Below are 72,089 nucleotides of genomic sequence, written 5' to 3'. Positions count from 1 at the left end.
AAGAAATTATTTTCCTGTGCGAATGCCAGAAGATCCTCGAGAAACTCGTTTTGGGTTCCCATCTGAGGGAAATGTAAGTCAAGAAAAGTTCTTATTGCCTTGATGCCGCAAGAGTGGGGGATAGAGGTATAGAGGGACTCTACATCTATGGCAATAAGCCATACTCCTTCCTCCACGTTAAGTGCCTCTAATTTAGAAAGCACGTGTCTCGTGTCCTGTACAAAAGATTTTAGTTGGAACACGACTTCTTTGAGTAGGAGATCGAGGTAGGTTCCTACTTTGTCAAGTGGTCCACCTATGGCGGACACTATAGGCCTGCCCGGTGGATTTTCCACTGATTTGTGAATCTTTGGGATACAGTAAAATGTTGGGATATTGTATTCCTTGACAAAGAGATGATCATATTCTCGTTTTGATATAATCCCTACCTCTCTTGCATTATCAAGCATATCATTGAGGAGTTGAACCATATGGGGGAATGGATTCCTCTCTAATCTGCGGTATGTGTTGCTATCGCCTAATAATCGTCTCACCTCAGCTTCATACTTTGAATCATCCATAAGAACAACATTCCCCCCTTTGTCGCTTTTTTTGATAATTACATTCTTAGCTTCTCTGAGTTCTTTGAGTTCCAATTGAATTTTGATACGGTGATTGCCTGACATATGCAGATTGGCCCACCCAGAAATTAACACACAAGTTTTGTATGTGCTACTGGGAACTCCCGTGACCATCATGCCTTGCCGTGCCTTTCTTGCAATATACTAATTATGAGAGCAGGATCTCCAATGGACATTATCAGTCTGATGCAAACACTTTGTTGAAAAAATAGCAGAAGTTACTGCCTCTCTTTCCTCGAAACCCTGAACTTTTCTTTTTGGTGGACTGACATTTCCCCATACAGGATAGAATCCACCAGATTGCTGGACTTTAATTATGTCGATCAGACAAAATAGGAATTCATACACATATAAGTTGTGAACTCCAGGTTCAGGGCCTTTTCAGCACAACCTGCTTCCCCCTCCCCGCAGTGTCACTCCTGTGGTTTTTTCACTAATATCAGGTCTACTACTAACACATGTTTACAGATCGCATAGATCGGGGTTCCTGCCCCTAGTGAACTACCACAGAAGTCACACCACAGCATCCGGATTGCCTGGGTTTATGTTATATGTTTGTTAGTTGTCTTTATGTTTGTGAGTCATATTAGCTATACCGCTCACGCGGCAGCATACCATTCAAAGCACTTGTTCTGCCACGCGGTTTAGCATACACCGCAGACTAATTTTTAATTTTTATTGATGTTTTGTAGATACTAATAAATCATTTATACATTTGTATCAACTGAGTATAGTCCTTCATTTGCCTATAGTAACCTCTTTTCTGGGGTTAGCCTAGTTTTCCAGGGCTTTCACCCAGATTCTTTTTGTATTTTGACTAATGTCTGTTTGAACAGCAGTATACAGGCGGTGCAAACAAGACAGGGACTGTAGGTTTGTTGTTAAGTAGAATCTGTTTGTAATTTTGAACTGGTACTTTTTTGTAGCTCCAGCCATCAAATCTAATTTTAAGCTTTTCTGATAACATAGAGACTTTCCTGGCCTGCTTCAGAACATCCTGTAAGCCGGGTACCTGTCCAAGAACCGCTGCACCACCAAGTTAAGGACATGAGCAAAACAGGGCACATGGGTCAGTTGTCCCTGTCACAGGGCAGAGAGGAGGTTTGTGCCATTGTCGCAAACCACCATTCCTGGCTTAAGCTGGCGTCAACCACCTCTGAGCCTGCCCCTACAGAGCTGACAGAACCTCTGGCCCAGTGTGGCTCCTGTCCCCCAAGCACATCAGCTCAAGCACCGCATGGCATCTCTTTGCCTGCGTACCTCCGTAGCCCCTTGTACGCCTACGGAGCACCGCTGGTTCCGAGGACACATCAGCACAGGAAGAGGCCACAGAGGAAGAAGAAGAGGAGGGGGTGGAGGAGAGAGGTGTGTCACAACCAGTAGTAGCATTTTGGAGGCGTGGTGGCGGAACAACCTCCAAGACTACTGTACCTTGTTCTGCGTTCTTCCCAGCTGCCAGCAGAGTCACCCAATGCGCCGTGAAAGATAGGTAACGTCCCTGTCCATGCCTGCTGGACCATGAGTCCGCGGTAATATGCACCTTACCACTGACCGCTCTGTCCAGCGAGGCATGGACATTGCCTTCCATATGCCGGTAGAGAGCTGGAATCGCCTTCCGTGAGAAAAAGTGGCATTTGGGAACTTGCCACTGAGGTACCGCACATTCCACAAACTCACGGAAGGGGGCAGAATCTACCAACTGAAAAGGCAGCAGTTGAAGTGCTAGAAATTTAGCTAAGCTAGCATTCAACCCCTGGGCATGTAGATGACTGGGAGAGAACTTCTTTCAGCGCTGCAGCAGCTGGGGCAGGGAAATTTGCTTGGTACAATCTGCCATCGGTGTACCGATAGTGGATTGCCCGCAAGTACTTGGCTGTGACACACCTAATTCTACACCTTCAGTCCTATCAGTGCAGGCTTCAGAGAGGACTGAGGGTATAGTGGGGTTGGAGATCCCAGCTGATGAGGAGCAAGGAGAGGTCCACTTTGTTCTTTGGTGTGGGCCTTTGAGGTACGCTTGCCAACGAACTGCATGGCAGGTTGACATATGTCTGGTCAAGCATGTGGGTGATGTTTTGGCCACGCAAGATACGCTTGAGACATATGTTGCAAATAGCAGCGGTGCGATCTGATGCACTCGTCTCAAAAAAGGCCCACACCAAAGAACTTTTAGAATAACCCTGCACATGCGTAGCTCTGTGTTGTGATGCAGTCGGTGTGCTGCCCTTAAGCTGGCCCCTGGAGGGCATCCTGCCTCTTTGGGGATGTGCCTGTGCCTCCTCCTCCTCCTCTCTCCTATCAGGCACCCACGTACAGTCAGTGACCTCATCATCCCCTCCCTCATCATCACTGTAGAAAACCTGGCAGTATGCTGCAGCTGGGGGAACATGACTGCCAGATTGCTGTCCTTCTTGGGCACCCCCTCTCTCTGGGCTCATGTTGCTGCCTTCCTTTAGCTGTGTACCATCATCGGAGCCTTCAAAACGCTGCGCATACTCCTGCAGCATGTACCCAACACTGTGGTCAAACAGTTCGGGGGACTCCTCAGGAGGACATGGTGGGACTAGGGAAGGAGTGACTGATGCCATTGAGCAGAGGGAAGAGGCCGCGTTGGCAGCTGCTTTGCCAGACAAAGTAGCCTGAGCCTGGGTGAGAGAGGATGAGGAGGATGAGTACGGCTTGGTCATCCACTCTACCAAGTCTTCGGCATGTTGTGGCTCAACACAACCAGCTGCCGAAAAAAAGGACGAGTGTGTCCCACGGCCACGTGCTGATGAGGATGCACCATGTCCACGACCAGCACTGTTGCCTCTAGACGCAGAGCCTGCTTGCCCTCTTTTATCGGCTCGTGACTCTCTGCCTCTCCTTGTTGTCCTTCCAGACATACTAATGGCCTGAAGAAAACACAGACAGTACACCACTTGAAAGTACTTGCAGCAATATACCCGGCCTGTAGTATTAATATGAAAAGATCCCTACTTCTAAGAGTAAATATGAGAAACACCAGCTTTACGTTAGGTGCACAATGTGCAGAGGACACAGACAGTACACACACCACGTAGCTTTAGGTGCACACTGCAGAGGACACAACCAGTACACCACGTGAAAGTTCTTGCAGCAATATACCCTGCCTGTAGTATTAATATAAGCAGATCCCTGCTTCTAGGAGTAAATATGAGAAACACCAGCTTTATGTTAGGTGCACAATGTGCAGAGGACACAGACAGTACACACACCACATAGTTTTAGGTGCACACTGCAGAGGACACAGACAGTACACACACCACATAGCTTTAGGTGCACACGTGAAAGTATTTGCTGCAATATACCCTGCCTGTAGTATTAATATTAAAAGATCTCTTCTTCTAAGAGAAAATATGAGAAACACCAGCTTTATGTTAGGTGCACAATGTGCAGAGGACACAGACAATACACAAACCACGTAGCTTTAGGTGCACACTGTAGTGGACACAGACAATACACACACCACGTAGCTTTAGGTGCACACGTGAAAGTACTTGCAGCAATATACCCTGCCTGTAGTATTAATATGAAAAGATCCCTGCTTCTAGGAGTAAATATGAGAAACACCAGCTTTACATTAGGTGCACAATGTGCAGAGGACACAGACAGTACACACATCACGTAGCTTTAGGTGCACACTGCAGAGAACACAGACAGTACACCATGTGAAAGTACTTGCAGCAATATACCCTGCCTGTAGTATTAATATAAGCAGATCCCTGCTTCTAGGAGTAAATATGAGAAACACCAGCTTTACGTTAGGTGCACAACCTGCAGAGGACACAGACAGTACACACACCACGTAGCTTTAGGTGCACACTGCAGAGGACACAGACAGTACACATACCACGTAGCTTTAGGTGAAGATCCCTGCTTCTAGGAGTAAATATGAGAAACACCAGCTTTACGTTAGGTGCACAATGTGCAGAGGACACAGACAGTACACACTATGTAGCTTTAGGTGCACACTGCAGAAGACACAGACAGTACACCACGTGAAAGTACTTGCAGCAATATACCCTGCCTGTAGTATTAATATGAAAAGATCTCTGCTTCTAGGAGTAAATATGAGAAACACCAGCTTTACGTTAGGTGCACAATGTGCAGAGGACATGGACAGTACACACACCACGTAGCTTTATGTGCACACTGCAGAGGACACAGACAGTACACCACGTGAGAATACTGCAGCTAGCACAATCACCTGCCTGCCTGTCAGTAAATTAGGAAGAGCGGATCTAGCTAAACTATACAGTGTATAAATATACATACAACACCTGGGATGCATATATATCCTCTACACACTGTAACTTTAACGGACTTGCCTGCCTGCTCTATCTATCTACAAAAAATGACACTCTCTCTCTCTGTCTTCTCTTAACCACTGCAACACACTACACAAGGCCGACCTGCAGGCGGCCTTTTATAGTGTGGGGCGTGTACTAAACCCCCTAAGCCATAATTGGCCAAAGCCACTCTGGCTTTGGCCAATTATGGCTCTCCGTTTTTTTCAAGCTGTGATTGGCCAAGCATGCGGGTCATAGTGCATGCTTGGCCAATCATTAGCCAGCAATGCACTGCGATGCCACAATGAATTATGGGCCGTGACACGCCTAACGAATTTGGAGCGAACGGCCCGTAACGTTCGTATTTCGACGAACTGTCGAACATACGATGTTCGAGTCGAATGTGAAGCTCTTCCCTAGTGGGGGGCTATTTTCGCCTGAAATATTTGTGAGATTGTCAATGTATGTTGTTTTTAGGGTGTTCAATGAAACATTTTGGGAGGTGTCTTCACCCTATCAGGGGTGCAGACATCCCAAAAAAATCAGCAGACTTTCAATCCCTCTGCACTTTAGCCCCAAGCAAAAATAAGAAAGGATTTCATTTAGTTTAAATTTGCAAAGACACATTCCTCAGATTAACTGTGATGTATGTCAATGGCCCAGTTGCCTTTCACTAGAAACATTTGTTAGTCCAATCCTGGGGATCTGCATCTGCTTTACTATAACTTTCCCTAAAAATTGGGGTCCTGCACCTAGATGCGCGACCACCGTGTATTGGATATGCGCATATGTGGTTCTCGGAAAGCGGTGGCCAGCACACAGGACATCACGCCCCTACAGGAAATTGCTTGTACTGCTGCTAAGGTCTCTGAGGAAGGGATGATACTTATTTGCAAATTAAGAAAATTGTTTATTTAACATTGGGTGGTGTTTGTGGGGGTCCCTAACACACATTCATACATATTAGCAATGCTGTATCCTGGCCTATTGGCATGGTTGTATTTTCTTAGTCCTCTCAATAAAATTATCAGAAATTTGTGCTTAAAGTAGAACCATAATCAACACTTTTTTTTCTCATTTTGGATAGAGTAAGGGAGGGATATAGCCCCTGTCAGTTTAATTTGTACCATCCCTGTCCAATTGCGGATATTTCCCTTCACTTCCTGCCCCATAGCCAAACAGGAAGTGAGAGAAAAACTATGCAAATTAAGGGAATCCAACGACCCCCCCCCCCCCAGGGCCCTCAGAGATAGTGTGTCCCCCCCTATGAAAATTTCTGGACGGGTCTTAAAAAAACAGAGTGTTGACAAGAAGGGGTGGGTCATTTTATAATTAGGAGGTGCAGAAGTTTAGTCAGGCCTAGGGCAGCACAAAACCTAAATATACTACTGCATATAGGGCTTATTTAGACAGGATGCGATTTACAGCATGTTTTTAGATTGTGGGAGGAAACCCACACAGGCACAGGGAGAACATGCAAACTCCAGGCACATGGTGTCACGGGCAGGATTTGAACCAGCAACCCTTTTTGCTGCTAGGTGAAAGTGCTATCCACTACACCACTGTGCTGAACGAACATGTATCTAGAGATGTAGGTTCTTGTGTCCACTTTTGAAAATACAAGTGGGTCATGGCTAGGGATGAGCCAAACCCCCCACCACCTGGTAGGGATGAGCTTTATGTGCGACTCAAACATTGGCTGTTCGGCGAACAGCGAACAATTTGGGGTTTTTGCAGCAAATTCGAAAAGCAGTGGAAACACCCTTTACCCTAAGTCTATGGGAGAGAATGATAGAATGTTAGTTTTAACGGTTAATATGCAAGTTATTGTTTGGTGACACGGGTCCTGACCCAGGGGACATGTATCAATGCAAAAAAAAGGTTTGAAAAACTTGAATTTTTTTCCAGGAGCAGTGATTGTAATAATGCTTAACCACTTCCGTAGGATGTCATATGACGTCCTGGACTTCAGTGGGGGATATCTAAATGATGGTTGCAGCTACAGGCATCATTTAGATATCCTTTTTTACAGACGGCGATTGTTCGCACCATAAGAACGATCATAGCGGCAGTTTCGGGAATGTTCTTACAGGCGGCGGGAGGGAACATCCCCCCTCCCGCCACCATCCAGTGCTTCTCCGGGCTCTCCCGTGCTATCAGAGGCCCGGAGAACTAATCGCCGAATGAAGAGCATAGAGATTTAAAAACATAAACATAAACATAAACAAAGCCGCAATCGCGGCTGAAAGCATGAGATCAGTGATTTTTTCCCCCCATCTCATGCTTTCCAGCCTGGAGGACAGATGTGGGGTCTTCTTGACCCCGCCTCTCTCCATAAAGAGGACCTGTCACACACTATTCCTATTACAAGGGATGTTTACGTTCCTGGTAATAGGAAAAAAAAGTGATCAAAACAAAAAAAGGTAAAAAAAAGTGCAAAACTAAAAAAAAATTACGTAAAAAATAAATAAAAAACAAAAAAATAAAATTAAACGCCCCTGTCCCTAGAAGCTCGCACTCAGAAGCAAACGCGCATGTAAGTCCCGTCCACATATGTAAACGCTGTTCAAACCACACATGTGAGGTATTGACGCGTGCATTAGAGCGAGAGAAATAATTCTAGCACTAGACCTCCTCTGTAACTCTAAACTGGTAACCTGTAAACAAAATTCAAATGTCGCCTATGGAGATTTTTAAGTCCTGAAGTTTGGTGCCATTCCATGAGTGTGTGCAATATTAAAGCGTGACAAGTTAGGTATCTATTTACTCGGTGTAACATCATCTTTCACATTATCCCAAAAAATTGGGCTAACTTTACTGTTTTGTTATTTTTTAATTAATGAAAACGTTTTTTTTTTTTGGCAAAACAAAAGGCTTTTGAAAAATGATTGCGCAAATATCGTTGGAAATAAAAAGTTTTAATGACCGCCACTTTATTCCCTAGGGTGTCTGTTAAAAAAATATATATAATGCTTGGGGGTCCTGAGTAATTTTCCAGAAACAAAATATAATTTTTACATGAAGGAGAGAAGTGCCAGAATAGGCGCGGTATGGAAGTGGTTGTGAAACAATAAAAGTGAAATATTCCTTTAAATTTCATACCAGGGGGGGGGTATAGTATGCCTGTGAAGTAGTGCATGTTTTCCGTGCTTAGAACTGTCCCTGTTCAAGATGTCATTTCTGAAGGGAAAAAAAAGTAATTTAAAAGGACTCGTGGCTATAAAGAATACAGAGAACAGTCTGATATGGATTTTAAGGGGAACTCCACCCCAAATGTAAAAAAAATTGCGTGGAGTTCCCCCAAAAATCCACACCAGACCCCTTATGCGAGCACGCAACCTGGCCGGCCGCAGGAAAAGAGGGGGGACGAGAGAGCGCCCCCCCTCCTGAACCGTACCAGGCCACATGCCCTCAACATGGGGAGGATGCTTTGGGGTCCCCCCAAAGCACCTTGTCCCCATGTAATGGGGACAAGGGCCTCATCCTCACAACCCTGGCCGGTGGTTGTGGGGGTCTGCGGGCGGGAGGCTTAACGGAATCTGGAAGACCCCTTTAACAAAGGAGACCCCCAGATCCCGCCCCCCCCCCAAAAAAGTGTGAAAAATGTAAAAAAGACAATAGCCGAGTTTTTGACAATTAATTTATTAATTTTCCGTGCTTCTTCTCCCTTCTTCTTCTTCTTTTGTGCATTCATTTGGGTTTCTTCCTCCATCTTCTTCCTCTGCTTCTTTCTTCAGTCTTCTCGTCCGCATCTTGCACCGGCTTCTTCTTCCCCGGACGACCAGTTTGGTGACCCCGCCCCCCTCTGACACACATGTATTACACAGGGACTTCTCTATGGCTTTCCCGTGGCGTCAGAGGGGGCGGGGTCACCGGGTGACGCTGTATCCTCAGTTCTAAAAGAACTGTCAGAAGAACAGGAGCGTCACACAGCGGGAACTTCAATTGGAAGCGGATCGTCCGGAGAACCAACGGGGAAGAAGAAGCCGGTGCAAGATGCAGACGAGAAGACCAACGAAAGAAGCAGAGGAAGAAGAAGATGGAGGAAGAAACCCGAATGAATGCACAAAAAAAGAAGATGGGAGAAGAAGCGCGGAAAGAAGACATTAATAAAGGAATTGTCAAAAACCGGCTATTGTCTTTTTTTTACACTTTTTTTGGTGAAATGGTAGAGGTACAATGTAGCCCATTACCATTTCACACAGGGGGGGGCGGGATCTGGGGGGCCCCTTTGTTAAACATCAACATGGGGACAAGGTGCTTTGGGGGGGACAGTGTAAAGTTTTTTAAACTTAAGAGTATGAGGACAGCGCTGTCCAAGGAGACTGGGGGTCTCCCAGGAGTGCAGGGGAGGGCGGCTTTATAATGTAAGGGGGATTTGTGTTATACAGGGGTCTGTGTACTATGCAGGGGGCTGTGCATTGTGCGAGGGTCTGTGTACTCTGCAGGGGGCTGTGTGTTGTGCAAGGGTCTGTGTACTATGCAGGGGCTATGTGTTGGGCAAGGGTCTGTGTACCATGCAGGGGGCTGTGGATTTTTTTTTCTAAACTTCCCTTTTTAAAGTTAAGGTGCGTTTTATATGCCTGTGCGTGTTATAAGCCGATAAATATGATAATTATTTATCAGAATTCATTATCTTTATTTATTCATTTACAGTGCCTTGAAAAAGTATTCATACTCCTTTACATTTTCCAAATTGTGTCATGTTACAACCAAAGACATAAATGTATTTTATTGGGATTTTATGTGATAGATCAACACAAAGTGGCACATAATTGTAAAATGGAAGGTAAATAATAAATGGTTTTCAATTCTTTTTACAAATATATGTGAAAAGTGTGGCGTGTTTTCGTAAGAATAGGCCGAACACCCCCTTTTTTCGGCTTGCACCAGAACTTGCCGAACAGGCCAAAAAATTGTTCGAACACACGAACACCGTTAAAGTCTATGGGACACCGACGGGCGGGATGACGTGGTGTACGTGACACACGCACGTCTGAGGGAGGAGCCGTCCGCGCCACGGATCCGACAGCGCATCGGGAGATGGGAGGACAGAGACCCGGAGGTGGCCCAGCGACAGCGGATGCGCCGCATAGAGGGAGCCCTCCGAGCGGATAGTCCATCCACCCCGCGGAGTCCACCTGCCATCAACGCTCTCCGGTAGTAGCCCGCCTTCCGTCGCACCCCGCATTCCCCCATGAGACCGCAGGCAAGGTAAGGTACGGAGGAAGAGCAAGGAAGCCCCCCCTCATGGCGTGGTGGCAGTTCCCCTCTCCCCGCTGTACACAGCGACTACAGCTGACCAGCTCAGGAAATAGAGGAGTAAATCAGCAGCACACGGCAAACCGGTAATATTTAGCCCTCATTTTTTTTTTTATCATGCGTTTGCTGTCCTCTCTCTTGCTTATTGGGGTCCCTGATATATGAACTACATTAGGCAAGGAGAGTAACCTATGACCCGCCTTCCATCAGTGGAGACAGGGAAGGAGAATTGTCATTTAGGTCGCATACTCCGATCCTCTAAGGATGGTTAAATAAGCGCATGGAGGGAACTATTTAAAAGGAGTCCACATGCAACTTGGTAATCTCATGAATCTTAGAGGGACACCTATTGTCAATGCTGTTCGCACTCGCTTTTTGCAATTGAATGTACACGTATTTGCAGTGGAATTAAAGCTTCCATGAGTTGATTGTCCCTCACACTGTGGGCATTTACCCTGGCGGACTAGTAGAAAAGCAGTTGATTCTGCTCCTGACTCTTTAAATCAGTCGGCACATGCTTTAACTTACTACATGTGCACTTATCTGTATTGTATTAATGCACCCATGAGTTGACTGTCTTACATACAGCGGACACTTACCTTGGCGGTCTAGTAAAAAAGCAGCAGATTCTGCTCTTGTCTCTTCAATCCAACCAGCACGTGCTTTACCTAACTATTTGTGCCCATATCGGTTCGGTATTAATGCATCCATGAGTTGACTGTCTTACATACTGCAGATACCTACCTTGGCAGACTAGCAGAAAAGCATTAGATTCTGCTCCTGATCCTACAAACCAGTCCGCACACGCCTTATCTAATTTTATGCTCATCTATCTCTATGGGAATTATTGCATCCATAAGGTGACTGTCTTACATACCGCGGACACTTAACTTGGTAGCGAACCTGAAAAGCTTTAGATCTTGCACCTGACCCTACAAATCATAGCTAAAACCCAAGAAGGGATAAGCCCCGAATCCTCGGGGGTCATCAGAGGGGACGTCAGGCAATATATCCCATATCATTGAGTAAGGTGGGATACTTGTCCAAAATAGGATAAGATCTCATCTTACTAAATAACGACCCAATTTCATCAAGACCCCAAGCCCTCAGCCTACACACTTCGCAAACTTAGGAGGGGCGGTACCTGCAATTTGAAAGTATCTAGATTTGGCGTCTAAAAAAAAGTAAAAAAAAAGTAAAAAAAAAAAAAAAGTAGGGGGTTCAATTACGACCCGCTCCATAGGACTTTTGCTTTTTGAAAGACGCAAGGCTCTCGGTAACGGCAGGATTCTTAGCAAAGCCTTAATCGTATCAGGGGCAGTCGGGCTCTTTTATCAGTGGGCGAGCAACCCATCGGGCCGAAATCAATCATTGTACAAACGGACGAACTCCCTGACCCTTCCTTAACTTCGGATTACATCAGGTGTCAAGTTTTTTTTTGTAAGAATCAATTAATACCCCCGAAACTTCTTCAAAGTGTCCCCCAGGGAGGTTTAAAAACCTCCCTTAAAAAAAAAATAAAAAAAAAGGAGGGGGGGAGTGCAGCTCTCCATCCCCCCTTCAAACTGGGAAAACGCATTAGAGCGATAAAGAAACACAACATGAACAGATCAACAAGGGGCGCCGCCCCTAAAATCCCTAAAGACACTGCCACCACTAGCACGATCAGACACTACATGACGCCGGAAGGCAGCGCTAAGAGCCCAGGCTTGGTAAAAAAAGCAGAAAAAACGGGGACAAATAAAAAGGGAATAGGGGGGGCGGAAACCCCAAGTGCGGATACGTCAGTAGAACTCGAACATGCAACAGGCCAAATGGAAGACCTCAGTTCGGATTCTCATATTCCCACTAAGGGGGAAATGGACACTATGCTTAGGAGATTGGAGAATGCAATAAGACAGGAAATTAGCACTCTAAGAATGGACCTATTTCACACGTTAGAACGGGTGGAGGAAGCCGAGAAAAAGATAGGAAAGCAGGATCTTGCAATCAAGGAACTAAATAACCAACATCTAATTATGAAACAAAACCAGAGGCTGTTGCAATACCGACTGGAAGATTACGAGAACCGTAACAGAAGGCAAAATCTAAGGCTTAGATCGGTTAAGGAAGAGAAGGGTGAAGACCTGAGGAAAATTCTTAACGACTTGTTCCTCCCCCTCCTAAACAACGGGAGGGAAGGCCCCTTAAAAATAGAACGAGTACACCGAGTGGGAAAGTCCAGGGAGGGAGGAAGCAAGTGGTATAGGGATATAATTGTCAGGTTCAGGCACTTCGAAGACAAAGAAGAAATATGGCAGAAACTAAGAAGAAAGCCCCCCTTACTATTTGAGGGGAAGGAGATTCAGATCTACACAGACTTGGCCTGGGAAACCCTGTCTAGAAGAAGGCATTTAAAACCTTTACTGGAACAGATGCGGAAATCTAACATTACCTATCAATGGGGGTTCCCAGCCTGCCTGATAGGCTATAAAGAGGGAGTGTCAGCTAAACTAACATTTCCGGAAGATCTGGGGGGGTTCTGTCACAAACTGGACATTCCGGTGATTGAATTACCTGGATGGGTGGAATAGCGATTTGAAAATAGCTTCCCCCAGAGGGGGCCTTCAGAAATGGGCATAGAGGGATGGGAGAGGCGGGGGGACGGAGGGCGGGTGACTAGAGAGGGGAATAAGGCGGTGCGGATCTGTATACCCACACACATAAGATCGAGTCACCGGGGAATTCCGGGGGACAACGTGTGGGAGGGGCGCAGGGGGCCACACCTCATCCAAAAGAACCAACGGGTAGGGGTTACCGAGGATCCCTACGGTTCAGAGGCGATGTACTGGCCTAGGCAAGGGGAGGGAAGGGGGAGATGGGGGGGTGGACTTAGGGAGGGAAAAGGGAATATGGCTACCAAGGGATCTCTTAGAAAGTTCAGCATGTATAAGGAAACGATCAAGCAATAGGAAATTACAGAAGTTAAATTTCTATCCTATAACGTAAAGGGTTTAAATTCAGCGGTCAAAAGACTAAAAGTTCTGGTCGAGATTGAACAACTTAGAGCGGATGTGGTATTTATTCAAGAATCCCATTTGACCATAGACGCAAATATCAAGCTATATTCCCCGGCGTACCCCACTTGGTTTTACGGCGACTCTATCTCAAAACGAGCAAGAGGTGTGGCTATCGGGTTTATAAGAGGTTTAGGATTTACGCTTGAGGCGAGGTTAACGGACCCAGAGGGGAGATTCCTATTTCTCAAAATAAAGCTAGATAACATTACTTACACGCTAGCAAATATATACGCTCCAAACATACACCCAACCCAATACTTAGGCAAAATTCTGGGAAAACTGAATAATTTCGCTGAAGGACATATAATCCTGATGGGGGATTTAAACTTTGTTCTCAATCCTACAGAAGACAGTACGTTCCGTGGGAAGGTGACAAAAATAGAGCAATTACAGAGAATTAAACATAAGCTACATGATCGTCAACTAGTAGACGTTTGGCGGATTTTCCATCCAAACGAACACGATTATACATTTCCCCCCCCCCCCACGGAACGTACTCTAGAATAGACTACATCTTGGTGGATCACGGGTTGCTCGACTCTATCATAGACACAGAAATTGGAATCATGACGGTGTCAGACCATGCTCCAATAACAATGAAAATCATATTATCCACACAAAAGAAACAGCGGCCGATGTGGCGACTAGACGATAGCCTGATTCGAGACGAAGAAGGGGCAAGAAGGGTGGAGGCCGAACTGGAAAAATTCTTTCTCATTAATGATACAGTAGGGATTTCCAGTGCAATCTTGTGGGAGACGCACAAAGCATACATAAGGGGAATACTAATCGCTGAGGGGGCTAAAAAAAAACAGAAAGGAAAAGTAAAACCATTGCCCTTGTGAAAGAGATAGAGACCCTCGAACGCAAACATAAAGAGCAAAGACTAAAAGAGACCTACCAGAATTTAACCCTGAAAAGAGAGGCACTTAAGGAAATTATGGAACAGGAAGTGAGGTACAAACTAAACTGCATTTCTAAGGAGAGGTACATATGGGGAAATAAACCAAGTAAGCTTCTAGCCAAAATGGCCCAAAAAAAGAAAACTAGGAACTACACTGAAAAAATTAAAGGGAAAAACGGGAATTTGGTGTACGCAACCGGTGAAATTGCGGACAGCTTTAAAAAATATTATGAGGACCTATACACAATAAAACATTCAGACTGGCAGAAAGGGGAAAGGGAGGAAGAGACCAGAGACTTTCTTGTTAAGGCGGGTCTCCCTAGATTGGATGAGACGGAAAGTCTGAACATGGATCGCCCCATAACGGAGGCAGAAATTAAAACAGCCCTAAACTCCATCTCGGGCGGTAAGAGCCCGGGCCCGGACGGGTTCTCTACCATGTATTATAAGAAATTTAGTAATATACTGATTCCAAGGTTGTGCAAATACTTTAACGGGTTAGGCTCGGAATTCGAAACCAGCAGGGAAGCTACAGCGGCCGTGATTACGATAATTTTAAAAGAGGGGAAAGACAGCTCTCTCTGTTCAGGGTACAGACCCATTTCTCTGTTAAATACAGACATCAAGTTTGCCAAAATTTTGGCGGGACGCTTGAAGGGGGTTATGCACTCTTTGGTGCACCCTGACCAAGTGGGATTTGTCCCCAACAGAGAGGGCAAAGACAATAGCCTAAGGGCAATCCTTCTGCTACAGACCATTAGGCAAAATGAGACCCCCGGTCTGCTCTTGTCAGTTGACGCTGAAAAAGCCTTTGACAGGGTAGATTGGGGGCTCATGACGGAGACCCTCACTGCCATGGGGATAGGATGCAGGATGTCCCGTTGGATTAAAACACTTTACATCCATCCCACCGCAAAAATTAAAATAAACAGTACACTCTCGGAACCATTCGAGATGAAAAATGGGACTAGGCAGGGGTGTCCCCTGTCCCCTCTTCTTTTCATTTTATCATTGGAGCCATTACTGGCTACTATCCGTAAGGATTCTGATATCAACGGAGTAAGAGTAGACGGGGAGGAACATAAATTATCGGCCTTTGCCGATGATATATTATTTTATGTAACCAATCCAGTCAAATCCATCCCAAAGCTCTCAAAAGTATTGAAACAATACGGTGCCATCTCTAATTTTATAATCAATGTTACCAAATCAGAAATTTTGAACATCAATCTAAATAAAAGAGAGATAGGATCAGTAAAGGAAGTCTGCGCATATCCTTGGACTAAAGAACTAAAGTACTTAGGTATTAAACTTGCAAATACAGCACAGAAGATGTATAAAATAAACTACGTCCCCTTATTAAACGAGATCAAGAACGAATTAAAAAAAACAGTAAATAAACCAATTTCATGGATAGGTCGCATTAATATGTTAAAGATGGTGGTAGTCCCTAAAATTCTTTATAAATTTCTATTGGTTCCAATCGCCCTCCCACAGCAGTTTCTGAGCATTCTTAACACCCTGCTACTAAACTATGTATGGAAAAACAGGAAGCATAGAATATCCCTTTCCATATTAAAACAGGGAAAGATGCAGGGCGGGCTGGCGGCTCCTGATATCAAAAGCTATTACAAAGCGGCGGTTCTATCCCGGGCGGTCGAATGGGCCCGGAACAGATCAGATAAAAGATGGGTACAAATTGAGAAAGCGTCAACTAGCAAATATTTGAATAATATCATATGGATCCCTGCACAATATAGAGCATTAGAGCACAAAACACAGGACATTACACGACTCACTTTAAGAATGTGGGATAGAACCCAGGCACAATTAGAGGGGAAATTCAATTCCCCCCTAATGAATTTAAAAGAAAATCCGTTTTTTGCACCGGGGGAAAATAAAATTGGAGGGAATTGGATTAGGGAAGACACTGTGCACTTAGGAGATATTATTAAAAATGGTGACACAATGACCTACGGAGATTTGAAAGCCAAAACGGACTATTGGAATCTTGATAGGTGGCATTATTCCCAGTTACACCACTTTGTGCAGCACCTCCCCCGCCCATTACGGACGGAGGCGGAGCTGACCCCACTTGAGAGGATTTGTAAATCGAAGAACTCAAAGGGCACTATCACTAAACTTTACGGGATATTGGTTAAGATAGGGTCTCGGGGAGAAGCACCTTTTATAGATAAATGGGAAAGACAGTTAGGAAGCACTAGAGGGACAAATACTTTTCAGAGGATCATTCAACTAACCCACTTTTCCGCAATAGATGTTCGCACTGCCGAAGCAAATTATAAGTGCCTATCAGGGTGGTACATAACCCCAGACAAAGCCAATAAATTTAAAGGAAACCAGTCCGCTGAGTGCTGGAGGGGCTGTTCAGAAATAGGCACGATGGCCCATTTATGGTGGCTATGCCCAAAAATTCAAAACTATTGGGACACAATACTGAGCCAAATCAAGGTTATAACGGGGGAGGAGATAAAGAAAGACCCCTGGGCCGTGCTCTTCCACGGCAGTCCGGAAGGGGTAAAAAAATATAAGCAGTCGTTACTTCCCCATCTCTTAAACGCAGCCAAGAAACTTATTCCTAAAAAGTGGCAGGAGAAGGAAAGCCCACACGTCTGGAACTGGATAGACGAAGTGGAGGAAACGTACAGGTTAGAAGAACTAAAGGACAGCTACCTGGAAAGGAACAGTGAATACAGGGAGAAATGGGCAAAATGGAAGGAATACAAAAAAACATGGAGTTACGCGGAGAGAGTCAGGGTTCGTTAGGAACTAGAAACGTAAAAGTGGGCCTCAATCCACTAGCACCTCCTTGTTTGCATCTTTCCGATGCATTATTCGGATCTCTTATAGAGCGTTGCGAAAATATAGCTTCCTTTGCTGAACCGGCTAGGAGACATTTCAGAGGGGAACAGGATGAGATCCCTGGGAGGGGGGGGGGGGGGGTATAAACAATTTCAAGAAGCTTGGTTAATTTGTATTGGGTTCGACCAGCCTTAACAGGGGTTGTTGGGGAGGTAACTACGGTCAAGGCATTTTTGCCCCAATGGTTGGTTGACATAGAAACCGAAATACTAATGATTAAGTAAAAAAAAAAAAAAAGAGAAATGCAGAATAAATACCACATATGATGCAAACCACAAATTGAGACGTAAGAAGCATCAAATCATGAGCTGGTCTCTAGAATTTGGTTAAAAAGCTGAGGTGGTTTAAAAAAAAAAAAAAAAAAGTCTATGGGACACATGAAAAATCAAAAGTGCTAGATTTAAAGGCTTATATGCATGGCATTGTCATAAAAAGTGTTTGGAGACCCGGGTCCTGCCCATGGAACATGTATCAATGCAAAAAAAGTTTTAAAAACAGAAGTTTTTTGGGGAGCAGTGATTTTAATAATGCTTAAAGTGAAACAATAAAAGTGAAACCCCTGGGGGGTGACTATAGTATGCCTGTAAAGTGGCGCATTTTTTTCCCCGTGTTTAGAATAGTCCCTGCACAAAATGACATTTCTAAAGGAAAAAAGTAATTTAAAACTGCTTGCGGCTATAATGAATTGTCGGGTCCCAACAATACAGATAAAAGTAATTGAAAACGGCATGGGTTCCCCCCAGTCCATTACCAAGCCCTTTGGGTCTGGTATGAATATTAAGGGGAACCCTGAAGCAAATTTTTTTTAAAAAAAACTCCATACCAGGCCCTTCAGGTCTGGTATGGATATTAAGGGGAAGCCAGCACCAATTATTTTTTTAAATGTCATAGGGGTCCCCCTCAAAATCTATACCAGACCCTTCATATCTGGTATGGATTTTAAGGGCAACCCCGCGCCAAAATAAAAAAAATGGCGTGGGGTTCCCCCCAAAAATTCATACCAGACCCTTATCCCTCTCCTAAACCATACCAGGCCACATGCCCTCAACATGGGGAGAATGCTTTAAGTTCTGGACCTCAAAGCACCATGTCCCAATGTTGATGGGGACAAGGGACTCATCCCCACAACCCTTGCCCGGTGGTTGTGGGGGTCTGCGGGCGGGGGGCTTATCGGAATCTGGAAGCCTTCTTTAACAAAGGAGACCCCCAGATCCCGGCCTTCCCTATGTGAATTGGTAACAGGTACATTGTACCCCTACCATTTCACATTTTTTTTTTAAAACCACAGGATACAGCTTGGGACAAGTCCTTTATTAAAAAAAAAAAAAAAAAAAAAATTCCAGCGATGTAATCCATTCTTGAGCAGAGGATACAGAGAAAAAAATAAACAAATGCAGAGACAATCCTGCCTCTCTCATGCCCTCTCGCCCCCCCCCTCTTTTCCTGCGGCCTGCCAGGTTGCGTGCTCGGATAAGGGTCTGGTATGGATTTTTGGGGGGAACCCCAAGTCATTTTTTACATTTTGGCACGGAGTTCCCCTTAAAATCCATACCAGACCCAAAGGGCCTGGTATGGAATTTGGGTGGACCCCCATGCATTTTTTTTATCTGTATTGCTGGGACCCGACAATTCATTATAGCCGTGAGCAGTTTTAAATTACTTTTTTTCCTTTAGAAATTTGATTTTGTGCAGGGACTGTTCTAAACACAGGGAAAATGCACCACTTTATAGGCATACTGTAGACACCCCCCAGGTACGAAATGTAAAGGAATATTTCACTTTTATTTTTTCACTTATAGCATGATTAAAATCACTTCTCCCGAAAAAAACATCCTGGGGCAGGACCCGGGTCCCCAAACACTTTTTATGACAATACCATGCATATAAGTCTTTAAAATGAACACTTAAACAACCAAAGTTCGGCCCGATCTTATGCTTGGGCCGAACCGTTTGCCCATCCCTATGTATTTGTATTCAGCCCCCCTGAGTCAATACTTTGCAGAACCACCTTTTACTGTAATTCCAGCTGCAAGTTTATTTGCGTATGTCTCTACCAGCTTTGCACATCTAGAGGGTGACATTTTTGCCCATTCTTCTTTGCAACATAGCTCAAGCTTTGTCAGATTGGATAGAGAGTGTCTGTGAACAGTAATTTTCAAGTGTTGCCACAGATTCTCAATTGGATTTAGGTCTGAATGTTGACTGGGCCATTCTAACACATGAATATGCTTTGACCTAAACTATTCCATTGTAGCTCTGGCTGTATGCTTGGGGTCGCTGTCCTGCTGGAAGGTGAACCTCTGTCCCAGTCTGAAGTCTTTTGCAGGCTCTAACAGGTTTTCTTCTAAGATTGCCCTGTATTTGGCTCCACCATCTTTCCATCAACTCTGACCAGTTCCCCTGTCCCTGCTGAAAAAAAGCATCCCCACAACATGATGCTGTTTCACTGTGATGATGGTGTGTTCAGGTTGATGTGCAGTGTTAGTTTTCTGCCACATATAGCGTTTTGCTTTTATGCCAAAAAGTAACATTTTGGTCTCATCTGACCAGAGCACCTTCTTCCACATGTTTGCTGTGATCCCCACATGGCTCCACCAACCACCTCTGAGTGAATTGGCTGCTCCCCCTATGGGAAGACCCTTATGGGTTTAATAACGCCTTTGTATATATAAAGAGATCTTCAAATATCAATGGACAAACCCCTGATGTAATCTAGAATGCCCACAGTCCCCGTTAGGCAAAATAGGAATCGTTCCTTACTCAGAATATATAGGAGATTTTCATTGCGCAATATTGTTTAACCACTTGCTTACTGTGCACATATACCCCCCTTCCTGCCCAGACGAAATTTCAGCTTCCGGCACTGCGTCGCTTTAACTGACAATTGCACGGTCGTGCGACGTGGCTCCCAAACAAAATTTACATCCTTTTTTTTCCCCACAAATAGAGCTTTCTTTTGGTGGTATTTGATCGCCTGTGCAGTTTTAATTTTTTGTGCTATAAACAAAAAAAGAGGGTAAATTTTGAAAAAAAACACAATGGCCCGGATTCACAGACATTGGCGCACATTTATGCCGCTGTAGCGTATCTCCTGTACGCTACGCCGACGCAGCGCAGAGAGGCAAGCATTGAATTCACAAAGCAAATGCTCCCAAAACTGCGCTGGGTTTCCAAGGTGTAAGTCGGCGTAAGTGGAAGTGGGCGTGAGCCATGCAAATGAGGCGTGACCCCATGCAAATGATGGGCCGAGCGCCAGACAGATACGTATAACGAACGGCGCATGCACCGTCCCGTGGATGCATCCCAGTGCGCATGCTCACAATCACGTCGGAACAACTGCCTAAGATACGCCGGATCACTGCCTTTGGCGTGAACGTAACCTACGCCTAGTCATATTCACGTCTTACGTAAAATACGTCGGCTTGAGTTCCCTGGTGCAGACCTTTGCATGTCTGCTGCTTTATGGGGCTTAACTTTACGCCTGACATACAACTTACGCGCACCAGTCGTAGCCTGCGTCGGGCGCACTTATGTTTGTGAATCGCCGTATTTTCCTCATTTGCATATTTGAATAGCTGATCAATGGGAGTGACCAGCCTAAATGTGCGCCCACGCTACGCCGGCATAGGCAAGTTACGCCGGCTGGATAAAGCCTATTTTTAGGCTATCTTACTTTGTGGGCCCATGGCATAGATACGACGGCGCATATTTGCACTTACGCGGCGTATCTGGAGATACGACGGCGCAAGTGCTTTGTAAATCCAGGCCAATATTTTTTACTTTTTTCTATAATAAATATCCAATTAAAGAAAAAAAAAATCCCAATAAGCGTATAGTGACTGGTTTGCGCAAAAGTTATAGGGCCAGATTCACAGATACTCCGTCGTATCTCTCAGGCCTCGTACACACGACAGAGTTTCTCGGCAGAATTCACCGAGAAACTCGGTCAAAACCCGGATTCTGCCGAGAAACTCTGTCGTCTGTACAGTTTTGGCTCGAACTCGGCGGCTTCATCTCAAAACTCGACGAGGAACTCGACGTGCCAAGCACGTCGAGTTCCTCTGTCGTGTGTACGGGGCCTCAGAGTATCTATGCGACTGATTCATAGAGCCAGTTACACATAGATATCCCTAAGATCCGACAGGTGTAATTGTTTTACACTGTCGGATCTTAGGATGCAGTACCGCGGCCGCCGCTGGGGGGAGTTTGCGTCGCAAACCAGCGTCGGGTATGCAAATTAGGAGTTATGGCGATCCACAACGGTTTTTCGCGTTCGCTACGTCGCCGCTAGTTAGTCGTCGTTTTTGGTGCCTTAACTTTACACAGCACACGTATGTGCTGTATAAAGTATGGCCGTCGTTCCCGCGTCGAATTTTAAAAATTCACGTAGTTTGCGTAAGACGTCCGGGAATACGGAAGTACGCTACGCACGTCGCCGATCGAAAAAATGACGTCAGTTCGCGCAAAGCACGGCGGGAATTTCGAAACGGAGCATGCGCAGTAGGTACGGCGCAGGAGCGCGCCTAATTTAAATGGCACACACCCCTTTAAATTACGCGGGCTTACGCCGGAGGCTGCCAGCGTAGGTTTTCATTGCAAGTGCTTTGTGAATCAGGCACTTGCGATGAAAACTTGCGGCGGTGTAACGTATCTACGATACGTTACGCCGCCGCAGATCTACGTCAATCTGGCCCTTAGCACCTACAAAATAGGGGACATAATTTATTTATTTTTTTACTAGGAATGGCGGGGATCTGCGATTTTTATTGGGACTGCGACATTATAGCGGACACATCGGACACTTTTGACACATTTTTGGGACCATTCACATTTATACAGTGAACAGTGCTATAAATATGCACTGATAACTGTATAAATGTGACTGGCAGGGAAGGGGTTAACACTAGGGGGTGAGGATGTGGTTAAATGTGTAGCCTAGTGAGTGATTCTAACTGTAGGGGGAGGGGACTGACTGGGGAGGTGACCGATCTGTGTCCCTATGTACAAGAGACACAGCATTGGTCTTCTCTCCCTGACAGGACGTGGATCTCTGTGTTTACACACAGAGATCCACGGTCCTGCTCAGTTACTGGGCAATCGCGGCTGCCCGTTGGCCATCGCGGCCGCCGGGCACGCGCATCGTGTTCCCAGTAAATCGGCGGGAGCGCCCCCTAGTGGCTTTAAAAGACAAGGACGTCATATGACGTCCTGTCAGAACAATTAAGCTACTGTGCCGCCGTCAATTGACTGCGGCTGGTAACTGAGTGGTTAAAATGTTTCCGTTTTATTAAACATATAAGAAATGCTCACTTACATTTTCCACATCTTGTTAAATTGCAAATAGAAATCCACAATAAGAGCTCCTCGCCTCCTCACCGCTAATTCCAAGTGTAAGAAATACCAGAAATTACATCACCGGCTTCACCCAACACAAGACTTCTTTAAGGCATAGGAGCCTAGTGACGAGCGCTGGAATTTAAGAGCCCAGATTTGTGTACCAGTAGCTATGGTGATGGGTGAATCATCAGGTCATAACACCCGTAATGTTATCTCGGTATATTTAAACCATTTACATATATATTAACAGGTTGATCTTTTTTGATTTCTTCATATATTTTTTCACTATTTTTTCATTCCTTTTTACCCACTAGATGGCGTTAAAGACTAATTTTCTTTAAAAATTTACGGTATTTTTATCATTTTTTAAACAAAAAGAAACAACCCAGCAGTGATTAAATGCCACCAAAAAAAAGCTCAATTTTTGTGAATTAAAAATGATAAAAATTTTATTTGGGTACAGCATTGCATGATCGTGCAATTGTCATTCAAATGTGACAGCGATGAAAACTGAAAATTGTCCTGGGCAGGATTGGGGGTAAAAGTGCCTTGTATTGAAGCAGTTGAATATACCATTTCTATAAGTGGGAAAAAAAACTGTTGATCCTACCACAAATCCTGTGAGCCCATTACTTCTATGTTCTTTGCCTGTGCTGCACTCAGTTAGCATTGTTGCAAACACTCTCTGTGGACCACAAACCACCTCCCCTATAAGTTATAGAGGAGAGGGGGAGGTGTTCTGCATCCTTGTTTTGTGTTGATAAAACGGTACCACTTTAAGAAGACAATGGGTAGGAAGTGTGTTAATGGCAGGATAACCAGGTGAATATAAAGACAAAAAAGCTAAAAAGGTGCTATGCTGCAAGGACCAAACTGTGATATTATCAGTAGCTACCTGTGCACTGGGAGCAAACAAACAAACTGAACTTCAATGCACTACAGACTCCCATCAGCAGGGAGAGTGCGAGTGCTAGCAGCACCCAATGGACTGTGAAGCTGGCCACAGTGGGCCGGATTCAGAAAGAAGATACGACGGCGTATCTCCTGATACGCCGTCGTATCTCTGAGTCCGGCCGTCATATCTATGCGCCTGATTCATAGAATCAGTTACGCATAGATATGCCTAAGATCCGACAGGTGTAAGTGACTTACACCGTCGGATCTTAGGCTGCAATCTAACGCTGGCCGCTAGGTGGTGCTTCCATTTGTTTACGCGTTGAATATGCAAATGAGGAGTTACGCCGATTCAGAAACGAATGTCCGCCCGACGCTTTTTTTTACGTCGTTTGCGTTCGGCTTTTTCCGGCGTATAGTTACCCCTGCTATATGCGGCGTATCCTATGTTAAGTATGGCCGTCGTTCCCGGGTCGAATTTTGAATTTTTTACGTTGTTTGCGTAAGTCGGTCGCGAATACGGATGGACGTAATTTACGCTCACGTCGAAACCAATGACGTCTTAGCGACGTCATTTGGAGCAATGCACGCTGGGAAATTTCGCGGACGGCGCATGCGCAGTTCGTTCGGCGCGGGGACGCGCCTGTTTTAAATTCTACACGCCCTACACGGATTTAAGATATGCTGCCGCAACTTTAGAGGCAAGTTCTTTCTGAATACAGCACTTGCCTCTAAAACTTGCGCCGGCGGATCGTAAATCAGATAGGTTACACGGATCTAAAGATCCGCTAACCTATCTGAATCTAGTCCAGTGTATGTAGGAAATGGACTTAGTCATTCTCTTGGGTGCACCCTAAGTCATTAAATATCCTTATTCACAAACAAATGCGTGAATGACTTAAGTTGCTGTTCTGTTATTCTCTGAGAAAAAGGGCTTGACCCCCAAAATGCGCCAGCTGTTCGTCATTGTCATTGATCTTTCTAATATAATTGAATTATGGTAATGCACTAGGTCGGTTCGCAATCTCTATTTTTGTTTTCTAGTTTGACTAAGGATACCCACAGTCCTGAGAGGGCAGCAAGACAATTGTGTGCTAAACCTACTGGATTAGCCAAGAGGAGGGTCCTTTTAATTTCTAAACACCACAACTGAATGCAGGAGGTTCAATTTAAAAAAAACACAGTTTTTGACAAGTCCTTAAATAAAATAAAATAAATGAACTGTCAATCACGTCGATCATCCAGCAATGTAGATACACTGCAATTACGCTGTCTGGTGCCTGTCAACCTGTCAAAAGAAAAAAAATGCCACCAGCCAACATGATCTTACCCTGATGACTGCTCACTCACATCGGACTGCTTTGGCCAGATGACAGCTTAAATAAATACAAGTTTGGGGTCACCTGGGTGACATTATTGTTCATATTTGAATATGGCCATATTTGGTCAATGATAACCCTGGTTGCCAGAGGCCAGAATCTGGCAGCTAAAAACACCAAAGTGTTTGGCAACCCTCCCTGTACTGTGCCATCCTGATATATCCTTCTAAGGCCTTGTACACACGGTCAGTCAAAACCGATGGAAACGGACTGAAGGTCCGTTTCATCGGTCCAAACCGATGGTGTGTGGGCCCCATCGGTCCGTTATCCTTCGGTCTAAAAATTTAGAACTTGCTTTAAAATTCAACCGATGGACGCCTAACCGATCGGTCAAAACCAACGGTTAGTATGCAAAAGCATCAGTTAAAAGCCTGCGCATGCTCAGAATCAAGTCGACGCATGCTTGAAAAGCATTGAACTTCATTTTTCTCAGAACGTCGTTGTGTTTTACGTCACCGCGCTGGACTCGATTTTTTAACTGATGGTGTGTACGCACATCAGACCATTAGTCAGCTTCATCGGTTAACCGATGAAACGGTCCTTCAGTCTGTTCTCATCGGATGGACTGATCGTGTGGCTTTAGTGTTTACCCCAAGCCTTACCCAAGCACAGGGTACTATGTAAGAATGGTAGTGCTTGAGATTAACTTTCTACATGGAATTTGCAGCCAAATTAACCTTTGGGGTATACACTGTGTCATGTTTGGGGATAAAGTCTAAAGTGATGAACTGTAAAGGTTTTTTTAATAGGTAACTTTGGATATCACTTTTTTTACAATTTCTCCATTGCATATGATTTTGAGGCTAGATGAATTTGGTATTTATTACACTCAGCAGTCCCATCAATAAACTTTTTGGCCCAGATTCACAGAGTGTGGGCGCACATTACGCCGCCGTAGAATAAGCACCGTACGCTACGCCAACGCAGCGCAGAGAGGCAAGCATGAAATTCAGCAAGCCAGTGCTCCCAACGCTGCGCCAGCGTGGCGTGGGTTTCTAAGGCGTAAGCCAGCGTAGGTGGAAGTGGGTGTGAGCCATGCAAATGAGGCGTGACCCCATGCAAATGATGGGCCGAGCGCCAGACATATACGTATCACGAACTGCGCATGCGCCTTGACGTAGACGCATCCCCCTACGCCTGCTCACAACCACGTCGGAACAACTGCCTAAACTACGCCGGATCACTGCGTATGGCGTGAACGTAACCTACGCCCAGCCAGACACACGTCCAACGTGAAATACGCCAGCTTGTGTTCCCTGGTGCAGACTTTTGCATGTCTGCTGCTGGGTTGCACCTCCTTTATGGGGCATAACTTTACGCCGGACGTACAACTTACGCGCACCTCGCGTAGCCTGCGCCAGGCGCACGTACGTTCGTGAATCGCCGTATTTCCCTCATTTGCATATTTGAATAGCTAATCAATGGGAGCGCCACCATGCGTCCAGCCTAAATGTGCGCCCATCCTACGCCAGCGTAGGCAAGTTACGTCGGCGGGTTGAAGCCTGTTTTTAGGCGAGTCTTAGTTTGTGGGTCTGGCGCACAGATACGACGGCGCACATTTGCACTTACGTCGGCGTAACTTGTTATACGTCAGCATAAGTGCTTTGTGAATCTGAACCTTTGTGTTTACATGCACAAAAAGTTTGTGTGTATTTTTTTACTAAAAATATAGGGCCAGATTCACAGAAAAAGTACGCCGGAGTATCTGCTGATACTCCGGCGTACTTTCAAATTTGCCGCGTCGTATCTTTATTTGTAATTCACAAACAAAGATACGATGGCTTTTGGCTAAGATCCGACAGGCGTACGGCTTCGTACGCCTTCGGATCTTAGGTGTAATTTTCCGGCGGCCACTAGGTGGAGTTCGCGTTGTTTTCCAGCGTCGGGTATGCAAATTAGCTGTTTACGGCGATCCGCGAAGGAACGCAGGTTCATCGCATTCTCTTACGTCTAGTCGGTTTTTCCCGTCGCAAACATAAGCCTGCTTTTTTTTTTTTGCGTAAGACGTCCTGGAATACAAAACGACGTAACGCACGTCGCCGTTCAAAAAATACGTCGGGGCGCCGTAATTTCGCGCAAAGCACGGCGAGAAATTTTCACACGGAGCATGCGCAGAACGTTCGGCGCGGGAGCGCGCCTAATTTAAATGCTACACGCCCCATTTGAATTAGGCGGGCTTGCGCCAGACGGCTTTACGTTACACCGCCGTAAGTTTACACACAAGTGCTTGGTGAATCAGGCACTTGCGCTGAAAACTTGCGGCGGTGTAACGTAAAGACGATACGTTACGCCGCCGCAGATCTCTGTGAATCTGGCCCATAGACTACATAAACATTTGCACAACTATTATGTGTCCTATAAAATCATGTCTACAATAATTTTATTGTATAGGTCCTCTGCTTTTAGAAAATATAATGTGTGTGGGGTCTGATATAAATTCAAAACCATGGGGCAGATCCACAAAGCACTTACGCCGGCGTATCTCGAGATGCGCGGCGTAAGTGTAAATATGAGCCGTCGTATCTATGCGCCGTATCCACAAAACGAGATACGCCTAAAAAATAGGTTTTTCCGACCGACGTAAATTTTCTGCGCCGGCGCATCGTGGGCGCAAATATTTGCTGGACTCACCATTGTTTTGCTATTCAAATATGCAAATGAGGGAGATACGGCGATCCACAAACGTACGTGCGCCCGAATAAGATCCACAAACGTACGTGCGCCCGAATAAGACATACGTCCGGTCTAAAGTTACCCCTCATAAAAGCAGCTTTAACTTTGCACCAGACGTGTGCAGGTCAGCTTCAGCAGCACCGTTAGGGACGAGCTGAGCATCCACACTTGCAGGACAAGAATCTGCATGCCAAGGAGGAGGGCACGGAGGAGGGCACGGGAGAGGATATACCGACCGCACATAAACGTCTTTGGCATGTGTGAATCGTAGGTGTATCGCATCTTAAGATTCAGCCCTGTTGCCATCCTGGAATTAACCACAACCCTGAAAGATGACATCACCAGCCAGACACACTGCTCACAAGCAGTGGAGCCACTGGTCAAGGTACTGGCAACACTCCATTTCCTTGCCACTGGCTCGTTCCAGCGTACAAGTGGAGTCGTGGCTGGGCTGGCACAATCCTCCATTAGCAGATGCGTGCACCAGGTTGTCCCCGCAATCCTCAGACGCAAGGCCAACCAAATCATCAGACCCACCCAGGAGCATCTGCGGGTGAAGGCAATGCGGGATTTCGTCAGAATTGCAGGATTCCCACGCACGCGCCATTGATTGCACACATGTGGCACTACGGCCCCCCCATGACATAGAGCACATATACCGCAATCGGAAGCACTGGCATTCCATCAAAGTACAGGTGATAGCCGATGCCCAATGCCTCATATGGCACGTCCGTGACAAACACCCAGGATCCAGCCACGACAGCTACATATACCGTCAAAGCCCCATCCCCATTTGAACAGAACGTGTATGGGGACAGCTGGCTGGTTGGTGAGTGACATGGGTGTCAGGCTACCGAGGCTACCCCGTCTTCTGAGGGAAGAGCAGTCAAGAGATGCCTCACAGTAGGCATCTTTGCACATTAAACACGCACATTCTTCATGGCACAAGCAGAATGCACGCATGCACACCACTGTGGTCCCTAGCACACACACCCCACATCCTCATCAAATTGGATTAGCCCAAGTCCACCAATCAGGACTTGGGAGCAGCAACGCCACGCCAAGGCTCCAATTATGTTGCTGTACATTCATACACCATTCACACGGACCTGGGGATCACTTCTCCCTGGTCCTGGGGATCACTTCTCCCCAACAACCGAGGGTGACACACTTTTCCGGCAGGAATGTCACCCCCACATTCAAACATCAGTCACACTGTAGCCTGCACTACTAACTGTGTGCTTGGGCTACAAAATAATATAAAATCTCATAACCTGAGTATAATACAAAAATAAACATAAAACACTCATAACCTGAGTAGAACTTAAAAAAATAAAAAAAGAATAACGGCGCTGCCGTGCCCCACGCCTGCCGCGGCCACGACCCGGGCTCCTCATGGGGGACTCATTGGGGGGGGGGGAATCAGGAGGAGGAACATCCCCTGATCTCTGCACGCCTGGCGGCCTGTCAGGGCCAACGCCTGCTGTGGTGGCCTGCAGATCAGACAGGCAGGTGACCACAGCTGAGGAGTTGCAGCCCAAATCCTCCACAGCTTCCTTCACGGAGGCCATGCTTTGGGCCATGTGGTCCATACTCCTCACAACCTCACCCAGATGGCGGGTCTGGCGGGCCTGGTCCCTCCTCAGGTGTTCAGGCAGAACGTCTGCCACCCCCTTTGTCTTACTGGTCACCTTCCTGGGTCCTGATGTGGCTTGGGGCCTAGAAGAAGGGGAGACCCTTGGGGGAGAAGCCCTGTTGGAGGAAGAGTGGGAGGGGCTACCCCTGATGGAGGGCTGACTGGTGCCAGCGACAGGGGAAGACAACTCCAAATGGAGCCTCACCTCATTCCCACTTGTCACCTCCTCCTCCTCAACCACCTCATGAGGAGAGGTGTGGCCACTCCGTTCCACTGAGGACTCCGGGCTTGCCAGGTGGTCTGACTCAGCCTGATGTCCGGGGGATGGTGTGGACTGGCCAGATGGCCCAGCACCCTCCTGCACATCTGTGGATGACACAAAACATTCACATGTTGGAGGATCCACACACTTGTCACATGTTCCCTTCCACCCCCACACATGCTACACACCAGATAGGAGATAAAACACACTTACCTGTCCTCAAGGCCTCCTCAATGGAGTCAAAGCCAGGAACTCCCTCCACTTGATGCCTGTGGAGGCACTAGGCAACCACCCGCTCCTCAGCAGTGAGCATCTCCGTAGTTGCTGGTCCCCCTCCAGTGCCCCTGGCATGAGTGGTCATCCTGGCCAGCTTACCTTTGACCAGGCGCCGCAGATTGTTGATCTTTTTTAAAATGTCATTGAGGCTCCTGGTCTCACTCCCCAAAGCATTCACATCATCAGCAATCTGTGCCAGGATCTCCCTCCTCCTGGCCTGGGTGGTATTGGCACTCTCTGGCCCATGGAGATACCTATCATTCTGGGCCATGGCCCTGATAATGATGGCCTTCTCCTGTCGGGTATAATTGAGCTTTCTCTTCTTCCATGCTGCTGGAGCAGACATGGCTCTAACACAATCACCTGCACAGAAAAGAACAAAAGTACCTTGCTTCAGGGGGGGAAACAAGCGGATGTACTTTTGCACTGGACAGGCGCATGTCTGGGCGTATTTATGCCCTGGGCGTATCTCACTAATTACGCCGGGCCTAGTTCGTATCTCACTGATTACGCCGGGCCAAGTTCTGAGCATGCGCAGAGAGGTGCTGAACATAGTCAGCATCACGGCGCATGCGCCATCCGTTCGGCCCTTTATTTGCATGGGGTCACGGCTCATTTTGGAACACGACCCACTTCCTTCCTACTTTCAATTATGCCGGCTTACGTCTAGGAATTTACGTTGCACCTGCGCATCGTCGGGCGCAAATACTCTGAGGATACGGTACTTGCCTCTCTAAGTTGAGCCGGCGTAACGTAAATGAGATGCGCTATGCTGGCCTATATATGCGCCGATGTACGTGGATCTGCCCCCATATGTGCATTTTCCTAGGTGCATTTTCCTAGGTGTATGCGGAACAAAAAACTGGTCCGGTAGCATACATATCACTGGTATGTAAATCTTACGTATTACTTCCTTGTATTTCCCAATAATTACAGGCTAAGGTGTTATAGAGAAACTGACATAACTCAATTTCTAAATTTGGTGCCTATTTATGACCAGATGTAGCTCCACCTCTGTACTTTTTATCACTCCATCTCTTACACACAGCTGCCTATTTAAGTCAATTCTCTCATATCGATGCATCTAAAAGAAAGACAGCAGTTTATGGCTGAGTGTCCTGGAATGGTGTAACTAGATTCAGTATTTGTAGTTACTGGGAAACATAAAAACAACATATTACAGGTGAGATCTACTATTTAAGGCTTGTATCATTTATAAATGTTTTTTTTTTTTTAAATCGCTGTTATCTTACATTTCTAAACTAAATAATTGCTAATCAGAACGGTATAAGATGTACAGAATATGAACTTTGTAGACCTATAATAACATGAGACATTTCTATAGATGTAGACTATTTGTGAGTTTTTTAACGCTTTTATTGGATAAGACTGTCAGTTTTAGAAAATAGATGCATTTGGTCTGTTTTGTATTTATGTTAATGATTAAGACCCCAGTGCTGGATTTTAAAAATTCAGTTATGCAGAAGATATACAGAAGCTGCAGTAACACATTATAACATTTACAGTAAACCTGCCAATATTATAACTCCACTTTTGCTAAAAAAAAACTCCCCTGGTAACAAATACATTTAAAGGATTTTAGCAAACTTCTTTACAATTTTGTACATATTGTTGTTTGTATTGGAGATCACATATAACTTTAAGGCCCCTTTCGGATGAAGCGAAATCCATCAAGCGGATCCACCTGCTCAGTGGGGGATCTCTCTGTAAATCTCTGCTGAGCAGATGTACGAAAGGTCCGTGTCCACTCCGCTATGCAGAGAAGACACAGACAAAACCCACTGTTCTATGGGGCAGTCAGATGGACACAGACTGCCTGTCCGTTTCCATCTGACTGAAATCCAATCCCCTGGAGGGATGACAAATTTATCTCCATCTGTCTGTTTTAAGCAGACTGGATCGGACACAGGCGGGTGTCAGCAGACACATGTTCCCTGACATAGAGAACAATGGGTGGTCTGATTGTGTCTGCCTGAAAAACGGACAGGCCGACACGATCGGTCCGCTGGTGTGACAGGGGCCTTACTCAGTTTTTACTTTTCACAACCACTTTCATGATCAGTACCAATGTTATAAAAAGGAAACAAACATTGGGGTTGTTTTACTAAAACTGGAGAGTGCAGAATTTGGAGCGACTGTGCATGGTATCAGCTTCTAACTTCAGCTTCTTCAATTAAGCTTTTGACAAAAAAAAACTGGAAGCTGATTGATTTTTATGCACAGGTGCACCAGATTTTGCACTCCCCAGTTTTAGGAAATCAACCCCTTTAGGAGCATCAGAAAGCGACTCACACAAGTGGGGCATGGCACTTTGAGTGCTGGTTCACACGTAACAAATTCTATGCAGATTAAATGCTATCCAAAAAGCATACACTGTATGTAGCAAAGTCTTTTACCTCTTCCAGTCTAATGAGAACCTTTGAGGCCACAGGCTGCTGACATCTTTCAATATGCAGTGGGTTGTGAGGTATAGTGGGTGCAAAGATGGTGAAAGTCAATAGGGGCCAGACTTTTTTTGGATGCAAAAGAGGTTTTATTTATTTTAACAGTCCTCTTTATATTTTTGCAAGGGAAAATAGGATTTTTTGTACTCACCGTAAAATCCTTTTCTCTGAAGTCCATGGACGGACACAGCTCCTTAAATCTTGACAAGTGGGTTATGTTCCCTGTTTACAGGAGAGGACTAGGCAGAAACATGTTAAATAGTTAAATACATGTTACATTAACAGAGTTGAACAGCCCCGCCCAGGGGGCGGTCCCTCCAGACATAACCCTCCTCACTGCAGCTTGCAGCCTCAGTGCGTAACAAGCAGTACAAACCTAAAAAGGAGGGGTGGGAGCTGTGTCCGTCCATGGACTTCAGAGAAAAGGATTTTACGGTGAGTACAAAAAATCCTATTTTCTCTTATCGTCCATGGACGGACACAGCTCCTTAAATCTTGACAAGTGGGACGTCCCCAAGCAGTGTCAAAAAACGAGGGGTGGGAAATATATCAGTAAAAACAATTTTAACTTCACCCCAAAACAAGCAGAGCTCCTCAACGGAGGAGGTGCAACTTTAAACAGCCGCCGGCAAAAACGAGCGGCTGAAAAAAACATCATAAGATGCACTCACAGCAACCATGTAAATTCTGGAAAAAGCGTGAACGGACGAGCAAATCCCCGCCTCGCACACCTGTGAGACCGACGCATGATGTCGAAAAAAAAACCCAGGAAGCACCAATTGCCCTGGTCGAAAGTGCCGTGACCGGAAAGGGGGGCCCGCCCCTTAGAAGCATAGGCCTGTATGACGGCCTGCCTGATCCACCGAGAAATGGTGGTCGACGAGACCGCCAGGCCCTTTTGTGGACCAGACACCGACACAAAAGAGAGTCAGAAGCTCCGAAATGGAGCCGTAGTAGGCTGGTATACCCGCAAAGCGCGTACCACGCCTAAAGTATGAAAGGCCGAAACCTCCTTCGGAAGAAGGGAAGGTCGCGGGCGCACCATCACCTAATCCTTATGGGGGATCAAGCATGGCGGCTTGCAAGACAAGACCGCCAACTCAGAAACCCCTCTAACAGAGGTAAAGGCCACTAAAGGGGCCACCTTCTGAGATAGTGTCAAGAGAAAATCTCTCTGATGTTTCCAAAAGGAAGGTTCCTGAAGAACCGAGAGCACCAGAGTCAAAACTCATGGGGGAAGAGATGGGCCAAGAGGGGAAAGTATATGACAAACCCCTTGTACACAAAAAAAGGGGACCCACCAGGGAATGGGCCGCAAAAAGGCCACTAAACGAACACAGCCAAGGCTGAAATCTGCCCCCAAACGGTGCTTTAAGCAATTTTTAGATCCAATCCAAGCTTTAAAAACAGCAGGACCCTTGACACCGAGAGTACGCCCGTGGACGTCACTCCATCCCTTCGCACCAAGAGAGGTGCGACGGTAGATCCTCCGGAAGAAGACTACGGTGCCCTGTTGAGATGACCGAGTCAGACAGACCCTGGTCACCTAAAGTCTGGCTTCCAATAACCATGTTGAGCAAGTCAGTGACTGTACAACAGGAGGAAGTATGGGACCTTGAGACAGGAACCTCCTGCCCTGGCAATCGCCAGGGTGCCTCCGCTACCAGGCGCCTGATATCAGCGTACCAAGGACACCGAGGTCAATCTGGAGCGATTAGAATCATCGGGATCTCCTCAGCATCCACTCTGTGGAGCGGCCGAGGAAGCAACTACCATGGAGGAATGGCAAAAAATCACTGATACAGACAACACAGGGCCACCAGCGCGACTGACGCGTCTGTACAAGATCACTAGACCTGGCCACTAACTTTGACACCCTTGCGGCGAAGACAAGCTGCCAGGAGATCCATGCCATGTGAGGCTCACCTCCTGCAAGGGAGCCGAAACAACCCAAGCACAAAGACCAATCGCCCTGGTCCAGCATCTGGCGACTCCAGTAGTCCGCCTGCCGGCATACCTGATGGTAGACTGAAGCCAAGGCCGTGGCGTTGTCTGGCTGAAACCAGATCGGTCGACCACAAGGAGAAGCATAGCCTGATCGCCTAAAATAGTAGGACAATGAACAGTAGACAGCGCCTGGTATTCCCAGGCGGTCTCTCACCAGGCACTAGCCAGGCCCGACCCTGGGTAGCTACCGAGACCAGACACATTCAAGGAGGAGTGGTCATAGGTCCACGCAAGTCCAGCGACTCAGGGCCGACTGGACCCCCCAGTTTTGTGAACCTCCAGGTTCACAAACCGTGAGCTGGCATCCGTCGTAAACACCGACCACTGGAAGGAAGGAACAACTTCCCGGACCGAAGAGTCGGGAATCTCTGTCACCAACTCAGAGAGACTCTGACTAGGTGGCGCACAGGAATCTAATGATTTCAGAGACAAGAGATATTTTACCACCTGGACAGTAGTTCCCCTGGAAAACCAGGGTGTGGAACTGGGCATACAGTACCACCTTGAAGGAGGCTACCCACAGACCCCGAACCAGCAGGCGCCCGGAGAGAAGACCGATTGCGTGATGCCAATACCTTCACCGCAGACTGAAGAGTCTGCAATTTCTCCAGGGGGAAGAAGGACCTTTGCCACTGAGGAGTCTGGATCAACACTAGATACTCCAACGCTGAGTCGGAACCTAGCATGCCCATGATTTGAACCCTGGATCGCACACATGGAGGGCAGGCTTGCTGCCACCGAGCTACACTTTCTGGCCTAAACGTTTAACATCCACCCGAATCTTCGGAGGGTCTGAATGGGAATAACCCATCCACTAGGTCGGAGACAGAAGCTGCTCTCAGAAGAAAGTCGTCCAAGTAGCCAATGAGGCAAAGCCTCGCTGTCCCAACAAAATTCAAATAAGTGCGAGCTCCTAGCTGAAAACCCATGGTGCCGACGCCAGATCAAAAGGGAGGGCCACAGGCTGACAGAGACCCTTCTCTCATCACGAAGCACAGAAAAAAACACTGTGACATGTGCAAAACGGGACATGAATGTATGCATCCCTGATGTCCGAGGACGTCAGGACATCCCCCGGATGAAGCGCAGCTACCACCGAACAAATGGATTCCATGCAGAACTACCCGACGTTCAAAGGTATTTAGGGCCTGAGGCCCATAGAAAACCCCAAAACTCTCGTCCTGCAGGAAAGGTAAAATTACCTCGCAGCTTAGCAAATCCCACACTGCCCAAGGCAGACCGACGGGCCGAGAGAGGAAGACACAAGGACAGAACTTTGTTCTGTGGATAGGAGGAAACCCTATCTAGTACTCCGAAGAGACCACCTCGCAGACCCACTAGTCGGAGAGCAGGGAGGTTTCACTGAATTGTGAACCTGCAAGCCGCCCCTCCCACCCAGAGCCCAGGCCCACACTGCTACGAATTCAAAATCGCGGCAAAATGCGCGATTTTACCGCGATTTCGCGGCTGCGATTTTGACGCGATTTCGGCCGCAATTTAATGTAAATCGCGGCCCGAAATTGCAAAAAGTAGTACAGGAACCACTTTTTGAAATCGCACTGATTAGGACAGTGCCATTGCCGACAATTGCCGCCGATTTGAGATGCGACCTGACATGTCAAATCGCATCTCAAATCGTTCCAAATCGCACCCAGTGTGAACCAGGGCAGAGACAGGGAGGGAAGGCTATATACATTGGCAGGATTTGGGTAAGGCGTGATCGGCTTATGCACCCAGGGACAGAATAGTCCCCCAGCTGGGCCTTTGACGGCCTGGGAGGGTTGCCCCTAAACAATACACACACATGGTGTGTATGTATATTATGTAGGTGTATGCACACATGTCTTTGGAGGAAACCGGAGTACCCGGAGGAAACCCACGCAGACACAGGGAGCGACAATGCAAGCTCCAGGCAGATTGGCGTCAGTGTGCGGATTCTAACCAATGACTCTTTTGCTGCCAAGTAATGGAGTTAATGGGCAGTGGTGTGGGGGTGGTGGCGCTGTCTAAGTGGAGGCTGATATTACCCAGAGGTAGTATGAACAAACTATATGGACTTCAGAATCAATGTGTGTCCTGAATGTAGTGCCTCTTACAGTATGTGATGTGCCAGTGGTAAAATAACTTAGGTGTGGCTAAGACCACATGCTCTAGTGTACAAATAAGTATATAACGTTGAACAAAAGTATTAATACTGAAAAGTGATAGCATACAGCACGAATGCCAAAAAATGTGTCCAAAAAAGTAAAAAAATCCACAAAATCCAAAAAAGTGTCTATAAGTTCAAAGAAGAATATATATAAAATTATATATATATAAAAAACACACCAATCCGGGTGTGAACCGGTATAAATAATATAAATAAGTAAACAGCAGTCCAGAGTGATAATGGTGACAATGTGACTTTCCAAGTAGGTAGGTGATCACAATATGCAGTAGTGCAGTGATGCGAAGTGGGTCCGGTGCTCCCCCTCCTGGGTCCCTACTCACCAGAGGCCCTCACCCCTGCAGGGGTAAAGTGCATAAAGGATATCCAACCGACTCGGGTCCTCGCTCTCCTATTAGGTCCTACGGTCCAGCTGGTACCAAACAGATCCTGGGTGACCGGATTCCTCCAAGGGATGAAAAAAAGGTCTCATAGAGTAGTGGGTTCAGGTTCCAGTGGGTAAGTTTTATTGGTACAGCCAAAGGCTTATACTAAAACAATGTATACAAATATATATATACACAAAAATAAAAATATATATATGTATAAAAATGGATTAAAAAAAATAAAATAAAAACTGGGGCCAAATAGAATGCTTGTGGATACAAGCAGACAGTTGGCTATATAATGACAAGCTTCCCAGCACAGCACAAACTCCACAAAAGAGAACCAGCGTGGGAACGGCGTGCGTTCCACCAGGTGAACAGCTGGTTAGTCCAGGAAGTGCGTGCGGGCGTGCGTGTATCCGCTTTACGCACGTTTCGTTCTCTTACGTCTTCTGAAGCGGTTATATATATATATTATATAGCCAACTGTCTGCTTGTATCCACAAGCATTCTATTTGGCCCCAGTTTTTATTTTATTTTTTTTAATCCATTTTTATACATATATATATTTTTATTTTTGTGTATATATATATTTGTATACATTGTTTTAGTATAAGCCTTTGGCTGTACCAATAAAACTTACCCACTGGAACCTGAACCCACTACTCTATGAGACCTTTTTTTCATCCCTTGGAGGAATCCGGTCACCCAGGATCTGTTTGGTACCAGCTGGACCGTAGGACCTAATAGGAGAGCGAGGACCCGAGTCGGTTGGATATCCTTTATGCACTTTACCCCTGCAGGGGTGAGGGCCTCTGGTGAGTAGGGACCCAGGAGGGGGAGCACCGGACCCACTTCGCATCACTGCACTACTGCATATTGTGATCACCTACCTACTTGGAAAGTCACATTGTCACCATTATCACTCTGGACTGCTGTTTACTTATTTATATTATTTATACCGGTTCACACCCGGATTGGTGTGTTTTTTATATATATATAATTTTATATATATTCTTCTTTGAACTTATAGACACTTTTTTGGATTTTGTGGATTTTTTTACTTTTTTGGACACATTTTTTGGCATTCGTGCTGTATGCTATCACTTTTCAGTATTAATACTTTTGTTCAACGTTATATACTTATTTGTACACTAGAGCATGTGGTCTTAGCCACACCTAAGTTATTTTACCACTGGCACATCACATACTGTAAGAGGCACTATATTCAGGACACACATTGATTCTGAAGTCCATATAGTTTGTTCATACTACCTCTGGGTAATATCAGCCTCCACTTAGACAGCGCCACCACCCCCACACCACTGCCCATTATCTCTGTATCCTCTAGGGGATCACATTTTTTGGGGGGGCTGCAGTCTAACTACAATTTTATTTTTATTCTGGAATGTTTGAATCATAGTATTGTTACATATTTCCAACTAGTGTTTCCTAAGCGCGGATATTTGCCTTTTATTTAAGTAATGGAGTTAAGCACTACACCACCGTGTGCATAAAACCATTCTGAAACAGACGCCCTGGATAACAAGGGCGCAGCATTCAATGAAGCATCACAGACCTATATGAGGCCCTGGACCAGCTGGTCCGCTAGGCTAATAACCTCAGGAGAGAGTCGGTGCTCCTCCACTGTCTGGTGCAAAATGCTCACTCTGTGAGTTGTATACAGCACTAGGTGCAATTGAAAAACCTCCCAAAAAATGGTGCCAGCGTCGACTGAGACCCCAGTGTAGTGGGCACAAGCCAGACCCCAGCATGGTAAACATGGAATGGGTCAGTACTTCGGATCTTCTATCAGTCAGATCCATAGAAGTGGGGGTTCCCGCCCGGCGGTGAGGGACTACAAAAGCCCTCAGCGGCTTTTCTCATTCCGCATCTCAGAAATTATCAAAGAAGGGCACAGAAGGAAAAAACCTACACAGCGGTCTGATTTGTGTGATCCAAAAAAGACCGAGCCCTCGGCGGAAACCCAGCTGCACTATGCAGCTTAGGAGAGTCCCTTGCAGCAGTAAAAAGCGCACCCATAAATGCCTTATTCTGCCTTTTTTTTTTTTTTTTTAACTAGGTACCTGGTCCATGGCTCCATAACAGAGCCTTCCCCAGGGGATAACGGGGGAAGGGGGCACTCTTTTACCGCCCGCCCGCAGTCCACCCCCACCCTGGCACAAACTGTGTCCAGGACTAACAATAAAAACTCTGTGGGAATCCCAGGTGCTAACACCTGCTGCCACCACCAGCATGTGGGGAAGGACCCAGATACTGACTCCAATATTTACATAGTGTGTATTATAATATGCACACCTGTCCATAGAAATAGACAAAAGCTCCTAGAGCCCTATTCAGGGCCTCTCACCCACTTGCTGCGCTGACCAGGGGTAACCAGGGGACTCCCTCAGGAGGAGACTGCCCAGCGCTGCCTGTGAGGAAAAGAACCGTGAGGTAACTTTTGCAGGGACCTGTGTTTAAACAGGAAAAGCCTCCTAGGGCTGTTTTATTTAAGGACAAGTCACAGATACAGCATAAAAAGCAAAACCATTACAGGTGTCACCAATCAGTCAGCGTCTGCTGAAGTATAATCATAAACATCTGTGCTCATCACAGGGCTTTTTACCTCACAGGAAAGCCCAATACAAAAAAGAAAAAACACAGGCCAGATAACAGTCCCCTCAGGAAGGCCCCCTCCCCCTGACAGCGGCAATGTTAGCAATGCAGCAAGGGAAAGGAGCAGGGAAGGGAGAAGGGACCCCCAAACCCCAGGAATGCCCAGCTGTACCAACCCACCGAAGCAGGAGGGACTGTACTTACCCGTCCAAGCGAGGACTCGCTGACGCATTCCTGACAGAACTACAACCGAAATGGAGGTAGCTGTCGGCCCGGTCCACTGTGAGTGAGACAACACCACAGCCCAGTCATATGTGGACCTCGGAGCAAAGCTCACCGGCCACCCCAGGAGTCTTGGGGTATGGCGTGGCAGACCAAGCCTCTTTGCAAAGGTGTGCCCACGCTTGCTGGTCGGACTGAGTAGACTACAAGGATCTATATTATCCAGCCTGTCTCTCAGCCGACAGTTGAAAGAAGATTCTTCAAGAAAAAGTGAAAATAAAATAAAAGAAGATAGAATAAAATAAAATTTCTCCTCAGGGCGCTGGGCCCAAAGGGAGCCATACGTCCTTCTCCTTTGCTAGGCAGAACGAAACTGAGGCTGCAAGCTGCAGTGAGGAGGGTTATGTCTGGAGGGACCGCCCCCTGGGCGGGGCTGTTCAACTCTGTTAATGTAACATGTATTTAACTATTTAACATGTTTCTGCCTAGTCCTCTCCTGTAAACAGGGAACATAACCCACTTGTCAAGATTTAAGGAGCTGTGTCCGTCCATGGACGATAAGAGAAAGAGGGTTAAGGTCGGGACAACCTTAAGTAGTTATAGATTCAATCGGCAGACTCTGAGACTTCAATAGAAGGACAGCCGTACAGGGAAAGGCCCCAGCAAGAAGCCACATCTGCACTTGCAGGAATGCTTTCTCATATGGTAACAGTCCTTTTATGCCCTGTACACACGATCGGTTCATCCGATGAAAACGATCGGATGGATTTTTTCATCAGATATCCGATGAAGCTGACTTTCATCAGTCGTGCCTACACACCATCGGTTAAAAAAAACGATCGTTTCAGAACGTGGTGACGTAAAACACAACGAAGTGCTGAGCAAAAATTAACAGAAAAAACAAACTCCTGCGCACGGGTGGATTGTCCAACAATTAATCAGTATTCTGCATGGAAAATTCCACAGATGTCAAAAGTGGTAACAGTGGCCTTGCTGCCCTTCACGGATGGGGAATATCCTGGCAGAGAACAAAAAAGAAGAAAAAGAAAGGCACGCCAGCCTAGTGTGTTACCGTTGACAATTTATTAAAATAAAAATAATAATAAAAACTACTCACAAGAAAATTGGTATAAAAGGCTTGTCAACAACGATGAGATAGATACCCCTCGAACCACACTCCAGAATAGGGGGGATAGAGGTGTGTCACTGCTGGCAAGAACTACTAGTTCTGAAATACTGAGCTCCCACTCTCTCTCTAGACCCACTGATTCACTGAATCCTTGAGATCCTCCAAGGTTTGTAGTGGTAACCCCTCAAGCGTCACCCCTGCTTCTCTGCTCGGTCCCTAGCTTGGCACTCCAGATACTTCTCAAACTTCACCCCTGCTAACCGACTCATTCCCTGGCTTGAGACACAAGGCTGCTCTGCAAGCATCTCCTCTGCTGTTTGGGTCCCTGACTTGATCGCTACCTGAAGTTTCCTGATTCTCCACCATACCCCTTCAGTGAGAATATGGTTCCGGTACTTGCTTCAGTTACTCACTGTGGTCCCTGGTAAAGGTGGTTGGTCCCTTCGTGGCGACAGCTTCCCTTTTATCTCCCACCACTGACAGGATCTCCGGCCAGCAGAACCGTCACTTCTGGTTGGACTGCAAGTCGCAAGCCCCAACCCTGTGCTGCCCTCTTACTTCTGTATAGGCCCTCACATAGCCTGGCAGCCAAATGCCCCGGGATAGGCCCAATCTCCGGCCTAGCAGCCCGGAGCGTACGACAGCCGTCCAGATGGCACTGAACATAGATCACCTGATCTCACCCCATAATAAAGGATCTCCCAGCAGGCCAAGGGATTCAAGAAAACCCCTGCCAATTGGCTGAGATACCCCATATACTCATAACCTGACCTTGGGTTGTCATTCTCATATCCTGTACTACCAAGTACCTGGCCATCTAGTGGTAAAAGAGAAAAGTGCAGCAAGGCCAAACTTAGGGAGAATTCCATAGATCTATATCAATCGACCAAGATAGCTATTCTTGGCAAGTAAATTTGTAAGGAGCTCCCTGACTAAACCCCAGGGTGCTACACTAGATTCTTATGTCATCTAAAAAAGCATTATTTCCAAAGAAGGTCATTCCCATCCATGCAATGCGATTTTTATCCAGTTAAAAAAGGGTCCTGTGCAAGTTTAGTAGGGGTACAGTGTGAATTCAATCTCCTGCTATGCCCAGTCCCCTCAGAAATCGCATTAAATTCGCACCTGTCACAACAGAAATTGTACTGTGAAATTGCACCAGATTCGCACCCCATAAGGCCCCTTTCCCACTTGTGGACCGTATGTCTGCTTTTTCATCCATCCGTGTCAGGGACGTACTGTTCGCTCCCCTCGGCACGCGCCTACGCAAATGCGCCAACCACGGACCTTGCACACAGCTATGCAGCCGTTGCGCGCTCCTTTGCGCATGCGCCAAAACGTACCTAACAAGCCTATAAAAGACACTGTGGTGATGCTGCACCTCGCGGCTTGATCTGCATCTGTTCGCTGAGCTCCTGTTGCTGTTTGAAAGCATTCTGTTCCAAGTGTATGACCCGGCTTCCTGACTCTGCTTCCTGCTCCAATCCTGACTCCGGCTCGTTGACCTTGCTCTGTTCCCTGCTTGAATACCCGTTGCCAAGACCCGGCCTAGACTGACTACTCTTCTGCCTATTGCTTCTGCTATGACTCCAAGTGTATGACCCGGCCTGCCTGACTCCGCTCACCTGCACCTGTTGCGCTGCTAACCTGCATCCACGGCTCTGCTGACCTGCATCCACGCTCTGCTGACCTGCATCTACTAAGTCTGCAAACCTGCATCATCTGCTTCCTGTCTCTCGGTTCCCATCTCACCAGCAGCAACAACCAGAACAGGCACCTGTACCCCACCGCGCTCCTACCACCACTGTCCCCATTCCAGTGGTCTCCGAGCCGGGGTTGTACGGGAGGTCTCCCTCCACGCGTCAGGCTCACACCCAGGTACGTAACAATCCGTGTGCGGATGAAAAAGGGACATACATTGGTCCCTATGAGATCGCGGGTGTCAGCGGATGAACATCCGATGACACCCGATCTCGCCCGCCTCTGCATTCCTCCGATATTGCAGACGGAGGAAAATCCTATTTTTCCTCCCGTCTGCGGATCGGATGAACACGGACAGACGGTCCATGTTCATCCGATCCCCCCATAGGGGGGAGCGGAGAAAAAACAGGGCGGTCCCTGCAAAGTGTGAGGGGACCGCCCTGTCATCCGCCGGCTCAGCGGGGATCAACGGAGCGATCCCCGCTGAGCAAACGGAGGTTCACAGGGCGGATCATTACTGATCTGCCCCATGTGAAAGGGCCCTTAGTGTGAGAGGGGGCGGGGCCAAACTGCAGCTCTGTGTCTGAATGGATAGATGGATCTGCAGCTCGGCTTGGGTCCCCTCATAGCAAGCTGCTTGCTGTGGGGGCACCCGACAGGAGGGAGGGGCCTGGAGCTCCAGCCAGGGATCCGAGAAGAGGAGGATCTGGGCTACTTTGTGCAAAAACCCTGCACAGAGCAGGTAAGTATAACATGTTTTTTTATTTTATTTTTTATTCTTTTTATTTAAACGTTCAACATAGTATAAGCATAGTCATACCTCCCAACATTTTGAGATGGGAATGAGGGACACCTACTAGAAAATGTATGCCACACCCTCTTAACCACTTGACCACCAGGCACGTAAACCCACTTAATAACCAGACCAATTTTCAGCTTTCGGTGCTCTCACAATTTGAATGACAATTACTTAGTCATACAACATTGTACCCAAATGAAATTTTCGTCCTTTTTTTCACACATATAGAGCTTTCTTTTGGTGGTATTTAATCACCGTTGTTTTTTTTTTTTTTTGCGCTATAAGAGAAAAAAGACTGAAAATTCTGTAAAAAAAATGAATTTTTCTTTGTTTCACATGACGCCGGTTTGTTTACAAGTGATCGCTCCGTCATTGGACGGAGCTATCACGTGGTAAACCGCGGTTATCAGCGGCGATTTACCGTGATCCGTGATGCGCCAGGTCCGGACGACCCGGCAGGCACGGACATTCCTGTGTGCGCGCCCCAGGGGGCGCGCGGGAGCGCGATTCTGGGAGGACGTCCAATAACTTTAACCAAAACCACAGAACTCCATAGAATAGTCAAATAGATTGTTAAAAATATAATTTATTTATTGTTGTTTTGCCCCTTCTGCCTCATGTGCATATGTTTATATGTTTTTCCTTTTTGGTGGTTTAGTGGGACCCAAGGAAGAAAATAGATAAAGGGCTTATAAAAAGCACAGGAGAGTTTGGGAGAAGGGGGGCTACATGTGCCAACCAGTCAGAGATGACACTTGATAAGCCTAGCAGGCCATGACTGTCTGCCCCTTCCATCTTTGGGGAGGGACAGGGGTAGGTAGGGGAGGAAGGGAAAGTGTGGGGTTTTGTTATTTTTTTTGTGTGTTTTTTTTGTTTTTTGGGGTCTTGCACTATTTCACTAGATTCAAGGTAAAATATGGGAACAAGATCAGATATATTAAAATATATAGAAGGGGGGTAGGACGGAAGTAGGGTGGGGATAAAGGTAAAAATGGTCAATGACAAAGCCTAATTTAGGGCTTGCACAAGTATGTATTTAAATTTCCATTTGTTTGGGGAACCACCTAATAATACTACCAAGGACACATATAATATGATAATATGGTATACACTAAATGTTTGGCACACTTAGGTACTCTAATGGTCACGATACACAACATAACCCCGGATGCGGGAGGTGGGAACACGGGGGGGGGGAATGGGAGAATGATGGGGGGGGCGGGGGGAGGCGTGGGATGCTGGGGGATAAGAGGAAGGGGAGAGGGAAGGCGATACAGGAGGAAAAGGGGAGGAAAGGGGTAGGAGCGGGGTCTTGGGGGGGGCCTAATAAGAAGACCTAATAGGAAAACTGAAAGGATAAGGAATAAGGAAGGCTCGGGATATGAGAGTACTGAGGGAGGGGAATGTAATAAGCCAATAGATTAAAGAAAGCTAGAAGATGGATAGGCGGGAGGGGGGCTGATAGAATGGTGTTTGTTGTATTTAGGTAGCAGGGGATAAAAGCCCGGGTATCAATCTGTTATGCAGAGGTTTATATGTCCATGTGGGGGGGTCATCCCATCCTTTATACACTTCCTTCATCTTTCATAAACTGGGGGGGAAAGGAATAAGATTAAAAAGGATAATCAAGGGGGTGCACCCGGACTAACATGAAGGCGTGACTCTCCTCGATGCTCATACACTTAACCCCATTAAAGCGCCTCTACTCCGTGTGAAGGGAAGTCTGAGACGCTTAATTTTTTTTTTTTGGTCTTCTCTGGGATTCTAGGGGATTAACCGGATCTGAGGATAAATAATTTTTTTTTTTTTTTCTTTTCGGAATTCTCCCCTCCTCCCTCACTCTGCACCTCCCCTATTTTTCCTCGGAGCCATTTGAGATAATCCAATTGAAACACCAAAATGGCAAGGATTACTCTGACCTCTTATAATGTGAAAAGGGTTAAATAACCCTGAGAAAAGATCTAAATTGCTTGCAGAACTATGGAGATTAAAGGCGCACGTAGTATTCCTCCAGGAGACACATTTCAGAAAAAATAAAATCCCAAAATTAGGAAACTATAGATTTCCAACTGTGTACCATAGTTCCTCACCGACAAAGACAAAGGGGGTATCAATTATTTTTTCAAAGACGATTTCATGGAAAGAATCAAATGTAATTCAGTATGAGGAAGGTCGCCTACTTATTGTGAAAGGCTACCTAAATGATCAGAAAGTGACTCTGGTAAATGTATATCTGCCCAACGAAGGACAGATTGCAGCTTTGGAGAAATATATAAACCTGGTACAGCTGAATATGGAAGGTATTGTAATAATGGCAGGGGATTTGAAGATGGCTTTAGTTGGAGGACCACACATACCCATGAGAGAGATTACACTTTTTTTTCCGCAAAACATAAGACATATTCTAGAATAGACTATATATTTTTATCTCAAATTTTTTTACAGGGCATAGTGGAGGCCTCCATTGGCTCATTTTCGATCTCAGATTATTCACCGACAAATTGCACACTGGAATGGGGAGACCCCGTAGCACGCGAGTGACATTGGAAAATGAACGAGTCCCTCTTAAAAGACCCAGAATACGAGGGAAAGATAGCACAATAATTGGAGGTGTTCTTTTCTAATAATGAGGTGGGAGAGGTTACCCCAAGCTGCATTTGGGAAACACACAAGTGTTTTATGAGAGGGATTCTAATATCATTGGGAACACGTAGGAAACGCCAGATAGGTGCACAGATCGAAGCATTACTGGGAGAAATCCGAAGATTGGAAAAAATACATAAAAAATCATTGGCAATACAGATTGAGGAGAAGTTGAGGAAGGCGCGGGACGAACTGAACTTGTTATTAACGGACAAAGCAAAAGCCTCATTAAGAAGATGTAAACAAGCCTTTTATGAATATGGCAATAAGCCAAGTAGGATGTTAGCGAGAGCATTAAGAGAAACGAGGGCCCAAAACCATATAGAAAGTATCAAAACAACAGGCGACAAGATAGTTAAGTCCTCACAAGAAATTGCAAAAGTATTTAAAAACTATTATATGAGCTTATACCAATTAAAAGAGGAGCATAATACAGTAAATACTTTGAGGCATGAGGAAAAGGCAAAGGAATACATAGAGAGGTCAGGAATGCCGAAACTAGCTGAGGAAATTGGAAGAAGTATAGAAGAGCCGATTACAGCAGAAGAATTTATAAACACCCTTAAATTGCTAAAACCAGGTAAAGCCCCCGGTCCCGATGGATTTACCCTGTTATACTATAAGACCTATGCAGAAAAATTGATGCCAAGATTTTTAAAGGCATACAACTCGATACGAGAAGGACAGGGGATGCTGGAAGAAGCCCTTATGACACATATAGCGGTTATACCTAAGGAGGGAAAAGATCCAGCACAGTGCTCGAATTATCGCCCTATATCATTATTAAATGTGGACCTGAAGATCTTTACAAACATTTTAGCAAATAGACTATTACCACATATCCCTGGCCTGATACATCAGGATCAGGTTGGATTTACCCCAGGAAGGGAAGGTAGAGAAAATACGCAGCGAGTGATAAATGCGATCCACCTCTCGCAGTCATATAAAAAACCCTAGTACTGGTATCTACCGATGCTGAAAAAGCGTTCGATAGGGTGGATTGGAAGTTTTTAAAAACATCTATACAACATATAGGACTGCGAGAGGGGATGCAAAGATGGATTATGAGCTTATACTCCCAACCGAAAGCAAGAATAAAGATAAATGAAATTATGTCTGAGCCCTTCGATATACGGAATGGGACACGGCACGGTTGCCCTTTATCACCAATTATTTTTATTTTGACGCTGGAATCCTTTTTAAGGACAATAAGGTTAAATACCGATATCAGAGGCATCTGTGTAAAGGGGAGGGAGCATAAACTTGCAGCATTTGCGGATGATCTGATGTTCTTTCTAACTGATTTGGCTCTATCTCTTCCCCCACTGTTGACCGAGATTGGTAAATATGGCGCACTTTCAAACTTTTAAGTGAATTATGACAAGTCAGAGGCAATGGGGGTGGAGATGAGCATGGTACAACAACAACAATTAACATCCTTTTTCTCATTTAAATGGACAAATTTACATATTGGATATCTGGGGACTAAAATTCAGAAGAAATTAAACAGAATTCTAGAGTTAAATTTAGCACCGCTGGCAAGGCAAATCAAACGGGACCTGCAGAAATGGGATAAAGAGGTTTTTACCTGGTTTGGCAGGGTCAATATCATAAAGATGAATGCTATGCCGAGGTTACTATATCTATTACAGACACTTCCAACTAGAATTCCTCAGGGATTTCTGAAAGAAATCAGAGCAAAGTTTGCGGGATTCATATGGGCAGGGAAACCAGCCAGAGATAGGAGAGATATTTTTACACTACCAAAGGAAAAGGGGGGGGGTGGGATTTCCAGACCCACTCGCGTACTATGAGGCTGTGCATCTGTCAAGAGCATTGGATTGGTGCGTTACACCGAAGGTTAAACCATGGATTCTCTTAGAACAGGCAATGTCAGAATTACCACTGGAAGGCCTAATTTGGCTCCCTAAATCCGTTTTATCACAGACAGTTAAAAGACACCCAACGATAGGGACGACAATTAGCGTGGTTAAAAAAACATTCAGAAACCCAAACAGTGAAACAGAAGCGAACCCGTTGACACCAATCTTAGGGAACCCGGCGTTTATTCCAGGCCTGAGTGATCCGGGTTTCTGGAATCTAAAAAGACAAGGCAAAACTAGATTGATGCACTTTCAGAAGGAGAACCGGGTAATGTCAAACGAGGAAATAGAAAGGGAACTTTCGGAAGATTTAGACCCATATAGGAGAAGACAGCTAAGGGGTTTCCTCCGATCAATACAGGGACAGACAACGGTGAGGGTAACTTTGTCGGAATATGAGAAACTTTGTCTTAAGGGAGAATCGGTGAGACATTCGCTATCACTGTTCTATTCCTTAGTAAATGAACTAAAAGCTCCACAAGAAATAGGTTTTATACAGACCTGGGAGAGAGACCTAGGGGTAACTTTCACAGAGAATCAGAAGAATTTTTTTTTTGAATTTAATCATAAGGCATCTTTAGCATCCAAATACCAGGAGGGAGGGTATAAGATTCTGAGCAGGTGGTATAGGACTCCGGAAGTCTTAAATCAGATTTTCCCCCAAGTGTCAAACCTTTGTTGGCATTGTCAAAAAGAGGAGGGAACTCTGATACACATTTTTTTGAATTGTGAAGGAGTGAAAGATTTCTGGAAGATGGTATCAGAAGATGTAGAAGAAATAACTGAAATGTCTCTTGGAGAGAACCCGGCGATCTACTTGTTGTTGGATATTCCGATATCAGTAGAAAAATATAAAAAATCCCTGGTAAGGCACTTGCTAATAACAGCCAGAGCGTGTATTCCAGCTCTCTGGAAGAGTACTTGCTCTCCAAGTAGACCACAATGGTATGCAAAAATCATGGAAATTCAATACATGGAGAATCTTACAATGGCTCTGAGGCAACAGGAAGAGAAGTCTAGGGAGATTTGGGCTCCCTATATTAGATATAGGGAACGAAGTTAACAGGAAGGAGGGGGGGATAGGAGGGAGGGGAGAGAACGGATTCTGCTAATTTTTTTATTTTTTTTTTGTTTTGTTTTGTGGTTGTTGTGGACAAAGGGTCCTGACGCAGGGGTGGGGGGGGGGAGGTAGTACTTGGGGAGAACCCAGGCTATCAATACCTCAAACAGGGAGAGATCACGCCAATTGTTTTTGTGAAGGGGATTAAGAAGAGAGTGTAGATTAATCATTATTTGTTTTTTATGTCTGTGTATATAGGAAGAGGCAAATATGGCTAAGATAATGGTCATGTAAGTGTCAGAAAACAGGCATTATGTAGAGATGTATGAAGTTTGTCTTGGATGATGTAATAATATCCTTGTTTGAGGAAATGTGAAATGAGGAAAAATGGAAAAATAAAGAATTAAAAAAAAATATATATATATATATATAATTTATTCATACAAATTTTTTCGAAAATACACGTCTAAAAATAACAAGAATGCAACTTTTACAACCAAGTGCAAAAAAGATTCCTTATGAAACCCGTGCTAGCAGTCCTACATGTTTCGCCCGAATACAGGGCTTCTTCAGGAACACACGGGAGTAAATGATCTACAGTAAATACATAAAAGAAAACAATAAATATTTAGAAAAACAATGAATGAAGCGTTGCTTCTCATAGCTAACAAGTAAACGACTAAGCATATCTTCATACTACATATTACTAGGTAAAAAGAAAATTAATAAATAATGAATAGAATACACCCTCATAGGTTACATTCATATAATTTGTGTTGTTCCACTGAGAGGGACCAAAGCCATACCTCCAAAAATTTCAGAAATCCTCCTACGCAGCGAGACCATGCCAATCCCCTTGACGCAGATGCCTCTGCCTTATTGAGCAGAGCAACAATGCATCACATGTAGACCTAATGTGGCGATATCCAACAATCGATCCTAATAAGAGAAACAGACAGGCTAGACCCCAAACTCATAATGTGGAAACTCAAAAGTATATAGGCTGTATCAAGAGCCAAAGGATTGTTATAAGTCAGGGAAAATATACAATAGGATAAGAGTGCAGATCCACATAATAATAAAGGGAGAATTCCCATAATGTTCGAATAAGCCCAGGTTGGTCAAAAGTCCACCTAGAGCTCAAGAGAGTATTTATATATATATGACTAAAAAGCGAAGAGATGTATATATAGGGGAGACCACTTACATGTGTGTGGAGTAGGTCTTATAAACCTGTATGGCTGTTGAAGCCAATAAGCACACGGTCAAAAAACCGCAGTGCCTGCTGATATGTGGCTCACTTAGCCAGGGCGGGAATGTGTAGTTGATCTTCAACTTGGAAACTAAGGTAAACAAGAGGAATGGGCAAAAATGTATGTAATAAAGTAAAAGATCATAATAATAACAATGGCTCAACCTATATACTGAATAGGTATAAGAGTCAAAGGAAGAGGGGGGATCAAGCGATCTCATCAATATCAAATGGATATAAGCCCTAGAGTTATTAAAGCGTTCACCAAACTTCTTGAGCAAACCGCTGATCTTCCACAGCCTCTATTTGTGGACAGCAATCTGCAAATAATCAGGGTGCGCCAAATGAGAAACAGATGACCCAACCAAACGAGGGAGTGAGGGAATAGCTGAGGTAGCGTTTGTTTGTTGTAATAAGGTTTACCTAAGAGACAGCTGTGTAGCAGACTTGGCTTCCCCTGCAGAGCTTGCGCAGATAACATGAGCTGGCAGGGCCCTTTTAATATCTCTCAGTGCGGTGATTGGGCACAGCGTGTGACGTACACGCCGTCAATCACGTCGGTGGGCGCGAAAAGATGACATGGGAGGTATAAAACTTCCGTCTGAGAATCCGCCACTCGCGCATGCGCAGTGCATGCTGGTGATGCAATGATGCGTCACTGGGGCGGTGAATGAACCAAGCCGCCCACCCCAAGGGGATTGGCGTGCTTCGAAAACTCCGGATAGTCAGAAAGCGGACAATCACAAACAGCCGTGTCTCCGCTCGGCTTCAGCATTGTGAATCCAGTGCTGGGGATTGCCCTTACTTGCCCACCGGAGATCCTATTGATAGTTGGATATCGCCACAATGTTGGCAAACATATGGGGGTAATCCTACTGCTACTGCATAACAGAGCAGTATTTGGACTCACCGAATCATAGATTGTTACAGATTAGAAAAAGGGAGCCAACCATTTTTTGTATGACCTTTGTTGGTTTATTTTTCATATGCTTACGCTCACACTGCGGAGCTGGTTGGCTCCCTTTTTCTAATCTGTATGTGTTTGCTCAAGAAGTTTAGTGAATGCTTTAAGGTACACTACAATAAATCTAGGGCTTATATCCATTTGATATTGATGAGATCGCTTGATCCCCCTCTTCCTTTGACTCTTGTACCTATTCAGTATATAGGTTGAGCCATTGTTATTATTATCATCTTTTACTTTATTACATACAATTTTGCCCATTCCTCTGATTTACCTTAGTTTCCAAGTTGAAGATCAACTACACATTCCCGCCCTGGCTACGTGAGCCACATACCAGCAGGCACTGCGTTTTTTTGACAGTGTGCTTATTGGCTTCCCCAGCCATACAGGTTTATAAGACCTACTCCACACACATGTAAGTGGTCTCCCCTATATATACATCTCTTCGCTTTTTGGGAATTCGCCCTTTGTTATTATGTGGATCTGCACTCTTATCCTATTGTATATATACCCGACTTATAACAATCCTTTGGCTCTTGATACAGCCTATATACAGCATGTTGTTATGTTTATCTTATTTTTCAACCTGCCCTGCATAGATGAAAAGATAAATCTGATCTGGTGGTTATGGACAACAGATTGCAATTATCGTTGTTCCTGTCCTAAAACAATTCATTTTTATGCTGCTGTATTATTTGGTAGGATATGAATTTCTAAATTAAAAGGGAAATTAAAATCACTGTCTTTGTACTTTTTTTCTATGAGATTCAAACTAATTTACCATAGTTATCGTCTGTCTGTCTGTCTGTCTGTCTGTCTGTCCTGAGGTACTGACTTCTGATTAACTAATAATCATTTATGGTAATGTATTTAACACAGATGGAAAAAGAAGATATGTTCTAATAACACAGTTGGAATATTTCTACCAATACTAAAGAAAACATGAATGTAACCAGCATGAATGACACCCAGGATGAACCCTCTAGCAGCTATTCGGAATATTCGTACATACATTTCACCATAGTGGCTGTTGTAGCACTATGTCTTTGTATCGTTGGCCTAGTTGTGTTTTGGTACCTGTGCTTCAAGATCCAGAGAAACAAATACGCAGTTTATATTATGAATCTGTCAGTAGCTGACGCCCTGTTTGTTATATTTCCTACTTTGCTTTTGATGATCCATATAAATACAATCACTGGGATAGATCTTGATTTCATAGGGAAGGAGAGTTTATATATATTCATAGAAATATTTTATGATATTATGCAGTATTCCGGAACGTATATCCTTGGATTTATCAACATAGAACGATGTTACTCTGTTCTGTTCCCCATTTGGTACCGAAGCCATCGCCGTATAAACTTGCCCATTATTACGTGTCTTGGGATCTTTGGCTGTTTGGAATATCTCCTTAAGAAATTTGCGTGTTCAGCAGATGCTAACTTGGAACAAACCTCACAATGTTCAGCAGTTCAAATCATAGTTTTTTTTTTAGCCATTAGCATCTGCCTACCAATTATGATCATTTACAGCTTGATTTTCACCTTGCTCATCAAAATAAAGAGGCCAATAAACCAGCGATACATACCGTACATCATCATCCTTACTACAGTTCTTGTATCCATCCTATTAGTTCTGCCATTTACTCGTTTGTCGTTTTTTATATACTTCAAATCAACACCAACAGATTTGATAACTGTTAGTTTTGTCTATGTAACCACTTACTGCACAGTGCTTAACCGCATCAATACTGGGCGCTTCAACACTGACATTTTTTGAATGACAATTGCGCGGTCATACAACACTGTACCCAAATTATATTTTTATAATTTTTTCCCCACAAATAGAGATTTATTTTGGTGGTATTTGATCACCTCTGCGGTTTTTATTTTTTGCTCTATAAACAAAAAAGACAGAAAAAAAACCCAAAAAACACAATATTTTCTACTCTTTGTTTTAATACTGTAATATCCCAATTTTTTCCCTCAGTTTAGGCCGAAACGTAGTCTTTTACATATTTTTGGTAAAAAAAAAAAACGCAATAAGCGTTTATTGATTTAGCGCAAAAGTTATAGCGCCTACAAAATAGGGCATACATTTATGAATTTATTTTTATTTTTTACTAGTAATGGCGGCGATCTGTGATTTTTGTCAGGCCTGCGATATTGCGGCGGACACATTGGACACTTTTGACACTATTTTGGAACTATTCACATTTACACAGCGATCAGTGCTATATTAATGCACTGATTACTGTATAAATGTGACTGGCAGGGAAGGGGTTAACACTATGGGCGAGGAAGGGGTTAAATGTATTCCCTGGGAGTGATTCTTACTGTGTGTGGAGGGGGACTGACTGGGGGAGGTGACCGATCTGTGTCCCTATGTACAAGGGACACAGCATCGGTCTCCTCTCTCCCTGACAGGACGTGGAGCTCTGTGTTTACACACAGTGCTCCACGTCCCTGCTCTGTCACTGCCGATCGCGGGGACCTGGCGGACATCGCGGCCGCCAGGCACGTGCATCGGCATCTCAGCGATGCGCCGGGCACAGTTTTTCCCCGCTGCGCGCCCCCAGCAGCGCGCGCGCGGGGAATGCATATAAAAGGACGTCCAGGGACGTTCACCCGGCAGTTGAGAGCCGCGCTGTGGACGTCTTTCGGCTACAGCACGGGTCTCAAGTGGTTAAAGCAGTTGTAAAGGAAATTTTTTTTTCACCTTAATGCAATCTATGCATTAAGGTGAAAAGACATCTGATGTTGCTGCCCCCCCCCCCCAAGCCCCCGTTTTACTTACCTGACCCCTTGAAAGTCCTGCGCTCGGTCCCGAGATCCTCTTCGCCACTCAGCCTGGCCGCTGATTGGCTAGAGCGGATGGATTGAGAGCAGCGCAGCCATTGACTGGCGCTGCTGTCAATCACATCCAGTGACCCGCAAATACTCACCACCATGCGAGCGCTCTCGCATAACTGTGATGAGTACTTGCGGGGAGGACCAGAGACAGCCGCCAAGGGACCCCAGAAGACGTGGATCGGGGCCACTCTGTGCAAAACGAACTGCACAGTGAAGGCAAGTATGACATGTTTGTTATTTTAAAGGGAAAAAAAGTTTCCTTTTATTAACCCTTTAACTGCACCATCAACCCCTACATTTACTTTATTGTTGGAAGAAATGGAAACAAAAGACCCCTCACTCGATCCATGAAGCCCTCCAAAGAGCCTTTAGGAAGGAAGAAGGTGAGAATGATGACTCAAACAGCAACAAAACAATTGACACATCAAGCTAAACTAACCTTACAGTTGCTGTCTAGATTTTCTTTCAAGACCAAAGCACACCAACAATTATCTAGTTTAAAGGCTCATACACACAGTCAGACATCCAACAAAATTTCCCTTGGATTTTTTTCCTAATTGATTTGTCCTAGCACACCCATAGCATACACACAGTCAGACTTTTCTGCAAACTTTTCTAAAACTTTCCTAATATCACATGTTTTTTTTGCTATTTTCTGCTCTTTACCGCCACCCTTTGGTTAATTTCTGCTATTGTTTGTTGCTTTTAACATTGGTTCTGAGCATGCGTATTTGCACTTTGTCCAAAAGTTGGTTGGATTGCTGTACACACAGTCAGATAAGGCACCATCAGACTTTTGTTGCCGAAAAGTTGGTCCGTTTGCAGACCCAACTTTTTGTTGAATAAAACCCGAAAAAGTTGGTCCGATGGTGCGTACACACGGTCAGACAAATTAGAAAACTTGCAGATTTTGAAGTTGGTTGGCAAAAAGTGTGACCGTGTGTATGGGGCTTTACAAGGAAATATGATTCATTCAGGAAATACAGAATATGAATCTTAAAGTAGGATCTTACTTTATCAAGTCAAACTTCTGTGAAGGGCAAAGACTGGAAAAGCTAATGATATGGATTTTCATTTGATATGCCTCCAACTGGCTGGCTTTCTTAAAGCAAACCTGCTTTGCTTGAGAAAGTGCTGCTTAAAGTGGTTGTAAAAATTTTTTTTTTAAATAAAAAACATGTTATTCTTATTCTTACCTACTCTGTGCAACAGATTTGCTCAGAGCAGCACTGATCCCCCTTTTCTATGGTCCCCCAACAGTGTTCCTGGCTCCTCTCCCCCACCAAGTGGCCCCATAGCAAGCTGCTTGCTATTGGGGCACTCATACTTGCTCACTCCTGAGCCCCACCCTGTGTGTCCATAAGACACACAGAGTGCAGCTTGGCCCAATCCCCTGCTCCCTCCTTACTGGCTGTGATTGACAGCAGTGGGGGCCAATGAGGAGGGAGAGACCGAGAGAGCCTGTGCCCTAGTGCATGGTGCTGGATCAAGATAGGGCTTACTTAAGTATATATTGGGGCGCTACATACTGAAGTTTTTATTAATTTAATGCATTAGGCTAAAAAGCCTGAAGGCTTTAGAACCACTTTAAACCAATCTCATTTACATTACCTAAACCTGTCCTTAATTTGCACATTGCTGCTATAAATATATAAGGTTGTTTAAGAGTTTGAGGTGCCATTAATGTACTTTTATACTTAATTTAGTTTACATATGGCTAACTGGTTTCATCACATGCCTTCTTACCTTTTTTTTAATTTGAAAATAAAGCATTCGTGCAGTTTTGGATTGGAAACTTTTAATGACGTTGAGTTGGGTTATCTGCTGACTTTGTGATATGTGTATTCTCAAATATATTGGCTCCTGTTCTATATAATCTGTAATAAGTAAAGCAACATCTGAAGTGTAATTGTGCGTAAATATTTGCAGCTCACATTGAGTTCAAATAATTTTTTTTGTAATAAAACTGATTATAACTTATGTTATCTCTGGTGTTTTTCTTCCTAGGACCCATTCACGCAAAACGTTATATGTGTTGATGCATGTGTGTTGGTACACTGCAGTGCCATTCATTAGTGGGAATGCTCAATAGCATTCCCGGTATTGTTATTAGTTTTTTATTATTCTTATTAGTGGGAATGCTAAATAGTATTCCCAGTATTGTTATTCGTTTTTTATTAGTGGGAATGCTCTATAGCATTGCCAGTATTGTTATTCGTTTTTTTATTATTAGTGGGAATGCTCTATAGCATTCCCAGTATTGTTATTTGTTTTTTATTATTCTTATTAGTGGGAATGCGCAATAGCATTCCCAGTATTGTTAATGTTTTTTTATTATTAGTGGGAATGCTAAATAGCATTCCAAGTATTGTTATTTGTTTTTATTAGTGGGAATGCTATATAGCATTCCCAGTATTGTTATTTGTTTTTTATTATTAGTGGGAATGCTAAATAGCATTCCCAGTATTGTTATTATTTTTTTTATTCTTCTTATTAGTGGGAATGCTCTATAGCATTCCCAGTATTGTTATTTGTTTTTTTATTAGTGGGAATAATCTACAGCATTCCCAGTATTGTTATTCGTTTTTTATTATTTAGTGGGAATGCTAAATAGCATTCCCAGTATTGATATTCGTTTTTTATTTTTCTTATTATTAGTGGGAATGCTCTATAGCATTCCCAGTATTGTTTTTCATTTTTTATTAGTGGAAATGCTAAATAGCATTCCCAGTGTTGATATTCGTTTTTTATTAGTGGGAATGCTAAATAGCATTCCCAGTATTAATATTCATTTTTTATTATTAGTGGGAATGCTATATAGCATTCCCAGTATTGTTATTCGTTTTTTATTGTTCTTATTAGTGGGAATGCTAAATAGCATTCCCAGTATTGATATTCATTTTTTTTATTAGTGGGAATGATAAATAGCATTCCCAGTATTGATATTTGTTTTTTAGTGGGAATGCTATATAGCATTCCCAGTATTGTTATTAGTTTTTTATTATTCTTAATTTTAATTTTATTCGTACGTTTTTTGGCTCTGCGTATTTTCTGCATACTTTCAGCTATTAAGACCATTCAACTTTTAAAATGTTTAGCTCTTTCAGCTAATGATGGGACGTCTTTAACTTTTTTTTCTACTATTGTTATTTATTATTAGTGGGAATGCTAAATAGCATTCCCAGTATTGTTATTATTTTTTTATTATTCTTATTAGTGGGAATGCTCTATAGCATTCCCAGTATTGTTATTTGTTTTTTTTATTAGTGGGAATAATCTATAGCATTCCCAGTATTGTTATTAGTTTTTTATTATTCTTAATTAGTGGAAATGCTCTATAGCATTCCCAGTATTGTTATTCTTTTTTTTTTTTTGTGGGAATGCTCTATAGCATTCCCAGTATTGTTATTCATTTTTTATCACTTAGTGGTATTGATATTCGTTTTTTATTATACTTATTATTAGTGGGAATGCTCTATAGCATTCTCAGTATTGTTTTTCATTTTTTATTAGTGGAAATGCTAAATAGCATTTCCAGTATTGTTATTCGTTTTTTATTAGTGGGAATGCTAAATAGCATTCCCAGTGTTGATATTCGTTTTTTATTATTGGGAATGCTAAATAGCATTCCCAGTATTAATATTCGTTTTTTATTATTAGTGGGAATGCTATATAGCATTCCCAGTATTGTTATTCGTTTTTTATTGTTCTTATTAGTGGGAATGCTAAATAGCATTCCCAGTATTGATATTCATTTTTTATTATTAGTGGGAATGCTAAATAGCATTCCCAGTATTGATATTCGTTTTTTTAGTGGGAATGCTATATAGCATTCCCAGTATTGTTATTCGTTTTTTATTATTCTTAATTTTCATTTTATTCGTACGTTTTTTTGCCTCTGCGTATTTTCTGCATACTTTCAGCTATTAAGACCATTCAACTTTTAAAATGTTTAGCTCTTTCAGCTAATGATGGGACGTCTTTAACTTTTTTTCTACTATTTATACTTTTTAAAATATTAAGCTTTTAGACACTTTTTTAACATTGAAGTCAATGAGAGCATGCTTCAAATCCTTAAAACATTCTCCCACTACAAAAAGTTTCAGCTCCTTCATACGTTCACCTACAGACACCAAACACACTTTAACATTCACAATATATTCAGCTATCTGGCCATGACTTTTCAGTTTGATATCTTTTACAGTTTTTGTGAAAAAGCAGTTTAAGTTTAGTGAGTTTTTCAGAAAATGTTATTGATTATACAGTGTTTCTATGGGGCTGTGATAGAGTGGATGATGTCATTGCTAGAGCAGAGAGCTTTAAAAAAATTATCTTTATAGAGAGGGAACAAATTGCTCTCACACCCACAAGATCTACTTGTCAAACACAATTTATACATCAAAATGCAGGTATTTTTGTCTGGTTTCATGCAATGTGCTCAGTTCTGTGATACGCCTTTTATTTTTCTTATTATTAGTGGGAATGCTCTATAGCTGTTACCTTTGGCTGTCTGAGCTTCCAAATGACAAGAGTTCCACACTTTCTTCCACTGACTGTCATGTAAAAAATTGTTCAGATTTCCCAGTGAAACGCACAGAAAACCTCTTTTTTAAATCGCTGACATGCCCACATTTTTTAATTTATCAACATAAATACCAATCATACCAATACGTTCACAAAGGCCGTGTGTTTCTAGCGGTGAAGTCGCTGTTTCGATAGCATGTACTGTTGTGGATTTATTAAGGTTTATTTAAAGGGTTCTCTCACTCATTAGGTGTGGGGATTAAAGGGGTTGTAAAGGTAAATTTTTTCCCCCTAAATAGCTTCCTTTACCTCAGTGCAGTCCTCCTTCACTTACCTGGTGTGGAGAAAACCTTTTGTGGGGGGAGGGGGCGACCAGGCAAGTCAGGACACTCTGCATTACACCCTGCATTACTGTGTGTAGTTACAGACAGAAGAAAAGGAAGTGAGGGTTTCTCAGAAGAAATAAGGTCATTTAAACTCAAAATCAAATGATGAGGTTAGTAAAGGAGGACTGCACTAAGGTAAAGGAAGCTATTTAGGGAAAAATAGTTTTACCTTTACAACCCCTTTAATGATCAAAGAGAGGCTTTATAAGTAATGAAGAAACACTGCTTGTATGTCCTAAAGATAGTGTAGTGGTTATGGTGAATGGCTTTGGTGTGGGCTTAGCAATACAGCTATTCAGCATTCCCACGCATTTTCTGCAGGAAATGCATTTTCTAGTTAATTTTAATTTTATTCCGTACGTTTTTTGCCTCTGCGTAACTTCTGCATACTTTCAGCTATTAAGACCATTCAACTTTTAAAATGTTTAGCTCCTTCAGCCAATGATGGGACTTCTTCAACTTTTTTTCTACTATTTATACTTTTTTAAATATTGTGGCCCAGATTCTCAAAGGGCTTACGACCGAGCAGCGCCATGTACGCCGTCGTAAGTCCTAATCTGGGCCGTCGTATCTATGCGACTGATTCTTAAGCCTCTTACGCCGTCGGATCTTAACTGCAATTTTTTTTGCCCGCTAGGTGGAGCTTCCGTCGATTTCCCCGTCGAGTATGCAAATTAGCTAGATACGCGAATTCCCGAACGTACGCACGGCCGACGCATTAAAGTTACGACATTTACGTTAGGCTTTTCCCAGCGTAAAGTTGCCCCTGGGTCTATGAGGCACAACCAATGGTAAGTATGGCCGTCGTTCCCGCGTCGAAATTTGAAAAGTTACGTTGTTTGCGTAAGTCGTCCGTGAATGGGGCTGGACGCCATTTACGTTCACGTCGAAACCAATGACATCCTTGCGACGTCATTTGGAGCAATGCACCCTGGGATATTTTACGGACGGCGCATGCGCAGTACGTTCGGCGCGGGAACGCGCTTCATTTAAATGCTACACGCCCCCTACCCGCCAAATTTGAATTAGGCGGGCTTACGCTGGGTGATTTACGCTACGCCGCCGCAACTTTACAGGCAAGTTCTTTGTGAATAAAGTACTTGCCTGAAAAACTTGCGGCGGCGTAACGTAAATGAGATACGTTACGCCCGCCCAAATTTACTCCATTCTACGAGAATCTGCTCCTAAGCTTTTAGACACTTTTTTTAACATTGAAGTCAATGAGAGCATGCTTCAAATCCTTAAAACATTCTACCACTACAAAAAGTTTCAGCTCCTTCATACTTTCACCTACAGACACCAAACAAACTTTAAAACGTTCACAAAATATTCAGCTATCCGACTATATCTTTTCAGTTTGATATCTTTTAGACCCCTTTTATACTGAAGCGTTTCTTACAGCGTTTTAGCGTTAAAAATAGCGCTATTAAAACGCTCTCCATGCATCTCAATGGACCCTTTCACACTGAATTCTGCAAACAGCATCTTTGGAGCAGCTTTTGGGCGCTGAAAAAAATGCTCCAAAAACGCCCCTCTCCATTGAAATTAATTGAAAGCGCTGTAAAAACGCCTTACCCTTTCACACTGAGGCACTGCAAAAACGCCCTAAAACATTAGGGTCTTAGCGGTGCTTTACCAGCATATTGGGATTGCAGATGAGGCTTCGCTCGAATAACGCTCAAATAACGCTCAAAAAACGCTTGAATAACACGCGAATAACACTCGAAAAATGCCCCAGTGTGAAAGGGGCCTTACAGTTTTTGTGAAAAAGCAGTTTAAGTTTAGTGATTTTTTCAGAAAATGTATATCGATTATACAGTGTTTCTATGGGGCTGGGTTAGAGCGGATGATGTCATCCTTAGAGCAGAGAGCTTTAAAAAAAAGTATCTTTATAGAGAGGGAACAAATTGCTCTCACGCCCACAAGATCTACTTGTCATATACAATTTATACATCAACGTAGGTATTTTTGTCTGGTTTCAGGCAATGTTCTCAGTTTTGTGATACACATTTTACTTTTGGCTGTCTGAGCTTCCAAATGACAAGTGTTCCACATTTTCTTCCATTGACTGACATGTAAAAAATTCTATAAATTTCCCAGCGAAACGCACAAAGAACCTCTTTTTTTAAATCGCTGACATGCCCACATTTTTAAGTTTATCAACATAAATTTTATACCGATACGTTCACAGAGGCTGTGAAGTTGCTGTTTCAATAGCATGTACTGTTATGGATTTATTAAGGTTTGTTTGAAGGGTTCTCTCACTCATTAGGTGTGGGGATTAAAGGGGTTGTAAAGGTATTTTTTCCCCCTAAATAGCTTCCTTTACCTCAGTGCAGTCCTCCTTCACTTACCTGGAGTGGAGAAAACCTCTTGAGGGGGAGGGGGCGACCAGGCAAGTCAGGACACTCTCTACTTTGCTGACAGAGAAAGGAGCTGTGTGTTATTAGGCATCCTGCTCGCCCCCTCCCCCCTCAAGAGGCTTTCTCCGCACCAGGGAAAAAGCCTTGCAGTACTGTGTGTAGTTACAGACAGAAGAACAGGAAGTGAGGATTTCTCAGAAGAAATAAGGACATTTAAAAGCAAAATCAAAGGATGAGGTGAGTGAAAGAGGACTGCACTAAGGTAAAGGAAGCTATTTAGGGAAAGTTGTTTTACCTTTACAACCCCTTTAATGATCAAAGAGAGGCTTTATAAGTACTGAAGCAACACTGCTTGTATGTCCTAAATATAGTGTAGTGGTTATGGTGAATGGCTTTGGTGTGGGCTTAGCAATTCAGCTATTCAGTATTCCCACGTAGGGTTGAGCGAACCCTAACTGTAAAGTTCGGGTTCGTACTGGACTTTTGGATTTTTGGTACCCGAACCCGAACAATTTTCTGTAAGTTTGGGTTCGGGTTCGGTGTTCGGCAATGTAATGGTGCGCTGCAGGGCAGCCAATCAACATTCGTTTAACTCGTCGTGTGACCTAGAAGCCATCACAGCCATGCCTACTAATGACATGGCTGTGATTGGCCAATGCAGCATGTGACCCGCCTCTATATAAGCTAGAGGCACACAGCACAGCACGTCACTCTGCTTTAGATAGTGTAGGGAAAGGCTGGCGCTGCTGCTGCTCTGAGGGAGAGAATTAGATAGGAGTCAGACTGTCCTGCTTCAGAAATCAAATTACTCAGCGATCTACATATGTGCAAGTCACTCTGCCTTTCTGCTTTAGATAATTTAGGGAAAGGTTCCTTCAAATTAGACCAGCACAGCATATGTTACTGTGAGATATCTGCTTTAGATACTTTAGGGAAAGGTTCCTGCCTGGTTTTGCTTTTAGGGAGAGAAATAGATAGGAGTCAGTTCTGCTTCAGAAATCAAATTAGACCAGCACTGCATATGTTACTGTGAGATATCTGCTTTTCATACTTTAGGGATAGTTCCTACCTGGTTTTGCTTTTAGGGAGAGAAATAGATAGGAGTCAGTCCTGCTTCAGAAATCAAATTAGACCAGCACTGCATATGTTACTGTGACATACACCCTTTAGATACTTTTCTTCTATTGTGCTATTCAAGAAACATCCATTTAGGAAAAAAAAAATTGCAGTGTTTCCACCATATCTGTACGTGTGAGATACACCCTTTAGATACTTTTCTTCTATTGTGCTATTCAAAAAACATCCATTTAGGGGAAAAAAATTGCCGTGTTTCCACCATATCTGTACGTGTGAGATACACCCTTTAGATACTTTTCTTCTATTGTGCTATTCAAAAAACATCCATTTAGGGAAAAAAAAATGTTACAGTGTTTCCTCCAGTGTTTGCAGTGTTTCCTCCATAGCTGTACGTGTGAGATAAACACTTTAGCTACTGTTCTTCTTCCACCTACACCGCCACCTCAACCTCCTACTCCACATGGACCTTGTCCTCCTAGGTCAAGATTATTATTATAATTGTTGTTATGTATTTTATGTTATTTTAAGTTATTTCCCTATCCACATTTGTTTGCAGAGTACTTACCATGCTCTTACCAACATTTTGCAGCCCTCTAGCCCATTCCATTACTTTTTTAGAGACATTTTAGTACTCAAAAGTTCAGGTCCCCATTGAATTCAATGGGGTTCGGGTTTGGGGTCAAGTTCAGGTCCCGAACCCAGACTTTTTTCCAAAGTTCGGCCGAACCCGAACATCCAGGTATGCGCTCAACTCTACTCCCACGGATTTTCTTCAGGAAATGCATTTTCTAGTTTTAATTTTAATTTTAATTGTATTATTCCGTACGTTTTTTGGCTCTGCGTAACTTCTGCAAACTTCCAGCTATTAAGACCATTCAACTTTTAAAATGTTCAGCTCTTTCAACTAATGATGGGACTTCAACTTTTTTTCTACTATTCATACTTTTTAAAATATTAAGCTTTTAGACACTTTTTTTAAACATTGAAGTCAATGAGAGCATGCTTCAAAGGCCGGGTACACACGGGTAAACATGTACGATGAAACCGGTCCGTCGGACCGTTTTCACCGTACATGTCTGCCCGGGGACTTCTGTACGATGGCTGTACTAACCATCGTACAGAAGTCCGCGCGTAAACAATACGCGGGGCGTGTCCGCGCCGTCACCGCGACGATGATGCGGCGACGTGGGCGGGCCTGCCTTTTAAATGCTTCCACGCATGCGTCGAAGTCATTCGACGCATGCGAGGGACGGCGGGCGCTCAGACATGTACGGTAGGTCTGTACTGACGACCATACATGTCCGAGCGGGCAGGATTCCAACGTACGGTTTTAAAACAAGTCCAGGAATATTTGCCCGCTGGGAAAAGGCCCGGCGGGCAAATGTTTGCTGGAATTCTGCTCGCTCGCGCCTACACATGACCGAACATGTATGCTGAAACTGGTCCGCGGACCAGTTTCAGCATACATGTTTGGTCGTGTGTACGAGGCCTTAAACATTCTTCCCCTACCAAAAGTTTCAGCTCCTTCATACTTTCACCTACAGACACCAAACAAACGTTAAAATGTTCACAAAATATTCAGCTATCCGGCTATATCTTTTCAATTTGATATCTTTTACAGTTTTTGTGAAAAACCTGTTTAAGTTTAGTGATTTTTTTAGAAAATTGTATCAATTAAACAGAATGTCTATGGAGCTGGGTTAGAGTGGATGATGTCATCACTACAGCAGAGAGCTTTAAAGAAATTATCTTTATAGAGAAGTAGGGATGAGCTTCGTGTTCGAGTCGAACATATGTTCGACTCGAACATCGTATGTTCGATCGTTCGTCGAAATACGAACAAAACGTGTAGTTTGCGCCAAATTCGAGTGACGCGCCACGGCCCATAATTCACTGCGGCATTGCGCGCTGATGATGGGCCAAGCATGCTCTATGACCCGCATGCTTGGCCAATCACAGCGCCATCAGTAAAGAGAGCCGTAATTGGCCAAAGCCAGGGTGGCTTTGGCCAATTATGGCTCAGGGCTTAGCACACGCCCCACACTATAAAAGGCCGCCTGCAGGGCGGCCTCGTGTAGTGTGTTCTGGAGCTTGATCCAGATCAGACAGAGAGAGAGAGAGATTGTCTTTTTTTCTAGCTAGATGGAGCAGGCAGGCTAGTCAGTTAAATTTACAGTGTGTAGAGCATATATATACATCCGGTGTTGTACATATATTTATACACTGTATAGTTTAGTTAGATTAGTTCTTCCTAATCTGTCAGGCAGTTGATTGTGCTAGCTGCAGTGTTCTCACATGTTGTATTGCCCGTGTGCTCAGTGCACCTAAACCCACTTGTTGTATACTGCAAGTTTGCTCATTACTTTGCACCTAAACCCACTTGGTGTATAGTGCAAGTGTGCTGATTACTTTTCACCTAAACCCACTTGGTGTATAGTGCAAGTGTGCTGATTACTTTGCACCTAAACCCACTTGGTGTTTAGTGCAAGTGTGCTGATTACTTTGCACCTAAACCCACTTGGTGTTTAGTGCAAGTGTGCTGATTACTTTGCACCTAAACCCACTTGGTGTATACTACAAGTGTGCTGATTACTTTGCACCTAAACCCACTTGGTGTATAGTGCAAGTGTGCTAATTTCTTTGCACCTAAACCCACTTGGTGTATAGTGCAAGTGTGCTGATTACTTTGCACCTAAACCCACTTGGTGTATACTACAAGTGTACTGATTACTTTGCACCTAAACCCACTTGGTGTATACTACAAGTGTGCTGATTACTTTGCACCTAAACCCACTTGGTGTATAGTGCAAGTGTGCTGATTACTTTGCACCTAAACCCACGTGGTGTATAGTGCAAGTGTGCTGATTACTGTGCACCTAAACCCACTTGGTGTATACTACAAGTGTGCTGATTACTTTGCACCTAAACCCACTTGGTGTATACTACAAGTGTGCTGATTACTTTTCACCTAAACCCACTTGGTGTATAGTGCAAGTGTGCTGATTACTTTGCACCTAAACCCACTTGGTGTATAGTGCAAGTGTGCTGATTACTGTGCACCTAAACCCACTTGGTGTATAGTGCAAGTGTGCTGATTACTTTGCACCTAAACCCACTTGGTGTATACTACAAGTGTGCTGATTACTTTCCACCTAAACCCACTTGGTGTATACTACAAGTGTGCTCATTACTTTGCACCTAAACCCACTTGGTGTATAGTGCAACTGTGATCATTACTTTGCACCTAAACCCACTTGGTGTATACTACAAGTGTGCTGATTACTTTGCACCTAAACCAACTTGGTGTATAGTGCAAGTGTGCTGACTACTTTGCACCTAAACCCACTTGGTGTATAGTGCAAGTGTGCTGACTACTTTTCACCTAAACCCACTTGGTGTATACTACAAGCGTGCTCATTACTTTTCACCTAAACCCACTTGGTGTATAGTGCAAGTGTTCTGATTACTTTGCACCTAAACCCACTTGGTGTATAGTGCAAGTGTGCTGACTACTTTGCACCTAAACCCACTTGGTGTATAGTGCAAGTGTGCTGATTACTTTTCACCTAAACCCACTTGGTGTATAGTGCAAGTGTGCTGATTACTTTGCACCTAAACCCACTTGGTGTTTAGTGCAAGTGTGCTGATTACTTTGCACCTAAACCCACTTGGTGTTTAGTGCAAGTGTGCTGATTACTTTGCACCTAAACCCACTTGGTGTATACTACAAGTGTGCTGATTACTTTGCACCTAAACCCACTTGGTGTATAGTGCAAGTGTGCTAATTTCTTTGCACCTAAACCCACTTGGTGTATAGTGCAAGTGTGCTGATTACTTTGCACCTAAACCCACTTGGTGTATACTACAAGTGTACTGATTACTTTGCACCTAAACCCACTTGGTGTATACTACAAGTGTGCTGATTACTTTGCACCTAAACCCACTTGGTGTATAGTGCAAGTGTGCTGATTACTTTGCACCTAAACCCACGTGGTGTATAGTGCAAGTGTGCTGATTACTGTGCACCTAAACCCACTTGGTGTATACTACAAGTGTGCTGATTACTTTGCACCTAAACCCACTTGGTGTATACTACAAGTGTGCTGATTACTTTTCACCTAAACCCACTTGGTGTATAGTGCAAGTGTGCTGATTACTTTGCACCTAAACCCACTTGGTGTATAGTGCAAGTGTGCTGATTACTTTTCACCTAAACCCACTTGGTGTATAGTGCAAGTGTGCTGATTACTTTGCACCTAAACCCACTTGGTGTTTAGTGCAAGTGTGCTGATTACTTTGCACCTAAACCCACTTGGTGTTTAGTGCAAGTGTGCTGATTACTTTGCACCTAAACCCACTTGGTGTCTACTAGAAGTGTGCTGATTACTTTGCACCTAAACCCACTTGGTGTATAGTGCAAGTGTGCTAATTTCTTTGCACCTAAACCCACTTGGTGTATAGTGCAAGTGTGCTGATTACTTTGCACCTAAACCCACTTGGTGTATACTACAAGTGTACTGATTACTTTGCACCTAAACCCACTTGGTGTATACTACAAGTGTGCTGATTACTTTGCACCTAAACCCACTTGGTGTATAGTGCAAGTGTGCTGATTACTTTGCACCTAAACCCACTTGGTGTATAGTGCAAGTGTGCTGATTACTTTTCACCTAAACCCACTTGGTGTATAGTGCAAGTGTGCTGATTACTTTGCACCTAAACCCACTTGGTGTATAGTGCAAGTGTGCTGATTACTGTGCACCTAAACCCACTTGGTGTATAGTGCAAGTGTGCTGATTACTTTGCACCTAAACCCACTTGGTGTATACTACAAGTGTGCTCATTACTTTGCACCTAAACCCACTTGGTGTATAGTGCAACTGTGATCATTACTTTGCACCTAAACCCACTTGGTGTATACTACAAGTGTGCTGATTACTTTGCACCTAAACCCACGTGGTGTATAGTGCAAGTGTGCTGATTACTGTGCACCTAAACCCACTTGGTGTATACTACAAGTGTGCTGATTACTTTGCACCTAAACCCACGTGGTGTATACTACAAGTGTGCTGATTACTTTTCACCTAAACCCACTTGGTGTATAGTGCAAGTGTGCTGATTACTTTGCACCTAAACCCACTTGGTGTATAGTGCAAGTGTGCTGATTACTGTGCACCTAAACCCACTTGGTGTATAGTGCAAGTGTGCTGATTACTTTGCACCTAAACCCACTTGGTGTATACTACAAGTGTGCTGATTACTTTCCACCTAAACCCACTTGGTGTATACTACAAGTGTGCTCATTACTTTGCACCTAAACCCACTTGGTGTATAGTGCAACTGTGATCATTACTTTGCACCTAAACCCACTTGGTGTATACTACAAGTGTGCTGATTACTTTGCACCTAAACCCACTTGGTGTATAGTGCAAGTGTGCTGACTACTTTGCACCTAAACCCACTTGGTGTATAGTGCAAGTGTGCTGACTACTTTTCACCTAAACCCACTTGGTGTATACTACAAGCGTGCTCATTACTTTTCACCTAAACCCACTTGGTGTATAATGCAAGTGTTCTGATTACTTTGCACCTAAACCCACTTGGTGTATAGTGCAAGTGTGCTGACTACTTTGCACCTAAACCCACTTGGTGTATAGTGCAAGTGTGCTGATTACTTTTCACCTAAACCCACTTGGTGTATAGTGCAAGTGTGCTGATTACTTTGCACCTAAACCCACTTGGTGTTTAGTGCAAGTGTGCTGATTACTTTGCACCTAAACCCACTTGGTGTTTAGTGCAAGTGTGCTGATTACTTTGCACCTAAACCCACTTGGTGTATACTACAAGTGTGCTGATTACTTTGCACCTAAACCCACTTGGTGTATAGTGCAAGTGTGCTAATTTCTTTGCACCTAAACCCACTTGGTGTATAGTGCAAGTGTGCTGATTACTTTGCACCTAAACCCACTTGGTGTATACTACAAGTGTACTGATTACTTTGCACCTAAACCCACTTGGTGTATACTACAAGTGTGCTGATTACTTTGCACCTAAACCCACTTGGTGTATAGTGCAAGTGTGCTGATTACTTTGCACCTAAACCCACGTGGTGTATAGTGCAAGTGTGCTGATTACTGTGCACCTAAACCCACTTGGTGTATACTACAAGTGTGCTGATTACTTTGCACCTAAACCCACTTGGTGTATACTACAAGTGTGCTGATTACTTTTCACCTAAACCCACTTGGTGTATAGTGCAAGTGTGCTGATTACTTTGCACCTAAACCCACTTGGTGTATAGTGCAAGTGTGCTGATTACTTTTCACCTAAACCCACTTGGTGTATAGTGCAAGTGTGCTGATTACTTTGCACCTAAACCCACTTGGTGTTTAGTGCAAGTGTGCTGATTACTTTGCACCTAAACCCACTTGGTGTTTAGTGCAAGTGTGCTGATTACTTTGCACCTAAACCCACTTGGTGTATACTACAAGTGTGCTGATTACTTTGCACCTAAACCCACTTGGTGTATAGTGCAAGTGTGCTAATTTCTTTGCACCTAAACCCACTTGGTGTATAGTGCAAGTGTGCTGATTACTTTGCACCTAAACCCACTTGGTGTATACTACAAGTGTACTGATTACTTTGCACCTAAACCCACTTGGTGTATACTACAAGTGTGCTGATTACTTTGCACCTAAACCCACTTGGTGCATAGTGCAAGTGTGCTGATTACTTTGCACCTAAACCCACGTGGTGTATAGTGCAAGTGTGCTGATTACTGTGCACCTAAACCCACTTGGTGTATACTACAAGTGTGCTGATTACTTTGCACCTAAACCCACTTGGTGTATACTACAAGTGTGCTGATTACTTTTCACCTAAACCCACTTGGTGTATAGTGCAAGTGTGCTGATTACTTTGCACCTAAACCCACTTGGTGTATAGTGCAAGTGTGCTGATTACTGTGCACCTAAACCCACTTGGTGTATAGTGCAAGTGTGCTGATTACTTTGCACCTAAACCCACTTGGTGTATACTACAAGTGTGCTGATTACTTTCCACCTAAACCCACTTGGTGTATACTACAAGTGTGCTCATTACTTTGCACCTAAACCCACTTGGTGTATAGTGCAACTGTGATCATTACTTTGCACCTAAACCCACTTGGTGTATACTACAAGTGTGCTGATTACTTTGCACCTAAACCCACGTGGTGTATAGTGCAAGTGTGCTGATTACTGTGCACCTAAACCCACTTGGTGTATACTACAAGTGTGCTGATTACTTTGCACCTAAACCCACGTGGTGTATACTACAAGTGTGCTGATTACTTTTCACCTAAACCCACTTGGTGTATAGTGCAAGTGTGCTGATTACTTTGCACCTAAACCCACTTGGTGTATAGTGCAAGTGTGCTGATTACTGTGCACCTAAACCCACTTGGTGTATAGTGCAAGTGTGCTGATTACTTTGCACCTAAACCCACTTGGTGTATACTACAAGTGTGCTGATTACTTTCCACCTAAACCCACTTGGTGTATACTACAAGTGTGCTCATTACTTTGCACCTAAACCCACTTGGTGTATAGTGCAACTGTGATCATTACTTTGCACCTAAACCCACTTGGTGTATACTACAAGTGTGCTGATTACTTTGCACCTAAACCCACTTGGTGTATAGTGCAAGTGTGCTGACTACTTTGCACCTAAACCCACTTGGTGTATAGTGCAAGTGTGCTGACTACTTTTCACCTAAACCCACTTGGTGTATACTACAAGCGTGCTCATTACTTTTCACCTAAACCCACTTGGTGTATAGTGCAAGTGTTCTGATTACTTTGCACCTAAACCCACTTAGTGTATAGTGCAAGTGTGCTGACTACTTTGCACCTAAACCCACTTGGTGTATAGTGCAAGTGTGCTGATTACTTTTCACCTAAACCCACTTGGTGTATAGTGCAAGTGTGCTGATTACTTTGCACCTAAACCCACTTGGTGTTTAGTGCAAGTGTGCTGATTACTTTGCACCTAAACCCACTTGGTGTTTAGTGCAAGTGTGCTGATTACTTTGCACCTAAACCCATTTGGTGTATACTACAAGTGTGCTGATTACTTTGCACCTAAACCCACTTGGTGTATAGTGCAAGTGTGCTAATTTCTTTGCACCTAAACCCACTTGGTGTATAGTGCAAGTGTGCTGATTACTTTGCACCTAAACCCACTTGGTGTATACTACAAGTGTACTGATTACTTTGCACCTAAACCCACTTGGTGTATACTACAAGTGTGCTGATTACTTTGCACCTAAACCCACTTGGTGTATAGTGCAAGTGTGCTGATTACTTTGCACCTAAACCCACGTGGTGTATAGTGCAAGTGTGCTGATTACTGTGCACCTAAACCCACTTGGTGTATACTACAAGTGTGCTGATTACTTTGCACCTAAACCCACTTGGTGTATACTACAAGTGTGCTGATTACTTTTGACCTAAACCCACTTAGTGTATAGTGCAAGTGTGCTGATTACTTTGCACCTAAACCCACTTGGTGTATAGTGCAAGTGTGTTGATTACTGTGCACCTAAACCCACTTGGTGTATAGTGCAAGTGTGCTGATTACTTTGCACCTAAACCCACTTGGTGTATACTACAAGTGTGCTGATTACTTTCCACCTAAACCCACTTGGTGTATACTACAAGTGTGCTCATTACTTTGCACCTAAACCCACTTGGTGTATAGTGCAACTGTGATCATTACTTTGCACCTAAACCCACTTGGTGTATACTACAAGTGTGCTGATTACTTTGCACCTAAACCCACTTGGTGTATAGTGCAAGTGTGCTGACTACTTTGCACCTAAACCCACTTGGTGTATAGTGCAAGTGTGCTGACTACTTTTCACCTAAACCCACTTGGTGTATACTACAAGCGTGCTCATTACTTTTCACCTAAACCCACTTGGTGTATAGTGCAAGTGTTCTGATTACTTTGCACCTAAACCCACTTGGTGTATAGTGCAAGTGTGCTGACTACTTTGCACCTAAACCCACTTGGTGTATAGTGCAAGTGTGCTGATTACTTTTCACCTAAACCCACTTGGTGTATAGTGCAAGTGATCTGATTACTTTTCACCTAAACCCACTTGGTGTATACTACAAGTGTGCTGATTACTTTGCACCTAAACCCACTTGGTGTATAGTGCAAGTGTGCTGATTACTTTGCACCTAAACCCACTTGGTGTATACTACAAGTGTACTGATTACTTTGCACCTAAACCCACTTGGTGTATACTACAAGTGTGCTGATTACTTTGCACCTAAACCCACTTGGTGTATAGTGCAAGTGTGCTGATTACTTTGCACCTAAACCCACGTGGTGTATAGTGCAAGTGTGCTGATTACTGTGCACCTAAACCCACTTGGTGTATACTACAAGTGTGCTGATTACTTTGCACCTAAACCCACTTGGTGTATACTACAAGTGTGCTGATTACTTTTCACCTAAACCCACTTAGTGTATAGTGCAAGTGTGCTGATTACTTTGCACCTAAACCCACTTGGTGTATAGTGCAAGTGTGTTGATTACTGTGCACCTAAACCCACTTGGTGTATAGTGCAAGTGTGCTGATTACTTTGCACCTAAACCCACTTGGTGTATACTACAAGTGTGCTGATTACTTTCCACCTAAACCCACTTGGTGTATACTACAAGTGTGCTCATTACTTTGCACCTAAACCCACTTGGTGTATAGTGCAACTGTGATCATTACTTTGCACCTAAACCCACTTGGTGTATACTACAAGTGTGCTGATTACTTTGCACCTAAACCCACTTGGTGTATAGTGCAAGTGTGCTGACTACTTTGCACCTAAACCCACTTGGTGTATAGTGCAAGTGTGCTGACTACTTTTCACCTAAACCCACTTGGTGTATACTACAAGCGTGCTCATTACTTTTCACCTAAACCCACTTGGTGTATAGTGCAAGTGTTCTGATTACTTTGCACCTAAACCCACTTGGTGTATAGTGCAAGTGTGCTGACTACTTTGCACCTAAACCCACTTGGTGTATAGTGCAAGTGTGCTGATTACTTTTCACCTAAACCCACTTGGTGTA

General features: G+C 44.2%; 1 pseudogene; it reads left to right on the top strand.

The window, feature by feature from the left end:
• Window positions 1–30,522: 30,522 nt before the first annotated feature.
• On the top strand, window positions 30,523–54,197 carry LOC120941213 (annotated as a pseudogene).
• The last annotated feature ends 17,892 nt before the right edge of the window (window positions 54,198–72,089 follow it).

The sequence above is a fragment of the Rana temporaria genome, chromosome 5, assembly GCF_905171775.1.
Source record: "Rana temporaria chromosome 5, aRanTem1.1, whole genome shotgun sequence".
Lineage (NCBI taxonomy): Eukaryota > Metazoa > Chordata > Amphibia > Anura > Ranidae > Rana > Rana temporaria.
The sequence above is the reverse complement of the archived record's forward strand: the minus strand, read 5'-3'. Positions and strand labels throughout refer to the sequence as shown.